This window comes from Lissotriton vulgaris, chromosome 5 (assembly GCF_964263255.1).
Source record: "Lissotriton vulgaris chromosome 5, aLisVul1.2, whole genome shotgun sequence".
Taxonomy (NCBI): Eukaryota; Metazoa; Chordata; class Amphibia; order Caudata; family Salamandridae; genus Lissotriton; species Lissotriton vulgaris.
In genome coordinates, this window is record NC_141693.1 from 104,922,980 (window position 1) to 104,995,068 (window position 72,089).

The following is a 72,089-nucleotide window of genomic DNA, read 5'->3' on the forward strand; positions in this document are numbered from 1 at the left end:
CCCCATTTGGGTAGGCAAAGACAGCCACAATCTGGGTGCAGTGGGCCAGGGCCGGCCTTAGGCATGTGCAAGCTGTGCACCTGCACAGGGCCACCAAATCCCAGGGGCCACCACATCAATATATATCCTTAATATAATAATCCTCTGAGGATGGATACATATTTGTGTGGGGGCCCCTGGCAGGGATTTGGTGGCCTCTGGCTCTATACAACTTCCAAACACCATGACCCTGAGGAAAAATTTTTTTTATGGTCAAGTATGTCCCCTAACGTGTACCCCAACGTTTCCATGTACGTGCTTGAAGTACATGTAATTTCCCTCCATGACCGAATATGAAGACGCAAATACATTTGCGTCCAACGTTAACATGTTATCTACCAGATCTACCGTGGATGGATCGATAATTCAGTCTGTAAACATGCCATGCCAACGTCTTTACATGGTATACTTGTACGTTTCCTGGCTCTGCCGAGCTAGGCCCTGATTTCTGACTTCGAACCACTTCTGTCTCTGCCTCTGTATTTTGCCTTCAAGTTATCAGTTCAGCCTCCTCGAAAACACATTCCAGTCTAGTGATATAGGTAAACATATTCCCGGCTGCAGAGCAAAGGGCCAAGCCTTCCTGTCTCCTTCATGTAATTCATTGCTCCCGTTACCATGGTAGGCCCATGGCCCCGCGCATTACACTTAGACACATATGCCTTCAGTATAGAATAGCCTCTGCCCGAGAGACCTTTTACTTCAGATAAAATATCCTCCAAACACAAGATATCAGATATGTTATAGGAACAGGTCGATCTGACATGCCAGACTTCTGTCTCCTCTACTAGTGCTAAAGTCAAGTCCCCAGTTCTCCCTAGTTCTACGTCAATCACACGTCATACTAATTACGCGCGCACCCATGTCAAAGGTTTCTGCTGACTCTGCAGAATCCTCTATGCGCCCACCCACTTATGACACTTTCTGTGACGTTTCCAGCACACACCTCCGTGTACGCCCTTGTACACGCCTTCTTGATACGCACATGTGTTCTTATCTTATTCTTTTCACTTGTCACGCCTACTGTATCCATCATCATTGTACAGTTTTACTATATATATTATGTACTGTTAATAAAACGTTGACATCTTTGCCATCATTGCATATCCCCTCCTGAACCCTTGTATTGATGGATCTGATTTCCATTGGCTCGAGCCATTCCTATTAAAGCCCGTATGACTCAGATACCACGGACTCTGCCTCTCATTTGATTGAGCTATTCTTTTACCTGTCATTAATTATACGGAAAAATAGTACAGTAATTTTATTTACCACATAAATTGGCGCCCGAACAGGGACCCCTCCCCCACCCCACACGCCGGCAATGCGTCGCAGGCCTTGACCCCTTCTACAGCCGTGACGGACTCCTATACGCATCTGCAGGTTTTCCTGTATCTCCCTCAGGCCCACGGAGGAGACGGTGACTGCGGTTCAGCATCCAGACGAGGTGGTGAGGAGTGCGGAGGATCCCGACCAGAGCCCAGCCGAGAGAGCAAGGTCCGAGGTGTCCAGAGACCCACCTGTTTCCGAAGCATCGAGGCGCATGCGTAGTGCGTAGCAGTAACCGAACGTCGTAGCAGTCCAGTCCAGTCCAGTGTCGAGTTTCCGAGGCTTTCCGTTTTTGCTTCCCGGTGAGTACCGTTGCTGGGGACGCATCTAGACGGGTGCATTAATTTGTGTCCGGTCAAGATGGGTCTGGGTACACAGATCCGGTCTGTACTGTTTTAGCAGTGCATCTGTACTGTTTAGCAGTGCATCTAGTGATTCAGTGGTTCAGTATTCTAGTCTTCTAGCTTTATCTCTCGAGATTTCCAGTATCGTGTTTTATTATGTACTAGACAGTATCTGTTCGAAATGTTTTAATGTGTGTAATGTCGTGGTATGAATGATTGTTTGCATTTCATTACTGTGTTCATTGTGTTTGCGTTCAAGAAAAGGTAATCATGCCTTTGTTCTCGAAATTACGTCAGATAGGAACTAGGAAAGGGATACTCGAGGAAGCAGTTCCCGTCCCGCCTAGGGACACTCCAGGATATTTTATGTACCACAAACATGGCTTAGATGCCGTGCTGTACCTAGATTTATGGGTGGACTACACCAAAGACCTGGAAGAGAAGTATAGATGGCCTGTTACAGGGACATGGGATGCTGATTTTATCATGAGAGTAGAAGAAGCACTGTGGAAAAAGAAAGCCAGACAATCTCAGAAAGATGCCATAGAATTGTGGCGTAAAGAATCGCATAGAAGAACAGAGAAAGAAATCAGAAAAGCAGAGAAAAGTAGAGAAGAATCTGAAAAAGCACGAGAAAAGGAACTAATAGAGGAAGGTGAACAAGTCAGATTAGAACAATTAGATCGACAACGAAATGCCCTTATGAATGGCATGTATCCTCTTCTGGCCGAGGGTCTGCCTAAGGCCACTCCGGAAATGCCAAGTAAATTACCGCCACCATTGGTTCCGACTAAACTCCGTCATAAACAGACCGCAGCAGACATATTCCTTTCTTCTTATTTAGATGGCGTAGCTCCAGCATATACCAATGTACCCGTACCACCCGTTAATAATGTACAACAGTCTGCTCCGGCTGTTCATTCCACTGTTCAAGCCACGACCCCTCCACGTCACCAACTTCCCGTGCATGTTGTCACTTCCCCTACTGCTGTTGCTACTACTACCGGCCCCCCTGCTACTGTTCCCCCTATTATTGGTCCTCACAATCCTTTTTCGACAGCTGCAACCCAGAGTCCACCCCCATTACTTATGCCCGCCATGACCTCAACAGCTACATCACAGTCAGTTTATGCCCTCGCTTCCGCTTCAGGAGGTGCCGTAGGAGGCCACCTCCGCACCCCGCCACAAGTGAAACGGATGACAATCAGAGAATTAGCATTGCAACGCACACCAAAAGCGGTTGCATACGAAAACCTTAGACAGTATATGACAGATTGTAGATATGATCCAGTACCTGGCAAAGAGGGAGATATGATGTTAGCGTCATTACGTCTACGACGTGTTACAGATTATTTGATGCTATTACCAGAAATGACAAACCATCTAGACAACATATATCATTTTATTAGAACGGGAGAGAGACCAGAAAGTATTCGTGAGGCCATGGCATATCAAAAGACTGAGACACAAAGTTTCATCTTACGATTCTTGATTAATTGTTTGATAAGGGAACGAGACCGGCCAGGTACTGTCAAAGAAGAGATGGATGCACTGATGAAATGGAGTCAGAATATTGCAGATTGTAAACATGATAAACAAAATTGCATAGAATCCATGTACAGAAAGATCCGTAAAGAAATAGTAACGATGCATGATAGACAAAAGGCTGAAAGAGAAGCCGAGTCAGACAAGAATGAATCCTCAGAGGAGGAAGAAATAGAGAGTCCAGTAGAGAATCAAGGCACAATAGCGTACGTAGGTAGAGTGAAGCTTCCTAAACAGTATCCTTTAGACAGACCTTTTGACAGACCCATTCGTCTAGAAAACAAGAAACGTTTCCTTTCCCCCATACCAGAACAATGTTCTCTTGAATATGTATTTCAACATACTGATAAAATAATGAGAGAAAGAATAGGTTACAACGAACTTAATACAATGCATGAACAAGAACTAGCACGGTCCGCAGTACAGTGGGCCGATAGTAACAGCGTATATAATGATGATTCAGTAGCGCAAACATTTTTGAGCCTTTCCCCAGACGAACAGCGACTAGCTGGTATGTACATGATCCAACATCTCATTACACTATATGAAAATCAGCATTCTGATCCAGGTCCCCTATATAATATATTAGACGACTTACTTCTGAAAAGATGGAGAGGCCTAGGTACCGGTTTGATTAATACCATTTTAGAACAGCGTCACAAATACAGAACTTTCCTGACTCCACATTTTGTTTCTGTCCCACCCCCGGTAAGACAGCCATATCACATAGACAGACAGAATCCCTTACGAGAAGTTCATCCCGTCCAGTCGACTCCAGGGGGTGCGCTTCAACGCGTATTCGTATATAGACCCTTAAGTAAAATGGAATTATTGGAAATGAAGAAAATAGTACCTTGTCATGATAAGGATCCTGCAGGGTTCCACCGTGAATTAAAAGACATGTTACTGATGGGAGATTACACGTATTCAGACATTCTTAAGATGTTAAAGGTATTGTTGCCGGCAGGGATTTACGAAAAACTGAAAGAGAAAGAATGGGAGGTGGGAGACAAAAAGATTATCTGGACTGAATTAGAAGACGAAGAAAAGGGACGTACCCCAGGTTTAGGTCTTGGGGACAAAACTAAAGCATTACCAGGATTATTAGTACAAGTTTTGCCTAGAATATTGATGGTTAAAAAAGAGGACTGGGATGCAATCTCAGCCTGTAAACAGAAACAAGACGAAGACACTAGTGATTTTTATTCCAGATTCGAGAAATGTTTTATTATTAATAGTGGCCTGAAAACAAGTAGCGAGTCAAATCCACACCTTTTTGTGACCAAATTAGTCGAGAATTCCTTACCCCAGGTTAAGAACCGTGTATTGAAAGTTGAAAGTACATGGCAAGCAAATACGCCTTCCCAAATGTTACAAATGTTCCAGTACCACCAGAACAGAATTAGAGAGGAACACGATCATGAACAGAGACGTATAAAAGACACGAAAATGAAAGTTTTAGTAGCTCAATCAGTTCCGGCTGATGGTCAGAAAAGGGGTACGACACAGTCCAATAATCCGACAGCTCCAGTTAAAGGGACCTGCAACTATTGTAAACAGCCAGGGCACTATATAAATGAATGTACAGTTCTGAAACACAATATAGCAACAGGTAAAACGAAAGAAAGACCGCGTCCACCTAGACAGGATCAGGTCCAACAACATATTCCGCAGAATGTGCAGCCTATGCAGATTCCACAACAGACCGTAGCGGTACCGCAACCCCAACCCATTGCCGCAACACAACATGTCACACAGCAGATGTACCAGTATGCAAAGTCCGATTACCCCGATTATCAGCAGTATACATGAAACAGCCTAGAGAGGGAGGTTGGCTTGCCCCTTATTGAGGTTCCAGTAGATCAAGAGGGTCCTTATGTACATAGTCAGGTATTAGGTAAGGACAGAAAATTTTTGATTGACACGGGGGCAAGCAGAACTACCATTAGTCATGACGAGGTTCCAGGGGCACCCCTCTCAGGCTCACAGAATGTTTCCCTTGGATTTTCAGGAAAGCCTATTGTTAACGAAGTATCGAAACCAGTTCCCCTTGCAGTTGGTCCATTGTCCCGTACTACAGATTTGTTACTTACGAAATCATGTCCAGAAAACTTGCTTGGTATTAAAACGCTGAAAGCTCTAGGAGCTGTAATTTGTTGTTCTCCGGAAGGAGTGAGGTTGTTCCTACGTGATTTTAAGGGACATTATGTGTTGAGAGATTTTGATCCCAGATTACAGAATGTACCAGAGCATTTATGGGCACGAGGCCCAACTGATGTAGGTTGTATGCACATTACACCATACCGTGTTACACTCAAGCAAGGAGTTGTACTACCCCGAATCCGACAATACAAGTTACCACCTGATGCTGTAGTGGCTTTACTGAAAATCATTGACGAGCTCATTGCACAAGGAGTGGTTGTAGAAACCGACTCAAATGTTTGTAATTCCCCTATCATTCCGATTCTTAAACGTACTGATCCGAATGCACCTCCAGTCTATCGATTGGTGATCGATCTTCGAGAATTGAACAAATGTATTGTACCACAATACCCAGTGGTCCCAGACATTTCGTCTTTATTGACAGCTATTGATTCAGAAGCAGCGTTCTTTACTGTAATCGATCTCAAGAACGCCTTCTTTAGTGTCCCCATTGACCCGGAAAGCCAGTACCTTTTCGGATTCTGTTTAAATGGCCGAAGCTTCAAATTTGCACGTGCTCCTCAAGGATTCACAGAAAGCCCTAGCATCTATAGCACAGCACTGAAACGACAACTTGACAGTATTCACATGCCTACTAACACTGCCCTACTCCAGTACATCGATGATCTATTGATCACCGCCCGAAATGAACAAGAGTGTGAACATGCATCACTGACAGTCCTATATTTTCTTGCAGACAAGGGACACAAAGTGTCTCCTTCAAAGCTGCAATTCTGTGCCCAGCAAGTGGTATACCTTGGGCACTTGCTGTCCAAGTGGGGTAGGCAGCTAACACCTGATCGTATCCAGTTAATTGCACATCTTCCACAACCCAAGACACAGAAGGAAGTGTGAGCCTTTATTGGACTCACTTCTTACTGCAGACAATGGATTCCTCAATATGCATATCTAGCTAAGCCACTCATACAGCTGACAACACAGGAGGCAGCGACTTCGACGGTCCTCCCTTGGACTCAGGAACACACACAAGCTTTTGACGAATTAAAGAAAGCCTTATGTCAAGCACCTGTTTTAGCAACACCATGTTACAGCAAACCTTTTACACTTTTTGTCACGGAACGCGATGGCACAGCGTTATCGGTTCTCACTCAGGTTCAGGCAGACAAACACAGACCGTGTGCTTATTTTTCGAGTACATTAGATCCAGTAGCCAAGGCTTTGCCTGCGTGCTTGAAATCAGTTGCAGCAACAGCTCTAGCAATCAGACAAAGTGATTCCATAGTATTAGGACACCCTTTAACAGTACAGGTTCCACACTCCGTGGAAGTTCTCCTAAACAGAACACAGACTCAGCACTTGACTATAGCACGACTGACAGGTTATGAATTGACATTGTTTCAACAACACATAGAGATCAGACGCTGCAATACACTAAACCCTGCTACACTTTTACCGTCAAACACAACAGATCCTACTCCACATGACTGTGTGGAAGTCATTAACACAATCACGAAACCCAGACAAGGCTTGACAGATATTGCATTACCCGATCCAGACCTGACACTTTATGTGGATGGTTCGTGTATGAGAACAAGCACAGGAGAGTTAGTGGCCGCATATGCAGTGACCACTGAAACTGAAGTCATAGAAACACATCGCATTGACACCCTGTCAGCTCAAGCAGCAGAGCTCATTGCTCTGACCCAAGCCTGTATACGAGCCAAGAACCTTAAAGTAAACATATACACAGATTCACGTTATGCATTTGGAGTCGTACACGACTTCGGTGTCCTCTGGCAAGAGAGAGGTTTCTTGACCTCTCACGGAGCCAAGATTCAGCATGGTCCCCTCATTCAAGCTCTGTTAGAAGCAATACATTTGCCTTCAGCCATAGCCATCATGAAGTGCAAAGCACATACTAAAGTCACAGACACTATTTCCCAGGGTAACGACCTGGCAGATCGAACAGCGAAACATACAGCTCAGACTCATACTCATACGACTGATATGACAAAGACTGACGTAACCTCACTGACACATTGCATGACAGTTAAGGATCTCACACAAGATGTACTTGACATACAGACACATGCTACTCCAGATGAAATCAAGAAATGGACGGAACAAGGAGGGGTCCAGATAGAACAGGGATGGATGACGAAGGGAAAAGCCACATGGTTTCTCCCCGACTCTATGGTTCAAGTTATCATTAACACAGCACATAGTCCAGCACATTTAGGAGAGAAAGCCATGTTAGACAGTTTGCAGAACCTCTGGTTCAACAAGCATTTACGAGCAGCAGCAAAACAGAAAGTGCGTACCTGCATGATCTGTTGTCAGTTCAATCCAGGAAAAGGTATTCCCGTGGAACAAGGTGGATTTCATCCTCCTGACCATCCTTTTGAAGTCCTCCAGATGGATTATATCCAGATGGACAGATGCCGAGGATTCAAGTATGTCCTCATAGTTGTATGTGCCCTATCCAGATGGACGGAAGCATATCCAGTCCCAGATTACACTGCCGTAACCACTGCCAAGCAGTTGGTTCGTGAATTTTTCCCACGGTACGGTTTGCCCTGTGTCGTATATTCGGATAATGGTCAGCCATTCTCGTCGGAGCTCATGAAGCAGGTTTCACTCTTGCTAGGCTATCAATGGAAATTCCACTGTGTTCGACATCCCGAGGCAGCTGGTCTCGTGGAGAGACACAATCAGACTCTGAAAACCCGTCTTGCTAAAGTATGTGCAGAAAAAGGTGTAGATTGGATGGTAGCTTTGCCAGTTGCCCTCTTTTACATGCGAATGGTAGCTCATTCTAGGACAGGGCTATCCCCGTATGAGGTGGTCTTTGGTAGGCCTCCTAATATGTGGGGGACGCCTATGCCCCGTAAGATTACTGATGTTGACAGTTCTATGCTGACAGATTACCTTGCTTCCTTGATGTCTGCACTACTATCATGTCGTTCACAGGTCGCGGCAGCCTTCCCAGACAACACCGAGGTGAAACCGCATGAACTTGTTCCTGGTGACGTCATCGTGGTACGCAATTTTGACAGATCAAGCCCACTGGAGCCCCGCTGGAAGGAGCCTAAAATCGTTTTGATGACCACAAGGACTGCAGTTAAAGTCGAGGGAAGAAAAGGGTGGCTGCATTCGAGCCACGTGAAGAAGTTTTATGGCCTTCCGCCAAAGACTGTTTCCCAGGATGCCGCATTCCAGACACTGATACTAAACTCCCCCTGTTAGAGAGAACTCCGCAGCAGGAGTACAAGTCAAAGTTGAGGTCTAGCAAGTCAGACAGTTTAATTGTTTAAGTCCCCCTCGGGTGAAGCGGTTAGACAGGTTTAAGCATGGGCGAATTTTGCGAATCTCGCGTTCGCGAATTTTGCGGATTTGCGAACTCGCAATCCGCAAAATCCGGGAATTTCCGCGAATTTGCGGATTTTTTTTTTTTTGTGTTCGCGCGTGTTTCTGCCAGTTCGCGAGGGTTTTTACAATTTCGCAATTTGCGAACTTACCTGTCGGGTCGCAAGTTTTGCGAACTTGTTGTTTCTACGTGTCCAGCCTGTTTGGGACACTCTTCTTCATCACTGCCACTCTCTGTCACCACTGCCACTCTCTGACTACTCATGCCACCCTCTGGCCCACCCATGCCACCCTCTGTTTCATCACCACACCCTCTGGTTGTCCAGTGTACATTATTTTCGGCAAAGCAAAGCACACCTTCCCTGCCTCAAGTGACCTGAATTAATTTGGGGCTGATTAATGTGTCACAGAATATTTTTTTAGCTGGCACCTGCTTCCTTAGTGCTTCCTGATTAGTGATCTTTTGCACTTGCTAAGTGCTTTCATTGTTGCAAAATTAGTTACAACACCTGCCCTGCCCCAACTGACAATAATGAATTAGGGGCTGATTAATGGATTTTAACTTCCAGCCTGGCTCCTGCTTGTCTCCCTTAGCTGTAATTCAGGACCTTTGTGGCATATGTGTAACTATTCTGAGGTTCAGAGCAGGGTCACATAATAGTTGCAACTGGCAACTGAACTCTGGAGGGGCCCCTCAGGAAGCACTACAGGAAATGGCTACTAATGATGAGCCTGAACTTTTGAACCTGGTAAGTAGTTTCAGTTTTGCTAAGATCGTATTTCTGCAATTTAGCACTTACTCGCGGGGTGCGAAGTTGTACTGGCAAGCCGCGAACTCACGCGAACAGTGCGAGCAAGCCATAAAATCCGCTGCTCGCGGATTTGCGGATTTTGCGGGAGATTCGCGGATCTCGCGGATTGCGAATTTACCGAAAATCCGCAAAATCCGCGAGCGAAACGGATTTTCCGCCCATGCTTAGACAGGTTCCTGAGATGTATAAGATAGACCCCAATAGTGAGAGAGATAGACAGGAGATCAAGAAACGAAAACATTGTAAAAGTCTCCGAAGTCGTTGCATTCTTACGTTACTTATTATGTTTTTTCTGAGTCTTACGATAATCTGCATAAGTTGGATGTTACATATATTCTTTCCTATTGCACATTCTTTTTCTAATGACACTACAGAGCACACGTTTAGTGATCTGCCCCCACATGAATTGTCTTATCGACTTGCGCTGCGCAACAATACATTCATCCGTATGTTACACCATTCTCACCAGACCAGCAATGCTACTAATTGTTGGATATGTGGCCGACTCCCACCCTATCAGAACTACAAGGGAGTTCTGCCCCTCTTTCCTTATCCGTTTACACATAATGGTTCCTGTGGTGCATGGTTTCGTTTAATATCCTCTTTAGACACTGAATCCAGAGTTTCCCAGGGCAATTGGATATGGGGAAATCTAAACACAGTTATGAATAAAGCATGTTTCCCAGACGAGGAGGGTCTACCACAAAGGACAGGGACCTATCTAGAAAATGAAGTGTATGGATTAGGTAATTTTACACTTAACCTCATGATTCTGAATGTTCAGTCCGAGACTAATCCAGACTTGCCATCAATATCAGTCTTACCAGTAAAAGGTGAATTATGCGTCAGAAAGAATGGTTCAGTACATCTAGGACACAGTGACTGTACTACTGTGGTCGAATTCAGTGATAAAGGCAAGTCTACTTTCAAAGCTTCCTGACATTCCTATTTCATTTGTGGTCAGACAGCCTATATACGTTTACCACTGGACTGGGATGGTACTTGTTTCATTGCATTCTTACTGCCACCTGTTTTCCTAGCCCCATCTGATTATCATAGGAATTCCCATCTTACTCACGTTAGACAAAAGAGAGGTATCCCAATTGTCGATCAGACTGAAACTAGATTAGAGCAATATATAGATTTCAATAAAGGATTTTTTCCATACATAGGTACTGTCTCAAATAGTAAATTAATACGCAAGTTAACAAGAACCCTTGAAGCAGTAGTAAATGAGACTACTTCTGCTTTAGGTAACTTAACAGAGGAACAGTCCGCTATGAGACTTGTTGTTCTTCAGAACCGCCTTGTCCTTGACGTCATCCTGGCCGATAGGGGCGTAGCTTGTAGAGTCATCGGATCCAGTTGTTGTGTGTTTATTCCTAATAACGCACCATCAGTATACAAAGCTATAACCAGGCTTCATGAAATAGCTCATCAGCTACACCAGAATCCAGGCACCTGGACTTGGTCCGGTTGGCTCTGGAGTGTAATATCAGCCTGGGGATGGAAACTACTGTCATTCCTAGGAATCATACTGCTCATAGTATTCAGTTGTTGTCTATGCCTACAATGTGGGCCAGCGATTTGCGGCTTATGTGCCACAGCCTGCGTTCCACATCCAAGATTCACGTTCCAGTTCCCGTATGAGAAAAGATGAGCAGATGATGTTATATGAACAGATAGATGGTCTCATGAAAATAGATATATCTTGAAGGGAACGTAGGGGACAAGGAGGGAATGAGGAAAATAAATTTTTATGGTCAAGTATGTCCCCTAACGTGTACCCCAACGTTTCCATGTACGTGCTTGAAGTACATGTAATTTCCCTCCATGACCGAATATGAAGACGCAAATACATTTGCGTCCAACGTTAACATGTTATCTACCAGATCCACCGTGGATGGATCGATAATTCAGTCTGTAAACATGCCATGCCAACGTCTTTACATGGTATACTTGTACGTTTCCTGGCTCTGCCGAGCTAGGCCCTGATTTCTGACTTCGAACCACTTCTGTCTCTGCCTCTGAAAGTTGCAGCATGGAAATGCATCCCTGACCTCTGCCTTACTTCCTGCCAAGCGAAGCGGTGCCTGGCTCAGCCTGGCCTGCCTGCCAAGACAGTATTTTGCCTTCAAGTTATCAGTTCAGCCTCCTCGAAAACACATTCCAGTCTAGTGATATAGGTAAACATATTCCCGGCTGCAGAGCAAAGGGCCAAGCCTTCCTGTCTCCTTCATGTAATTCATTGCTCCCGTTTCCATGGTAGGCCCATGGCCCCGCGCATTACACTTAGACACATATGCCTTCAGTATAGAATAGCGTCTGCCCGAGAGACCTTTTACTTCAGATAAAATATCCTCCAAACACAAGATATCAGATACGTTATAGGAACAGGTCGATCTGACATGCCAGACTTCTGTCTCCTCTACTAGTGCTAAAGTCAAGTCCCCAGTTCTCCCTAGTTCTACGTCAATCACACGTCATACTAATTACGCGCGCACCCATGTCAAAGGTTTCTGCTGACTCTGCAGAATCCTCTATGCACCCACCCACTTATGACACTTTCTGTGACGTTTCCAGCACACACCTCCGTGTACGCCCTTGTACACGCCTTCTTGCTACGCACATGTGTTCTTATCTTATTCTTTTCACTTGTCACGCCTACTGTATCCATCATCATTGTACAGTTTTACTATATATATTATGTACTGTTAATAAAACGTTGACATCTTTGCCATCATTGCATATCCCCTCCTGAACCCTTGTATTGATGGATCTGATTTCCATTGGCTCGAGCCATTCCTATTAAAGCCCGTATGACTCAGATACCACGGATTCTGCCTCTCATTTGATTGAGCTATTCTTTTACCTGTCATTAATTATACGGAAAAATAGTACGGTAATTTTATTTACCACAACCCCCCCTCTTCAATGGCCTCCGCGCTCCGCCCCACCCGGACCCCCTCTTCCGGGGCCCCCTACCTACGCTCCCTGCCCAGGGCCACCATGAACCTAGAGCCGCCCCTGAGTAGGCCCCTTGCACTTGTGGGTCCTGGTGCCACTGTATCTGCTGCAACCATTGAAAATGACACCCTAGTCTTGTCTACACATCATCTCACCTGCATCAGCCGCGACAGAGAATCCCACAGCCTTAGTGACTTTAAAGTACATTTTTACAGAACCCTGTCAAAAAAACACGCTTGCCCACAAACTGAACTGGTGAGAAACTACATTAGAAAGTGGATCTTGTTAACAGAATGCATAGGGTAGGTGTCGACTCAAGGAAGCGCTAACTGGAGCACTTTCTATTAAATGTTTATTTTTGAGGCGGTCTCACAAGGGGAGGAAGGTGTTAGGAAGAGTGCAGTCTGCTGCTATGAAGAGCCCCTGAGAGCTGCATATTGGCTAGGGGTAGGCGCTGGTACACGCTGCCATGCGGTGGTTGGTGCAGTTTTTGCCAAACTCCTCACTACAAGAGGAGTGTAGAGTGGGCAAAACTCAGTGAACTATGCCGGCGGAGTGGAGTTCACCTCCCAGTCCTAGTTTTCTGGTCAGGCCGGACTGAACAGTCACAAGTTCAGGCCGACTATGATGGAGAAGGGACCAAGTGACAGGGACCAAGTTAGACCAGCTGATCAAAGTACCTTAACCCGTTCTATGCTCATGACGGAGCCGCTCCGTCATGAGCCTCTGTTGAGCTGTGCTCATGATGGAGCGGTTCTGTCATGGCCCGCACGGCGCGCAGGCGGGGTGCGAATTTCGCGCCTGCGCTGAGCGTTCCATTGAGCGGGCGCGTTCGTGACGGAACCGCTCCGTCACGAGCACAGCTCAACAGCGGCTCGTGACGGAGCGGCTCCGTCACGAGCATGCGAGTGCCGCTTGACCCCCCCCCGACCCCTTAGCCCTGCTGCGGAATTCCCGCCGCAGCGAAGGGGTTAATTCTTGGCTTTTGGATTGTTGCGCGATCCTGCGTCGTGGATGCATTGAGTTGCGCAGCGGCAGTTCCAATTAAGCTTCGGTGCTGTGATGCAGAGTCATCTGTCATCATCGAAGGGGCAGCTTTTGATGCAAAGTCTGGTGTCAAGGATCAGTCTTTTAGTGGCAGTCCTGAAGAACCTGCATGGCTGCAGTGCAAAGTCCTGCATCATCATCGGGGAGGCTGTTGATGAGGGGCTTGCGATGCAAAGGCCTGCATCAAGGATACATTGCACAACGATGGTGCCAAGGTGACTGCGGACTGCAATGCAAGGTCCTGCGTTGGGGATGCATCGCTCTGCGGGGTTTTGATGTGGCTGTGAGATGTGTTGCACTGCTTCTATTCTGCTTACAGGACCACAGCTCTGCTTGCAGAGCACCTTCAGGCCCACTTCCAAAGATCCAGGACTGAGATGGCACCACTTAAGACTCACAACTAGTAGAGTACTGATGTTGGGTTCAAGGTGGTTGGAGCCTTTTCTGTCTCTAAAACTCTGATCAAGAGGCCTTCCAACCAGCCCTTGGAGTAATTCTGGTGGTCCTGGGATCAAGATGCAGGTCCAGTCCTTTTACTCCGGGCACAGGGCAGCAGTCCTTCTTGCAGAGCAGCACAGCAGTCCTTCTGATACTTCAGCAGGTCCAGAGGAGTACTCAAGAGTTGGGTCCATTATTTATAGCTGCTACCACCTTTGAAGTAGGAGAAGGTTCTGGAGGTTGTCACCCATGAAGTGTTTGGAATTTCCAGCTTCCCTGCCCTGGTTCCAGCTTGTCTGGAGTCACAAAAGATTAGAGTCAAACCCTTTTTGAGTGTGCCTAGGTAGTGCCTTTGTGATGTGCAAGTCTGGTCGGTGACAGCTTTTCCCCCTCATCAAGTCAGAGATGGCCCATCCTGCCAACATTTAGTGCCCTTTGTCTCACTGTCTGGGACCAGTGCACAAAAACCATCTGCCAGCTACTCCTATTCATGTGACCCATGATACAGGTTACAGGCACCAAAGGGTTAGTGCAAGAAAATGTCAACTTTCTAAATGTGGTACAAAAGGGGGTGGGGGTGATGGACAGAGCATCTGAACCAATCAAACACTCACACCCAGTCAACAGATCTGGGTTTAATCCATCACCGTTCTTTTGTCCACTCTCACACCCCAGTTCAGACATGGCCATATGCAAATCAGTCTGGCCCTGTGCCTCATGGGAACAGTCCAGCCCAAACTGCCAAGCCATACCTTCCCTGGACCGGATTCAAGCTTCCTAAACGTAGCATTTTCAGAACTATGATTTAAGGAGAGTTTTAAATCACAATTCCATAGACATTAAACTCAGCATCCCAACATTCTGCCAATTGAAAGTTAACAATTATTAAATGTAACCCAGTGTTATCATATGGGAGAGGCAGGTTTTGCAGTAGTGTCAGTCAGTCAGTCAGAATATCTTTATTTGACTTATTCCAAGTCATACAAAGAAACAAAAACAATAAAACATGACATAGGATATATACATAACCCCACATTTTCCTAAAAAGCATCAAACTGGATGCGCATTTAAAATACTATATACAGAATTAAGAAAATACATTTTTCAGTTCATGTCAAGAAAAAACATGGTAACCCTTTAAAATTGCTAAAGCGAAATTTGTCCAGCAGCTTTCACCCTAGCAGCGGCCACTAAAAAGTTAGTAATGCAGAAGGTTGTGCGGGGATTTGTCAGAAGCTGTAAATAGAGCAGCGCCGGGCGTACCTGTGAGAATCCCGCTTCTTTCAGGATGGAGAGCAAATATTTTTTCCTCTGCTCATGATACAAGCTACAAAACATAACAAAGTGCATTGTGTCCTGCACCGAGAAATGATCACAACTGCAAGGTGGGGCTAGGTCTGGCTTCTGCCAACACTTAAAAGAACCTAAGTAATAATGTAGCAGGTTAAACCTGAACTTGGTTAGTAAGAACCTGTGATAAGGGAATGTAACGAAACTAAGATAAGGTGCGAGAGAGGGTACACTAACCAAGAGGTTGTGTGCCCTAACTGCTGGCTTCAGCAGTTCAACTTCCTCGCGTCGCGCTTCCTTCCTTTCCCTGAATGCCTTTTTTATATAGCCTATGTCCAAAGCCCTGATTTTTTCTGGGCATGAAAAAAGTTCTGGGCGACCCAATTCTGTGAATGATTTAATTAAATAGGCCAGCCATGGGATACTGCTATATTTGTCTAATGATAAGACATCTTTCAGTATTTTATGGTTCAGTGGAAGGTCTTCATTCAACCACATTTTCAGCCATAGAGTCAGGGGCGCTGTGCTCAGTAAATCTGACAAGTAGGGTAGGCCCACCTCTTGATGGATAGAATAAGTTGGGGTTGACTGGGGTACAGAGAGAAGAGATCTAAAGAATCTATTTTCTGCTCTCTGAATAGGGTCAAGATTTACATACCCCCACAAAGGAGATCCATAAAGTGCGATGGCCACAGGCTTACACTTATAGATTTTTAGAAGGGCTTCCATGGGCCTAGCTCCCAACTTACCTGCAAAACCCAAGAGCGCTGAGGAAGATCTGGTTACCGCCACCCTCTTTGCTCTTATCTGTGGCCCCCACGTTCCCTTTTGATCAAACAATACACCCAAATAGGGGAATGTGGTTACCTTTGAAACAGGGACCCCTCTGCAAAAGAATGATTTATGTCTTTTTTTGGTACACTCACGCCCCATTACCATCGTGTGTGATTTGGAAACATTAACCTTCAGGTCCAAATTATCCATAAAGGAGCCGAAGGCATCCAAGAGGAGCTGAAGTCCAACACCAGTCCGGGCGATCAACACGGCGTCATCCGCGTACAGGAGTGCCGGAATATGTGCATCTCCTGCGCGCGGGACGTCCGCATCCTGGCCACGCAGGTGTGCCCCCAGGCCATTAATGTAGATGGTAAAAAGCGAGGGGGCTAAAATGCAACCTTGCCGTACCCCCTTTAAAGATTTAAACAGTGGAGTACATCTGCCATTGTTTGACACTCGTACGGCTGCAAAAAGCTCCTGATGCAAAGTGGCCATGAACGTGACCAAAGCCTCATCGATGCCCATCTCCAACAGGATCGACCATAGTTTTGACCTATTGACAAGGTCTAACGCCGATGAAAGGTCCATAAATGCAAGAAACAAGGAACCCTCCTTGGCCACAGTGTACTTAGAGATGAGTAAATGCAGATTAATACATTGTTCAATGGTCCCTTTTCTCTCTCTAAAGCCAAATTGCAGTTTAGACAACCCGCCACAGCCCTCAACGTTCTCCCTCAATCTAGATAAGAGGACTCTGCCCAAGATTTTTATGGTTGAGTCCAAGAGGGATATGGGCCTATAAAACGTGGGATCGTCCCGCCGACCTTTATTTTTGAAAATGGGAACGATGGTAGATATGGCCCACGAGGCAGGGGCTGAATTGCCATTAACTGCATTAAACACATTTGACATAACCTCAGCCCACAGTTTAGGTGAATACATGAAAAAGTCAGCGGGGACTCCGTCGGGACCAGGTGCCTTATGTTTAGTGGTTGCCAGGAGAGCTTTTTCCACTTCTTGAGGATTAAAGATGATAGGATGTACATCTATGTTGGGCAGTGGGCCTTTTTTAGTTCCTTCATCATCACCCCCATATACGTTTTCGAAAAAAGACAGCCATGTTTCATCGGTAATCACGCAATCCATGGGTGCATTACTATCTTCCGAAAATAGGGGCTGTTTGATGATCTCCCAAAATCTCCTACTGTCCTTCAGTACTGCCGCTGAAAGGAGATTATCCCATGTTTCACGTTTGATGGTGTCTTTGCGATTCTTTATGGCTGCCTTGCAAATTTTCCTTAGTCTCGAGATATCATCTTTAACCCTAGGGACAGATTTTAGGGCCGCCAACAGTTCTCTGTGGGCTTTCGAGCATGCAGAGTCGAACCATCGCTTATGTCCTTGGGCTCCCTGGATGGGTTTGGCTAGAAGATCCTTAGAGACCTGGTCGCATATTGCCTCATAAGCTGCTACTATAGTATTCCCTTGAGTGCCCGGATTTCTACAGAGCTCTACCTGGGCTTTAATTTTAGGGAAGCATTTTTCGTAAAAGTTTTCCGGGATCACTTTAGCCCACTTCACTCGTCTATCTTGGTCAGAAGTCCTCAGGGGATGTGCCAGTTGTGCGGTTACTGGTGGCGCCTCCATATGAGCTCCCCAAGCCACTTCGAGTAGTACTGGGTTGTGGTCACTGTAGTGTGTTGAAACTGTACGGTAGGCCGTAGTCCGATTTAGAATGCCTGGTGAGACAAAAATATAATCGATCACTGTTCCATATTGGGCGCCAGTAAAAGTTGGCTTTCTCAGGCCATAGTGAGGTTCGTATAAGTCATAGTTAGCAAGTAGATCTTCCAGCTCCTGCCCCTCTGCAGAATGTTCGAAGTGAGGTCCCTGTAAGGCTGCGTCATCGGCCTCGTTGACATCTCTTCCCTTGCAGGCTAATTTACATAAATGAATATTAAAATCGCCTAATAAAATAAACTCAAAAACTAACTTGATATTCTGTGATACTGTGTTTAAAATACTGTCCAGGCTGGCGATATTACGACCGCTGTATTCACTGTTCCCAGAATTATAAAAGTTGACATATAAAGTCCTGGTGGTTTTATTGATCACCCTTTCGACCATTAAGATGTTATCAGAATCAGAGCTGATCTGCCTATAGCTACCTTTTAGAGCCAATGAAAACAAAATCACCAAGCCCCCTTTAGCTCTGCCCGCTCTGCTAGGGACTGCAGGTTTAGTAAAGCTGGTGAACCCATCCCACCAAAGGTTGTTAGATGTGTCCCAAGTTTCTTGCAGGGCGATGATGTGGTGCTTAGAAACAAAGCTCAGCCAAGCATGATCCTGGCGTTTTGCATTTAAACCTGCTACATTCCAGCTTATAATCTTACAAGAGTCAGTGGGTATCCTTGATTCGTTTACGCCCTCTGAGTCTCCTTCAGCTGTTTGTTGCAATAATGGTCCCTCGCTAGTATCCGCTTGACGGAGGCTCTGTGTATCCTCTCCAATCGTACTCATTTTAACACAAGCCACAGTCCGAGAAAAAGTTGATTGCTGGTCAAAATTTATTGGCACTTGGGACTCTGGCGCTACGTTGGGAGTCAGATGACTAAAGTATTCAACAGTATTGAGACCACCACTTATTAATAATGGATTGTTTGACACCTCCCTTTCTTGATCGACTCCTAGTTCAAGTCAATCACAGGTATTTAAATCAGATAAAGGAGCAAACCTATTTCCAGTACCAAAACCCCACTCAAAGGGAGTAGCTACCTGACCCTGTCCATATGGAGCTGAGTTCCACATGGGTTGTGGAGTATTTGGACGTGTCAAGAACTGATCGTTTCTCAGCCAGTGTGTGGGCCTGATGCCCCGAACGCTGTGGTCGTAACCCTGGAAGCCAGAACCCCAGCCGTTTACTCTTGGCTCATGCAGTAGTGAAAAACGAATTTAAGAGTTTTTCACTACCAGGACATGTAAAACTTAAAAGAAAATGTCCCAATGTATAAATAAACGCCACCCTGACCTATGGGCAGTTTAGGGCCTACCTTTGGGGTGACTTATATGTATTAAAAAGGAAGGTTTAGGCAGCAACAGCCAGCGCACGTGAGCGCAGTGAGATGGGGCCCGGGTAGGGGGGAGTTGCCAGATTATGGAATAGGATTTATTTATTTATATATTTTCCCCTATTCCATTGTCTGTCAACATCCCACCACCACCGCCTCACCGTGCTTATCTGCACCGGCCAGGTTGAAATGGCAGTTCAAAACTGCACAAACAGGCTGCAATGGGAGACCTGAGACATGTTTAAAAGCCACCTAAGTGGGTGCCACAATTAGTGCTACAGGCCCGCTAGTAACATTTAATTTACTGGCCCTGGGGACAAGTAGTACCAGTTTAATAGGGACTTACAAGTGAATTAAATGTGCCAATTTGGTGTAAGCCATTGTTGCCATGTTTTTATTGAGTAAGCACAGGCATATTAGCACTGGTCAACAGTGATAAAGTACACAGACCCTAAGGCTAATAAAAGGAGTGTTCAATGTTGATAAACATGCTCTTCTGTACACAGAAAATCAATAAAATTATGTTACAAACAAACTCATGCAGTGGAATACCTAGAGTACCTGGAAGCAACTGTTGCCACATGTCATTGGCCAAACCATTTTTTTTATTTTAACTTTATATTTTCGTATATATTTCTTGGATTTGGTGGCGTATTCCACTTGCTGCCCAAGGCAATGGCCTACTGTGATGGTATGAAGAGTCCTTCTGAGTTACTAAGGAGGCAGCGGCAGCTCCTCCACTAAGGTGGAGGAGTGTCCCCCCACTGCTCTCTGAGCAGGTCAAAAGGGTAAAATAAAATGATAACAACGCAGCGTTTATATTAATTTATGTTACCGTACTGGCTCAGTTGGTCGGGGGTAGGGCTGGGCTGTTAAGAGCTGGGGGAAGAGTAGTAGGCACTTTCTAAGTCCGTATGACAGTTTGGCTGACTGTCTTGGGCTAGCCAAACAGTCATGCGCACTTAGCATGTTCTCCACCAGGCTACATTGCACAGCCTGGGTGGAGATCATGCATAGCCTCCCAGTCCCTCTCTGAGTGCCGAACCTTGGCACTCATACCAATCACAACGCTGCTCTAAGTGAGCATTGTGATTGGCTTGGGGATTATGGGAAGCTGTGTGCTTCCTGACCTGCTGCCGGAGAAGAGGACGGAGGGGAGGCGATGGCCGGCGGCACCCACATAAGTCCTTTTATTTAGTTGTATCCCCCCACTCCGATCGCCACAACATGTACAATTGAAAGCCCCATTACAAAAGTCTCTTCTTGTATAAGACATACATACTTGTGCAAATGGCCTTTTGTACTGCTGCAGCCTGACTAGTCATTCACAATAGTTAATTTTCATGAAGGGATTCATTCAAGCGAAGCTTTTCACACAGGTCAGGAGTGGGCTTTCAGGAGTTTTGCACACCCATAAACTTACCCATGTGTACGTATTCACGAACTCCTCTGATTGATTCCCTTCTTGAAATGAAGGCAAGTTGCTCCTGCTAAGTGTGGGAATAAATCCTCTAATGAGTGAGAAGGGAAGGGAACACTTCCAAAATTAGTGCCGTGTAGGGGGACAGGTTTTTTCACAGGCAAAATGTTTTTTTGAAGGGATTTTTTGAGTGTTTGCAATTGCTGAGCATATTTTGCAGTAGCAAATTTACACATATTGAATGAATCGCACAAAAAAGAGAATTCACATAAGTTATCAAGGAGCATACTTGGAACATATTATTATCCATGTGCACTTCTGAAAGGTTTCGTGAATTCCTAAAAGTTGTAAACCTGCAACCATGTAAGGTCATAGATGTGTTGGTGCAAATGTATGACTTTATGAAAATTGGGCCTATGGTCCTTCCTCTGAGAAGTCTCCACTTATAGGCACCTTCAAGATACTGTGAAACCACTGAGGAAAATCAATTTGTCTAAAATCACACAGCGTGTCAGCGGGAGCCAACTCCAGATAGTGGGCATTATTCCTTAAAGAGAGATAGGAATAATTTACTAATGGGCATACTTATGAGAGCTTTGGGTCATGCTTTCGCCAAGCAACGTTGTACGTGCGGATGCAAACCTCTAAGTCATATTTTTTAAGCCACACAAATCGACTTTGCATGTCTTTGAATAGGTTAAAAAATATGGAGCAATGCAACTTCACAAATCGCTGAGTTGCATTACTCTGCATAAGGGAGTCTTTCAATGGGTGTTGCGGTGGCTGTTCCCATGCAACTCCCATGGTTTTGATGCCTTCCCAGAGTTACCAAACTCTGTCAACCTGGAAAAGTGCCAAACAGATGTGCCTTCCCAGGGGAGGTACAATAAGGAGAAATATGTTCATTTTCTCTAAAAAATAATTCTCTCATTCTGCAGCACACATAGAAAGAGGAAGAAGCCTCTCAGGATTATTTGTACACCATGGAGTAAGGGTGCCTGCATTGGCACTAGGCTGCCAAAACAACACCAGCCAAGGGGAAAGGACAGACAGGTACATGCATCAATATTGCATTTTGCGATTCCTTAATTGCGAAAAATAAGGAATCGCAATTAAGGAATTGCAAAATGCAATGCATCAAGAAATCGCTATAAAAATAGCGATTTCTTAAATTTCCTTAATTGCGATTATCTAATCGAGAATCGCAATTAACGGAATATATCCCCATCCATTCCTATGGGCCTGGAGGCCCATAAGAATGAATGGAAAGACATTCTTAATTTGCAATTCACCATTGAAAATTCGCAAATTAAGAATGCAATTTCAAGGGTGCAGGGGTGTCCAAAGGACACCCTGTTGCACCCCTGAAATCTGCTTAGGAGTACATTTTGCACACTCACATGCCCCAAGGGCATGTGTGTGTGTAAAATGGAACTTTGAAAAATGCACTTTAGTGCATTTTTCAAAGTTTTTGCAAATTACCATGAAGGTCAACTTCATGGTAATTTGCTCCCCTCATTTGCGAATTTGCAAATTTTAACAGTTTGATGCATTGCATTTAAGGAACCTCAATTTGAGTTTCCTTAAATGCAATCGCAATTTAAGAAATCAAAATTTTGCGATTTCTTAAATTGCGAAACTTACTAAAATGTTAATGCATCCCAAAAATGGAAATTGCATTCGCAAACGGCCGAATTTTGCGATTCGCACCGTTTGTGAATGCAATTTCCTTTGATGCATGTGGCTGAGAATGCGCTGTATTGGATACATACATGCATTCCTGCCCTTTCCCTGTGACACATGGCAGTGCAGGAAGGTAACTTGCTGTGCTGCCCTGCACCAGAAATGTCAAAAATATGCCCTTAGCGTTACTACCTTTCTACAATAAGGGGCGTATTTACGAGAGGTTTGTTTCATGCTTGTGTTAAAGATTGCAGGAGTCGCTGTTAGCATGAGCTGAAAGCCATTTTGTACTCGGCAGCCACCTTAGTTAGACATGTGCTTGCCATGTGCTTTCTCCCTCTTCCAAAGCCTTGCACATGCTCAGAAAGGCCTAGCAGATAGAATGCACCTGCTCCTAGTATAGAACTGTCAGGCTATTCTTGCTGATGTAAGGAGAAATGTCTCCCCTCCCACTTTGTTGAGCAAGCACATTTTGTACAGCCATATTAGTCAGTAAGCATGCTTACATGTGCCAGGACCCCCCCTTGGTCTTATGCTGACTAATGTAACCTATGCATATATAAGGCCCCTGTTCTCTGTACTCCTTAGATCGGCTCCTACAGTGGCCTGAGGGTACCGCATGACGCAGTCTCACTCATCTGAGGTTAATAAAAATTTTGTTTTCATATTACAGCTTCTGTGCCTATTTCTTCTCTGTTGGTTAAAAGGACCAGGTGTATCAGTGAACCCCTTTGGAGGTTTATATTTCTTCACTAGCACCAAACAACGTGGAACATGCATGACGCAAACTTTTAAGTCAGATTTTTTAGGCCTTGCAAAAGCCTATTTGCATGGCTTTGATTGACTTAAAAAAAACTGGAATAATGCAACACAGCGCAAATCGCAGCGTTGCATTACTCTGTGCAAGGGAGATCTTCCATGGGCATTGTGTGGGCGTTCCCACGCAACTCCCAGGGTTGTTGATGCATTTCCAGATTTGTCAAACCTGGTAGACCTGGGAATATTCCAAAAAGATAAGCCTTTCCAGGAGTTGCAATCTTATAAGTACTTGGGCATAAAGTTTCATGTTGCATATATTGATCTTAACATTTATGCAAAACAAGCCTTTCGTAGGGAAAACACAGCGTTGTGTAGTGTGATTAATCGCAAAGATGGTGGCTCTACAATCATTCTGCTGTTAAAGGTGTACCTTGCTCAGGTAATTTCTATTGTCACATATAGGCATCAAGCATTGTTTCGAGGGCTCAGGTAGTTTTTACAGCATTTGAAGGTCACATCTTATGAAAATCGCTAAATATGCCAAGCATGGTGGATGTTGAAGCTTATGCCTCAAACCAGGCGTGTGTTCTTAATGATATATATTTTTTAACTTCTTTTTATTGTCTTCTTTATGATATTTAAGCGAAGTAGCTACAATTACATTTATCTCAGGTTTATCGAACCATTATATTGTCTCTTGCCTCGCATTGTTTCTGTGACTTACGTAAATGTTAGTTAATACTTCCATGTCAGACAAGTATTAAGTTGGCTGCATTATGGTCTAACTGTAGAAAAGGCCCAGGCAAAATGTAAAATACACCTGCAGAATGTGCAGACATTCTGGCATTTCATGTTACGCTTTACCCAAAATCCTGTGGAATTATACCATTATGCCTCATGTCATGTTTGGGGACTTTCATGACCCTTTAATCCTTTCCACTCTGGGCTAATTGCCCCGCAGAGCGGGGAGGGCCGCGCGCGGTGCTCGTGACGAGCCCAGCTTGTCATGCTTCACAATAGAGCTGTGCTCATGACAAGCTGAGCTCATCACGACTCCACCCACTCCCATGGAACGCCCTTGCAATATGGGAATTCTACGACAGTTATGACGAGCTCAGCTCGTCCTGAGCACAGCTCCACTGTGTCTCATGAGGAGCTGAGCTCGTCATAAGAGTCAAAGGGGTTAAGGAATTATCTGGCAGATGCATCAAAGTAATGTTTTGCGAGTCCTTAATAGCGAATTTTAAGGAATCGCTATTAAAGACTCGCCAAATGGGATGCATGTAGGAATCGCAATGGTATTAGCGATTCCTTAAGATTCCTTATTAGCGATTCGGTAATAGCTAATCGCTAATAAGGAATGGCTTCCCCATTCATTCCTACGGGCCTAAAGGCCCATAGGAATGAATGGGGAAGCCATTCCTTATTAGCGATTAGCTATTACCGAATCGCTAATGTTCCGCTATTTCAAGGGTGCCAGGGTGTCCAAAGGACACCCTGTTGCACCCCTGAAATGGACCTGTGCACAAATGTTACACACACACATGCCCTAAGGGCATGTGTGCGCGCAACATGTAACTTTGAAAAATGCACAAAAGTGCATTTTTCAAAGTTTTAGCAAATTACCACGAAGTTCAACTTCATGGTAATTTGCTCCCCCTATTAGCGAAATCGCAATTTTTTGGGGTTTCATGCATTGCATTTAAGGAATCTCATTTTGGGATTCCTTAAATGCAGAAGCAATTTAAGGAATCTCTATTTAGAGATTCCTTAAATTGCGATTTCTGCATTTGGGATGATGCATTCCAAATGCTAAAATACCGGGAGCAAACGGGCAGATTCTGAGAATCTGCCAGTTTGCTCCCGGTATTTTTATTGATGCATCTGCCTGTAAGTCTTCAACCTGTTCCTCTGTATGGTCATGGAACTCCTGGATGACTTCCAATATCCCTATAATGTATGGCAGAAGATAATATATCCCATATTTGCATAATCAATGAATTATGGACCAGCAGACTAGCGATCTTGCTGATGTCATCACTCTAGTGTTAAATCTTGCATAATTTGAGCCATAGTGCCTTAAATGGACCATACAGTGTAGGGCAAAAAATCAATTTTTCTAGCCCTATATTGCTAATAACCTCCAGCAATAGGCATTCTAGAACGTTGCTTGAGCTAAAGCCGTCTGTTTTGGATTTGGGGTGTATTGAGACATCACTCACCGGAGACCTCTTTTACTTCTCCTGCCTTGCTTTTGGCCAGACTCAAGCAGTTGACCTTCAGCATTTGTTCCAACACCTGAATTCCATAAAGACATTAACATGCTGCCATTGTAGGGCACTGTTGGCAGCTTTTCCTGCAGGCTACATAAATTATTAATACCTGCTATCTAATATGCAACCTAAATCTGCTCAAATTCATAAAATAAGCCACTCGTGACTGGCAAAGGAAGACCAGGATAACGCTTTTCCGAATGATCATCTGCAGCGGTTTGTGCCAGCTGTCCCATTCTGCCGCTTCATAATTTTCATTCCCTCCCTGCAGCTTTTCTATGTGTATGTTTTTGGCACGTTTGCTTGCCCAAGGTTGTGCACCTATATAAGGCATGCAAGTTAGCCGCTTTACGGTACCACCAGCAGGGGCAGCAAAGGTCATTTAACCACAGCTCGGAGCTGCAAATCTAGCCTTTTTGCCGAGGGGTGGTGTGAGAAGTTGCCATATAGAATCTGGTTGGTGTATCCGACCTGTGCTCCATCGTGATCTGCCTTAACCCCTTCGACGCTGATGACGAGCTGGGCTCGTCATCGCGTAGCCTCCTCGCACGCTGATGACGAGCCCAGCTCGTCATGTAAAGTGCGTTTTTTAAAAACCCAGCGTGCGAGCGGAATTCCGCTAGCGCGCATGCGGTTAAATTGTGCTTAGGTACCGAGCTGCAGTGACTAGTTGACCCACATTGGGGATCAGTGCTTTTTGGTGCTATTTTTACTTAACTCTTCTATTATGCGTATGAATCAGAGTGGAATCATCCTAATGTTTTGGTTTTAACTTTTAACCGTTTTGGAACTTGTATACGCTTAACATATTTTCTCTAAGTTGAGCCTGCCTGCTCTGTGGCATAGCCGGTAAGAGTTGAGTTTAGGTTTAAATTACTGAAACCACTAACTGGACCTAACAAGATAATGCCTCCATTACTTGTGGTGGACCTCAATCCACCCCAACTTAAACATATTTTGTGTAACTCTGCCCTTTGTCTAATCCACCACTCCTTTTTCTTGCTCTAATGTCTTCAGGCAATCCACATATATTTCAACCCAATTATCTTCCCCTAGAAAGTGTGGGAAGAAGTGGGGGGATGCTGACGTCACGACAGGAAGTGACGTCAGGAAAGGTGGCTTGCACCATCAGATTCATTGCCTCCCCTCGCTCATCCCTTAGATGCGATTGCATCAGAGAAGCCAGCGCATGACCAGCATTCTGAATGTGCTCCGATCTCGCCCCAGAGATGCCAAAGAGTGAATGTGTGGCTCCATTTGCTCCAGTTATCGAGCTCCCGGTAAAATAAGTGGGGGATGCCTTCCACCCACGTGGTACCCCGACTCGAGCCCTGCCCCCAGATGTGGCATATCTCCAATTTAGTAGGCGTGTGACACCAATGATGTAGCATTTTCAAAAGTGTTTTCCCACCTCTAAAATTGCTAGCTGCCGTGCCCTCTCTGATTGCCATATCTTGCCATTGATCATCGTCTAGTTTGAGGGCCAGCTGGTCTTCCCAGGCATCTTGAAATGGAAACCTCTCTCTGGGGTCAAGTCTGTTGAGGAGCTGGTATCGCTTAGAAGCGACCCGCCTCTTGCTGTTCTGATTGAGAAGAACTTTTGAACTAGGATGATATTCCTAGTATCCCCCCTCTAGAGCATTCTGGGTGGCTGTAGCGCCCCACTCTGCACTTGATAGTAGCAACATATTTTTTTCTCTTGTATCCCATATTGATCCTTGAGGTTTTCTTTTTCCCTTCTCAGACATGTCTTTCAATTTTTTACAAATCGGTTCCCACCATCCAAGAAAGTTCCTCCTGTCATGGCCTGGAGAGGATTATTCATTACTTCATAGGGGGGGGGGGGGGGGGGGGGGGGGCATCATTAAGCGTCTCTGTACTCCTATTCTACGCAAGACCCTTATAGTTGACGCTGTGATCAGGGAGGCGTTCAAGTGCGTCTTCCTGTTGGACTTGGGCATCCATGGGACCTTGTAAAGATAACACTTACTTAAAGTAGGGTCAATCATGAACCACCTTTTATTACTGTCTCTCTTAGTCCTGTCTACCAAGAAGTGGATGTGTGCGACATAATAGCAGTTAAAAAAATTAGGCAATTCTATACCCTAGTGTTTGATACCTTTTATACATTGCTGATGGATATGCCTTCTTTTATATTCTGTCAAACATACGTCATACATCTAAGATGCATCATTTTGAAGAAGTCTTTCTTTATGTACATTCGCTTTGTCTGGAAGAGATAGGGGCATGATTCACTTATGTAGACTTGCACTTCTGCATAAGTTCATGTTTATTTTGGAATTCATAAAACTGCAGAGACCCAACATTGAACTCCGCACATAAAAAGATACAGCATGCCTATCTTTATATACCTTTATATATGCGGAGTTCTCCGCCCTGACTGCAAAGTCTCCACACTCGTAAACTTTGTGAATTCCAAAACAAAAGTATACTTACATAAAAGTGTAAGTTTACCTTTGTAAATTAGGCTCAGAGTATCTTGGGAAGTAAAATCATCCTAATGGTGTGACAACAGCTAAGTGCAGTGTGCATCGTATTTCTCAATTTAAACCAATTGGCCTTCAGCGGTCATCCCTAGATTTTTCCCCCAGGTCTAAACTCAGATCGTAGAGTCCAATCACCCTAATGGTGCCACCTCTTGAAGTGTCACCATAGTCGACAGAGTAGGAGACACGTAAAGGCCCTCAGATTTAGTCCAGTTTATCTTGAACCTCGACACTTTCTGAAACTTTGCAAGTTCCTCTATAAGGGGCAGTAGAGATTTGGAAGAATCACTCCCTGATTTTGTGGGTTGCTTCTGATTGTTTGGGATTGGCACAGGGCCGGACTGGTGCAGCGGGCACTGGGCATATCCCCGGTGGGCTGCCATGTTGGGGCCGTTCTTGTTACCGGGGCCGGCAATATCGGCCCCCATGTAACAAAATCAGCCGAAACCAGCCCTACAAAAATCTCGGCCGCACCCCATCCACCCCCTGGGGGGGCCGGCCGTGCAGTGCGCCAGGGTCGGTTTTGGTCCCAGTCCGGCCCTGGATTGGCATTCTAGAGAGAGTGCCAAAAAAGATTGGAGAAAGTGGACATCCCTGTCTGGGGCCCGTCCTCTTTGTATCCGTTATGAGAGACTCCCATTCACTGTAAACAATGCTCGGGGGCATTGCACCCTGCCATTAGCCACCCCCTGATGCTCTCACCCAGGCCATTCTCACACAGGATGTCAGCCATGAATTCCCAATCAATTCTATCAAACACCTTTTTGGTGTCCAAGGAGATCAGGGCCACATTTCTTCCCCCTTTGTTGTCAGTGCTACTGAGATAAAGGGCTTTTTTGGTATTGTCACTAGCCATTATTCCACTAATAATGCCTGATTGATCAGGTTGTATCATCTCTTTGATGATGTATTGCAGTTGGGATGTTACGATTTTAGTAACTATTATGATGTCTAGATGGAGAAGAGAAATAGTCCTATAGCAAACACCGTTTTCAGGAGGTTCACCTGATTTTAAAATCAACTTTATCATGGATTCCGCATTTTGGGTGTCACTTTTCTTTCTGCACCTATTTCATAGTAAACTTTGAATAGAATGGGGAGTAGCTGTGTGTTAAGGGTATGGTGAAGTAGGGCTCATAGCCAATCCAGACCCAGGGTCTTAGAGGGCCCCAGCCCAGATGCTACTACTACAATCTCTTCTTTAGAGAGAGGTTTCTCCAACTTCTGACACTCTTCAGGTGAGAGAGCAGGGAGTTTTGCACCCTCCAGATATTTTTTACCTTGTAGTGGATCTGTGGGGTTGCTCCACACAGTTTTCTATAGAAGTCAAAGACGCAGCCAGCTTTTTCACCTCCTCTGAGCACACAGTACCACTTCTATTCATGACCTCCAGTATAAGGCTTTTGGTCTGCCACGCCCTTAGGAGATTTGCCAGAAATGTAATTCATTTTTTACCCAGGTCATAAAAATGGCTATCTCATTTTATCAACAAGAAGGGTGCCTATTTGTTTCCAATACCTGGATCTATCTCTGCCGGGTCACCATTCTTCTCCATAGCTGCTGGGACTATGTTGTTTCTGCTGTGTTGTGTTACACAATCTCCAAAGCGCCAGGACGCCACTTGGCTGCGGCATCTGTGCGCTATACAAAATAAAATAACATAACATAACATAACATGTGCATAAGTGGGATTCATAAGCCTCCCTTAATTCTGTCTTCAACCATAAGGTCAATTCATCCTTCCTTTTCTGAAGTCTGACTGCCCCCACAATGAACAGCCCTTTGCGGACTGTTTTCATTACATCCTCAAGTGTGCCAGACCTCACTTTCCTGTTGTCATTATGAATTATGTAGTCCTTAACTCTTTTACTGATATTAATAATGACCACTATGTCCCTTAGCAAAGCCTTGCTAAACCGTCATGTGCCCCCTTCTTTGCCGAGAAATGTGGGTTACCCTGACACTTAGGAAATCACTCAAGATAGTGACCCATGGCAGACTTCCTGGTCTTCAAGGTGAAATCTCTTATCTAGAAGAATATGGTAAATGTGTGCATAGCTTTTATGGGTGACTGAAAAGTGGGAATGGTTCGTGCCCTGGGGATGCCTATATCTCTACCCAGCTAAAAGGTTCTCAAGTTGGGCTTTCCCTTGTCCCAAATATTGACGGTTCCATGTTTAAATATCGATAACAAAAATATAGTAAACAAAAATATCATTGTAAAAATTTTGATTACAAAAATATTGACTAAAAAATATAGATGTAAAAAATATAGATGTAACAAATATTGACTTTAAAAAATAACATGACTTAAATAAAATTAATTAAATAATATTAATATTATTAACAACATTAATTAAATTAAATTTATATTTTAACTAATTATAACACATAAACCTAATTTAATAAATATAAGCACATACATTTTTCACATACACATATATTTACTTAAATACATTTTTTTAACTATCTTTAATGAATTTATAAACATTATTAATTATATAAAAATAAAATAAACACATATATAAAACATTTTAAATAAAATAAAATACTCTACATTTAATTAACACATTAAATTATTAAAAAATAAATACATAGATTTAATAACAAAAACATTAGTAGTTAAAACATTGGATAGTGTAGGGGTAAAAATTACTATTCCCACTCGAGCGAGTTCAAGAGTAGGAAAAGTGTTGGATAGTGGAGAGGTAAAAATTACTATTCTCATTCCAGAGAGAGCAACAGTAGGGAAAGCGCTGGAAAGCGGAGGGGTAAAAAATACTATTCCCACTCCAGTGAGTGCAACAGTAGGGATAGCGTTGGATAGCGGGAGGGTAAACATTACTATTCCCACTCCAGTGAGTGCAACAGTAGGGAAAGCGTTGGATAGCGTAGGGGTAAAAATTACTATTCCCACTCCAGTGAGTGCAACAGTAGGGAAAGCGTTGGATAGCGTAGGGGTAACAATTACTATTCCCACTCCAGAGAGTGCAACAGTAGTTAAAGCGTTGGATAGCGTAGGGGTAAAAATTACTATTCCCACTCCAGAGAGTGCAACAGTAGGGAAAGCGTTGGATAGGGTAGGGGTAAAAATTACTAATCCCACTTCAGTGAGTGCAACAGTAGGGAAAGCGTTGGATAGGGGAGGGGTAAAAATTACTATTCCCACTCCAGTGAGTGCAACAGTAGGGAAAGAGCTGGATCCCAAAACAATAAAAAACAAAAGTATCAACATTTTCATTACATTTAATTTCCAATATAAACATAATTCCTCTATACTGTTAAATATATTATTATTAACAAAGATAATCAAAAATAATTATTTACACATTATTTAACACTATAATATTCACAACACACACCTAAAATTAATTACACAGTTACATTTAATATTTACTAATAATTTATGAAAATTGTATTATTAACATTTATTATTTAATTGATACAAAATTAATTAATTACCAGTTTTCACACCATATACACATATAAACACCACAACACACACCTAAAATTAATTACACAATTACAATTATTAATTACTAATTAATTAATGGTAATTCATTTTGAAAGTATTTAATAATTAATCAATACAAAATTAATTACTTACCACCCTTCACACCATTTACACATATACACACCACAACACACACCTAAAATTAATTAAACAATTAACATAATTAATTATTAATTGACTAACTGAAATTAATTAACAACTAATTATTAAACTATTATTATTAAATTAACACATTAATTAATCAATTAATTTTATATAATTAAATTACTTCCTACCCTTTTCCCCTATAAACCCAAAACCCGCTACGGAACTAATAACGCAAAATTAAACATAAATTACATTAATAACTAGTAAAATTTTAAAACATGTAATAAAATGACAAACAATTCTCATTAAAAACACTAAAATACATAACATTATTAATAAAACAATATTTTTGTAAACTATATTTATTACAACTATATTGATGTAATCGTTATTACTTACCTGTCAGTCGATATTCTTGTCAACTATATTTTTGTAGTTGATATTTCTTCCAAACAATATTTCTGAAGTGATATTAATGTCCCATGATATTTCTCTGTCGATATTCCTGCTCTGCACCCCTGTATTTCTTTTCATTTCTATCTAATTCCTAAGTCACCCAATTCATAACTAGGTTGAGGTCTCCTCACACTATAATAGGCACTTTGTGTGTTACATCTCTGTGGGACCTTAGTCCACTCTGGGATCCTGGGTAGAGAGAGATTGGCCCCTGATTATTTCCAGTATCCTGTTGAAGTGGGCTGAGGGGAAGAATCTGGCATTAAGGATTTGGTTGCTTGGGTCAATCTTCCTTTTTGAAGATGATACAAAAGGGGTGACCTCACTCACATCGGATGCCTTTGTCCAGAAGAAATTACATGACTGGCTTGAAGGATCTCCATTTTTGAAAGGTTATAAGAGAGTGGTCTTGAAATAGTTGAAAATCAGTACCATGATAGGATATCTAGCCCACCTTTCTGGCCGCTTTCATGACATCATTCTTTAGGCCCAGTCGATGTCAACAGATTTGTTTCCGGACATTTCCAGGATGGATTCCAATTAACTCTGGGCATATGCCTTGACAGAGCTGCCCTCAAAGCCTTTAAGTATCCCTCAAATGTGAAGATTACATTGGTATGACCTGTTTTCAGGATCTTCTTGTTTTTCTTGAAGGACAATCATTGGTCATTCATTTGCAACAGTTGATTTTTTTAGCCCTCTGGATCCATAACCCTCTCCTCCTAAGTATACCTGCCGAATTCTTCCACCTCCTTTGCTACCTTTTTTAGGCTTTTTCTCTGTTCTGTGCTGATCCCAGTGATCTTGGTTTTTATGTCCTGAAAGAATCGTTTCAGTAGCATTGTGAGAGTCTTGTGTGGTTTTGTGATGGGAAGCACCTCTTCTTTGTTACGATTCTGCTGAAGCAAGACTTTAATTGTCCCCTCACTTTTATATTTGGCCACTGCCACAATGGGTCAGGGAAAAAGCCTCCTGTAATCAGTTGAAGGGAGGCCCGGTTCTCCATAAAATGGAAACCACTGCAGGAGAAGTTTCCCCAGGGACTCAAGATAGCAGAGTTTAAGGCTGAGGGGATCCTCATAAAGAGAGGAAGGTTGCCCATCCAGTCCAAAGCCACCCATGAGCTGCTTAGAATAGGCGTCAGGGTCATTGCCTGGGTGCTCTCCCTGGCAGTTCGCTTGTCAGCAGGGCTCGATCTAATTCCTCCCCACCAGTCACTTTATCTAGCCCATGACCCAGTCTTTTTCATTAACTGTAGCAGCCAAGGTGTCCCCAGTAGATTTCTGAAGGTTGTCTGATGCCTCAGGCTCCCTCCTAGTTTCTGGGCTAGCATAACTCAGGACCAATAGTATGCTGATTATCTAGTAGAGGTTCATTCCCAATGCAGTCTCTCATTTTCATTGCGAGGCCTAGGTGCAGAACGACCTGAACTGCGCTCCTGGCATCTCATGACTGAACCTATCCCCATAGTTGGTGATCCGGGCTGCTCCCACTCAGGTAACTTGGTGGGACCTCCAAATCTCAACTGGGCGCGTCCATCATCTTGATTTTGCTGGGTTGACTGCTCTGCTGGCTCTGCGCTCAGATTTGTCATATTTCAGCATGGCAGGGGCTCGCAGTGCATAGTTTATTGGTTCATCCCGTCTACTGCCGGGGGTTTATCATGGAGGGCAATGGAAAGCCCTGAGACTCATTGTGGATGGGGAATTTCAGGATCACCTATCTGGTGCCATCTCAGTGCAAGGTCAGGTCTCCCAATGGCAGAGCTAAAATGCAAAACACCTTGGACGCGTGACAGCTGACCCGCACACAAAATCTAAAAAGGCGCTTTTCTGATGTGTGTGCTGAACCTTTCCCAATTTACTGCTTGTGAAGTGTGGGGAAAGCAGTGATATTAACATAAAATAGTCCCCTGTATCCTGGTATACTTATTGTTGTTCTAGAAAGATATTTTGACAATTTATACCTATATTGAGTAAAACTGACTTAAGATGTGATACTCAAGGGTGACTCCTCCATTTGAGGGAAGGAGTGTCACCCCACAAGCCCCAAAGCTAAGAAATAAAACTGTAATAAAGTTTATTTATTACAGTTTTATTTTTCAGCAACCCATCCCAAACTGAGTGTCAGGATGGGGCAGGGTTTAATTGTGCATGTCTGTTTGTTCGTAATAATGTAGACCAACATACATAATTCATACTGAAGGGGCCATTCATCATTGATGCCAATTAGCAGCAATGACGCACTGGCACCACCCTGCTCTCTCTGCTCTCAACAACAAGAGAAATGCCAATACTGATCCTCATTCAATCATTCATTCACAACGAGATCACACAAACCAATTGCTATGATCCCCAACCTGAATTATTTCATTTTTATATTGTTTTAAATTTTTGTTCTTTCAATAGAGTTTCTTTGAATTTGTTTTTGTTGAAAATGTGATGCATATAATAGTTTCCTGATTATTCAATATACACAGGAATCACCAAAGTAACATCAATGAAAATAACGTACAAATCACATAACATAATACAAGACCAACACAGCATTAAAAAAGTTTTTGGCTCAGGTTCTGTACAGTTTCAAACCTCAATAGTGTCATAAAAACCCTGAGTGCTATCTCGCTGGAAGGGGTTGCTAGGTATTAGCAGAGGTAGTGGCTAAATAGTGACCCTACTTGGCCCACGCCACAAATTCTTACTTCGTTCTGCATGAAGCAGGAAAAATAAATTGGTAATAACATTGTTTTATTACCATTTTATTTTTCCAGTTTCTGCTCAGCAGTGTGAGGGGTGGCGCTTCTCTGCTCCCATGGCGGAAGCTCCGCTGCTGGCTTTAAAGTAGTGACAGCTAGCCAAAATCCTAAAAATCCTTAGCGCCATGAAACCACTGGGTAAAAGTGCGCTGAATAAATGTTTTTAAATTCAAATAAAGCAGTTAGGCCTGACAGTGTCCCATTGAATTTTTATTGTGCAGAGCGTGAAATGTGGGAAGCTGCTCTGACGTATTTAATGCTGTTTGTGCTGGTGGATTGGTCCCCAGCTAATGGCAATCAGTGAAAATTCCTCCTGTAGGTAATGTGCAAGAAATGCAAATAATTGTCCGTATATAAATGTAGTGGATAAAATCTACAGCCATGTGTTATAAAACCTTTAGCTCAATACGAAATATTGTTCACACCTAGAGCCTTAAAATGTAAATGGATTTATAACAAACGTGGATTGCAAGTAGAACTTTACTCAGAAATCTTACTTTTGTCAATTTGCTGTAAATACATTCAGTAGTTTTTCAGATATCAGTGTTTATAAATTTGTCGGGTGGGCTCTGAATTTTTAACTCCAGATTCATGACTTGTTGTACAATAAATTTTTAAAGATCAACAATAGAGTGCTCTTTTGGAAATAATGGATTGATAAAGGTATCATTACTCTTGATCATTTAATGAAGAATAATTCACTGAGGGAATTCTCAGACATTCGCGAATCATTTGGCATCTCTAACACTCACTCTTTTCACTACCCCCTCTTGACGGCCTCTCACACTCACATTTTTTCTCCGGTATGCCCTCCAGCCACGCCTAGCCACTTAGAGCTGCTGCCATCTATAAATTGCTTTCCCATCCTTTAGCAGATAGATCGAAGTCGCTAATAGAACTATTATGGGAGAATAACTTAACACAGAAATTTTCACTACAGCTCTGGGAATCTGTTTGGTCCAAAATACATACCTCTTCGCATTCTGCTAGCACTACACAAACTTTATGTTTTTTCTATAACAGACTCTTTGGTACCCCTTCTGACTTGCACAAATTTAAATTACTTGACTCTAAAAAATATTGGTCATTCCCATGCGAGGACAGTGACCTTCTCCATATGTTTTTCCACTGTCCGTTGGGTAAATCCCTATGGTTCCATATTTGGTCCAAATTAAATGATATTTTATCCACAAATTTCTCTTTTGGCATTACACATATATTTTTGGGAGGCTTCTCATCAATATGGAATGCTCATTGTAATGTGTGAAGATTCATTGACTTATTTATAGCCATCTCCCTCCAAATTATCACAACCAATTGGAAAGATACTTCCAAAATGTCATATCAGGCTAGGTGGAACTTGTTATGTCATCACCATAGGCTTGATCGTGTATTTGCCACTTCTGTGCCTTTATTAATTAAAAAGGACTTATTATGGTCACCTCTTACAGCGTACCTTTCTAAGTATGTTCCTGGTACTATTCATGTTCCCATTTCAAGTACCTTGTTCCTTCTTTTTTATTGTTTTACTTCTAACTTTTAGACATGAATTCGACATTTTTCCTTTATGTTACTTCCTCCCTCTTCCACCTTTATCTTCCTTTTCTTTTTCTTTTTTCTTTCTCCTTTCAAAATCTTAAAAAGTTGTTTTACATTTGTACAGTTTTATTTCCCATACTAATTTTGAAAGTATAATACTATACTATCATTCGATTTTTCACTGTAAATCATTTGCTTTTGTAATGATGTTTTACTATGTTTACTATTTGCAGTAAAGCTCTTTAAACTTAGGAAAAAAGAGTCATGACTTGCGATTCCTGCCGATCACATTTTAAATTTTTTAAGAAATGTGAATTTGTTTTGGGCCATCTTGAATCGGCTGTGACTTGAAAGTTTCACCCCTTCACTAATTACATTTTTTTACAATGCCATCGGGGGCCACCTTCAGAGGAGACTGACCCCAGGACAGTGCTAAGTGGTATGAAGAGGAGTGTAAAACGTAAGTGCCACTGCAGAAACTATTCACCAAAACTGGCATGTGACTCTCAAGTCACAAACGATTTGAGAGTCAAGTGAGCTACCGTTTAAGGTGCCGGAACCGGCCGCTATTTTTGTGGTTGACTCTCAAATCATTTCTGACTTTAGAGTTTCATGTTCAACAAGTAAAAAAACAAAGACAAAGGAAACCTCTTTAACAAGTTTCTGACCACAAGGAAAGACCAAGCCCTTGCATCCAACCCCTCCTGGGCATGCCCGAAGGCTGCACACTGTGGGGGTTATTTACAAATCCCTTGAGCCACTTTTGCGCCATTTTTAACATGGGAAAAATTACGTACGGGTGGTGCAAGCTGCATGTAAATAATCCCTTGTAGGTTTAGGCTACAGGAAGGGGGGAGATAACAGAACCTGTCCGCAGAAAAGGCCCTGCAGCTAACCCTTGCCATGCATGGTCGAAGGCTATGCTCAACAGGGGTTAGCTGACAGCAGGGGGTAGGGTGCAGAGCCTGGCCACTGGTCAGGCCCTGTGCCCAACCCCCACTGGGCAGTGCACATCCAAAGGCTATGGATAGCAGGGTTGGTTCATGGTGGGCGCTTAGATGGAGGACCTAGCCGCGCCGAGACCTATGACAAACCCCCACTGCACACAGCCAAAGGACATCCACAACTGAATTGATCATGTATGCTCTGCAGAAGAATCCAGGTGAGCTAATCTGTAATTACAAGACAAAAAAAGAACTGAAAGATAGAAGTGAAAGTATATATTACAAAATATTATCATAAAATCACAATGTGTGTTTGATCGTGATCTCTCATTGCAAATGTCATAAGGCTCACTGGCATGTTTAGAGCCTCAGATAGTAATATGTGCTAAGCTAAGTGTTTTATAAATGCATATTTCTAAATTAGATCATCAAAATAAAATTAGGTGTTGTGAAGTTTGAAACTCTCTGTATCGTGGTAATTTCCATCCAGGGAAACAGAAGACGAGAGGACAATCCTAATAAAAAGTAATTTTCCTAAAGTCAAATTCCACTTTGCACAACGCGAGTGTCAGGGGTGGGTTTTTGAGATAGGCTACTCTTTATTTATAGTAGTCTCTGCATCCTGCGAGCAGCTAACACATGCATAAGACATGAGCCAAAGATGCTGAAAGTCCAGTCAGTTCAGAGGGGTTAGTCTGATGGAAAAAGGTAATGAAACACATCAATAGCGGATGCAGGGAAAGAAAATGAAAATGTTCACATCCTCTCTCAGCCACACAATAAACTCTGATGCACAACAGGAGTTTTGTTTTGTTTTTTTTTTTGTCCTCATCTCACCTTGGCACGTTCAAATGAACACTCGCAACCCGCTATCCATCCTGGGCGCCCCGGGTTGAAGTTCTTGCTGTACCCAAAGCCGACACGGCTACCCATTTATTCCGGGGCCAGGTGTAATCTTTGGACAATTTCAGGGTTTCCTACCAGCCTCATTTTGTTGGCCCATTCCATCAGAGGTTGCCATACTGCGCTATTCCTGTTGTGTGCTATACTGGTTTCTAAGCGTGCCACTCTTAGTACAGATTGAAGCCATTTTTCGTGTAGGGGGGAAGTGACATCCTTCCAGACTTTACAAATTTCCCTACGTGCAATTAGAATAAGCGTGAAAAATAAAGCCACCTCTGTCTCCCTTAACCCATTTAAGAGATCAATGTCCAAACCAAAAAAGACCCTTGCAACATTAAAACTAAGTTTCATCTTGAAGACACTCTCCAGTGTCTTCTCAATTGTGGCCCAAAAAGAGCCAATCCTAGGACACTCATAAAAAACATGGATATCATCGGCCTCTGGCATGTCACATCTGGGGCATACAGGAGGTGGGTTGACAAATTTTGCGATTTTTTTAGGGGTGTAGTAAAGCCTATTTATAACATAATAGTGATTCTTTTTAAGGGGAGCGGATTTAACAAATCTATATAGATATTGAAGGGAGAAATTGTTCAGATCAGCTGAAGGTGCCTCTAAGACAGAAAGTCTCCATACTTGATGTAATGGTGGAGCTCGAATTTCATCTGCCTCAATCAGCTTCCTATACAAAAAACCCACTTCTTTCTTCCTCTGAGTTGGGGCCGAAAGTGCAAACTCAATGTCCCAGTTTTCACCTGTGTTATTTTTCTCAGAGGAATACCACGAACAGAGTTGAATATATTTAAATTTTGAAAGGGAGTCCCCAATCCTAGACTGCAACACCTCCCAAGGATGTACCCCCTCTGGTGATATTAGGTCCGACCAGATTGTTATTCCCGCTCTCCTGACTGATAGAGAAAGGCTATCCTGGAGACATTGCGGAGTACCCGGGGAGTCCCATATAGGAGCAAGATCTGAATAATACAGGACGTTTTGACCAAAAAATGAGCACTAGAGTACAACAGAGCTATTCCATACCTGACTTTGGACCAGTCTGAAGATAGCAAAACAATCTTTTAATAAGTGGTAGCTCCTGGCTGAATGCCACCTGGTTCAAAAATGCATTTTTAAGCACAAGCCAAAATAGGAATAACAAAGTTTCGCTTGAAATACAGCAGCCTTCACTCCATGTTTTGTGTGTTCTTCCATCCTGATATCTGCAATGAAAAGCCTTTCGATTTTAGATAGTTTCAACTGCATGGATCTGTGGGTTCTTTTCTCTGGCACTGGTTCACCACTCAAGGCCGGCTTTACCACTGGTGGTGCCCTGTGCGACAATGTTTGTGGGCACGCCCCCAATGACCACCTCCACCACGGATTCTCTCACTAGCACCCTTTAACAGTGACCAAGTCTCCATAACCACACTCTCTCAGATGCATTGAATTAGTTATATTGCGCCATTCATACCAGTGTAGGGTGTCTGAGCACTTTGCATCACACACGCATTACACAGAGACAATCAATCATACATGTGTAAATCAGTGCATAGGAAATGTTACATAAGCCAAAGGACTAAAAGTGTAGGAGTCACATGCCATACATACTGGTAGGCAGTATAGTTTAGGAGTGCTTGGTCTGGAGTAGCACAAACTCAGAGTCGAAAAAGAAACAGCATAGTTGGGAGATTTCTTTAATAATAAGAATACGTATACTTTGCAGTGTGTATGCAGTTCTATAATTACAGTTAATAGCTCACTGTTGAATATTAGGACATTAAGTTCTAAATTGCAAGTAACAAAATGATGTTACTTTTGAAAGCAGTAACCTGCTGATCTGTTTACATTATATGCACTCTGTAATCTACTTGGTACACGTTCTTTGCAGCAGGCGCATTAACCCTCTGCACTAACTTCACATAAGTCAAAACCTAAACTATACAAAAACGCTGATCTCGCTCCAGGAAGATAATTAATCACACAAGTTGTCTTGACGTTTTTGTGAGGCCTGGCAATTGCTGGGGGGGGGGGGGGGGAACGCTACGGCAGGTGTGTCAAAAACATAATAAACTTGCAAACACGGAGCCCCCAGGGAGCCAGCACCCGGTGCGGTGGCACCGGTCACACCACCCTAGAGCCGTCCCTGTCACCACTGCCAGCCGCTGGAGAATCCATTCATTGTTTTTGTTGTTCCAAGCTCGAGCCTTTGGCTCCTGGGCCAGAAAGGCTGCTGCTTCCAGGATTCAGAGTAAGAGGCACTGACCCTAGTCTTAGATCAGAAAATATTAAAACTTCTTTCCTTTAGCCCAATTTTATAAAAGTTTAGAATTTTATTTGTGGCAGCGAAATTAGATGCCTGATACTATGCTTTTTTATGAGTAAAGCCTGCATTTATAATTACGAGTCATTTGTGGAGCAAACATTCAAGAGACTTGCAGTTTAGAATTCAGCACATCGGTAGCAATTAGTAGTGTGGGAAATGTGCATAATTTTCCTTTATGTCATTATGTAAATTTACAGCAAAATGATGCGTAATTTTGTGTATTTACGGTCAGTACAAATCCATTATTTTGCACTATATTTTCAAAAAAAATGCATCGTTGCATCAAATTTGAGCTGGAGGATTGATTTAAACAAGAGCACAGCAAACAACAGCCGCTTAAATTCTGTTGTTCCTCTGCATTTGTGGTACAGTTTTAGCAAAAATCACAGCAAATTACTGAGAATTGCACCATTCAAGTAAAATTTTTACCACAAATTCTGCATAATTGATGAAAGAGGCATAATGGCGCCATTTTGCAAATTTCATCTATCTAGTGCAATGCAAAGTTCCCAAAATTTCGTGAATTGCGGCAGCGTAAATACATTTTGCCCAGGCATAATTGCAACCCATTTGTCAGTTAACTTTACTGGCAATATTTTACTGTCCTAATCCTAATATTAGACTTTTATGTTATAAGTACTACATTTACTCATGTTTTTCCCTCAGGGAAACTAATGCCTTATTTTAATTTATGGTTTGATGTGACTATAATCTCCAAATTAGATGTTGAACTACATACAAATGTAGATTCTATCATCACTGAATGCATTGTGTAAAATCTTATATATTTTGTTGTTGATACTGTCAAACAAAATACATTACTTCTGATTGCTGCCAACTTTAGACTAGATCCCACTAGGGAACAGATTTGAATTTCTTATGCATTTGTGTTAATTAAGTTATTTGGAGCCTTCTGTTATTATAGAACTACCCCCAAAGACTCCAATTGCTTCCCCAATGATTGTTTGTTTGAAGTAAAGATAAGTGTGTATTTTCACAATTTACACGCAAGTACATTGACACATGTAATTGTACGATAGAAATACATATTATTCTTAGGCGATATAAGTTGTTTTTTATATTATATCATGAGTTAAACCATAAAAGGGTTCTTGCAGTGCTGAATAATGGGGGGAGCAAAATTACAGCATCATGGGACAGTGACAGCTATCATAATATTTTTATGGTTTAATGTACAGAAAGGCAAAATAGTCCTCCAAATAAAACATATATTTGTGTACTAGCATATTGCGTGGAATAAAACAAAGTTACATTTTACAAACCAACATTTTGCATATGGTCAAATGCAAGTATAAAGTTATAACAAAAATGTTAATACCACATTTAAATTGTAGGAAACCCTTCAATCTAATATGGTGCCCACATTGCCGCACAAGTGGAAAGATGTCATCTTATGATGGTGGCGGCCATCTTGAAACTTAAAGGCTAACGTTTGACATATGATGGCGGCGGCCATCTTAATACTTAAAGTCTAACGTCCACTAGAACACCACTTTTGCATGCCTGACGTTATACCAAACTGCCAGCCGTGCATTTAAAACAGCAATTATTTTGCCTATTATTTAACAGATAACTCATTGAAAATTGGCCTAATTGCTATATATACCTAATTGTTATATATATTCAGTTATAGGAATGTGGGAGTTGATCAATATTATGAATGGAGCGTTGGCTAAACTAGATGTTAGAGGTTTGGCAAAGAATCAATATATTTATTTAACCTACGCATGGGCTATGTTAGACATTTAGCAAATAAATAACTATACCTTAAATCTACTCATGAATGATGCAGGTTAAGACTTAGGTCGATACTATATTATTTTATAAGTACTTCATTAATTAATATGTAGTCTAATGAAATACAGACGATTATAATGTGATAAGAGGGTTAAATCTCCACTGTAGAGTGTAATGAGCCAGACATAAATGGCCCAAAGTAGATGCATTTAGCATTTTACTCCTCTACGATTATCGACTGTAAGGGAATGCAATATCGTGTTTATTCAGTGATAAATCAAACTTGACATAAGTGAAATTTATTATATTGCATTGCTTTTAAGATTGAGACAAAGTCGAGATTACATTTGTGCGAGATTTAGATCAATTTGTGGTGCATAAACTACTTGCCCAATGCAATGAGACCATCCTTGAGAAGTTTAGGATGTAACTAAGTAAAGATCACATCATCTTATACACTTATGCGTTTGTGACAATGTATAAATTGAATGATTGATATAAAGGTCTGATAATAGATTCAAGAACGAACATGGCGCAAGAATGAGGTCAGACACTTGTGATAAAACTATCCGTCCCACATAATGAATTAACAATTTATTACTCAAGGATGTGACTAATGTTTTGTGAAAAAAACACAGGGATATTGCATGACTTAATAGTAAGCAATGAGCTTAAATAAGAGAAGGTTTTACAGTTTTAGGAACAAGAAAACGTTATGGTGATAAAAGTAAAATTGATGTTAAATTGATTTAGCTAACCATGTTTGAAGCAATTCACAATAGCAGCTAATGTTCCCATATACCCTCACTCAATGTGCATACCCCTGTCGTTGCAGGAAATATATTTTTATTAGTCCAATACTGGTGCAATTATTAAGACCGTACTTGGATCAACATGTGATTGCTTTCCAAGATACCCAGTAAGGCCAATAATGAATAGTTTAAATTCATTCATAAAACATTATCATTGCATCCAAATATAAGTATCCAGTCAAAATGTTATTCGACTTTTAAAAATGCCTCTTATTTTCATCTTATTTTTCCAAACTTGAAACATTCCATTGAATACATTCTTTAACCGCCATGGGTCTTTTTTTTATAAAATCAGCCCATGCATTTCGTTTACTTTAAGGACTTTCTCGAGGCTTCAAACCGTTAAAAATGTCCAGTTTTATTTCCCATGCAATACCTTTCTTCCAGATAGTCAATTGTTTCATGAAATTCATGTGTAAATCTGTGTAGTGTTTACTCTTCCAGGATCGGGACATGTGCTGAAGTATAGTAAAATGTGGTAAATGTACACACATGTTTCTGTGTAACATGTAACTACAGAGGAGATATTATGCATGTAAAATGTCTGCAGAGTATGTCTTAGTAGTAATTTGTATATATGTTTCTAACAGCATATGGTGGGGCTTGAGTCTGATGTGTGCAGCTCCCAATAGTTGGTCAGTTTCAGTAGATTGTAGGTTTTGTGTCGCAACCATAATGTCCCTTTGTAGTTTTTTCAGGGATTATAAGTATTTTTATAAAATGTCTGCATCCTCTCTCTCTCCCTTCCATGTCACTCTATTATAGTCCAGCCCACGGCACTGCTAAAACTCCAACCCAATCACATTTTTGAGACTCAACAAATGTATTCTTTGGCTGGGCTAAAATCTGTCCTCACCAGTACATTGCAGTGGGTCGTCCATGGAAATGCATCCCAGAGTGGTGTAGTTTGCCTCTTCCAGTTCTTGGATGCTGGCAGGCATAGATGCCCTCTGGGCTTCCTATTCTTGCAGTCTATAATCTAGCTCCAATCCTCACCCACTTTGTGACCCCTAATCCTTGCTATGATCTCTCCCACTCTGTGACCCTTCCATGTCAAATGTCACTTACGGTTCCATGTTTAAATATCGATTACAAAAATATAGTTTTCAAAAATATAGATGTAAAAATATTGATTACAAAAATATTGACTCCCTATACTTAAACAGGTAAGTACAATAATAGCGACTCAAAAATATAGATGTAAAAAATATAGATGTAAAAAATATCGACTTTAAAATATATTATAACTTAAATTAAATAATTAAATATTATTAATATTATTTCAACTATTTATAACAAATAAACTTAATTTAATCATAAACTTAATAAATGTGTACATATACATATATTTTCTAAAATACATTTTATTATTATCTTTATTTAATTTATATACTTTATTAATTATATAAAAATAAAATAAAAACATATATAAAACATTTTGAATAAAATAAAATGTTCTATATTTAACTAACACATAAAAGTATTTAAAAATAATAATACATACATTTAATAACAAAATTAAAACATTAGTAGTTAAAACATTTGATAGCGAAGGGGTAAAAATTACTATTCCCACTCCAAAGGGTGCAACAGTAGCGAAAGCGCTGGATAGCGTAGGGGTAAAAATTACTATTCCCACTCCAGAGGGTGCAACAGTAGGGAAAGCGTTGGATAGCGTAGGGGTAAAAATTACTATTCCCACTCCAGAGGGTGCAACAGTAGGGAAAGCGTTGGATAGCGTAGGGGTAAAAATTACTATCACACTCCAAAGGGTGCAACAGTAGGAAAAGCGTTGGATAGCGTAGGGGTAAAAATTATTATTCCGATTCCAGTGAGTGCAACAGTAGAGAAAACATTGCATAGCGTAGGGGTAAAAATTACTATTCCCACTCCAAAGGGTGCAACAGTAGAGAAAGCGCTGGATAGCGTAGGGGTAAAAATTACTATTCCCACTCCAGAGGGTGAAACAGTAGGGAAAGCGTTGGATAGCGTAGGGGTAAAAATTACTATTCCCACTCCAAAGGGTGCAACAGTAGGGAAAGCGCTGGATAGCGTAGGGGTAAAAATTACTATTCCCACTCCAGAGGGTGCAACAGTAGGGAAAGCGTTGGATAGTGTAGGAGTAAAAATTACTATTCCCACTCAGGAGGGTGCAACAGTAGGGAAAGCATTGGATAGCGTAGGGGTAAAAATTACTATTCCCACTCCACAGGGTACAACAGTAGGGAAAGCGCTGGAACCCAAAACAATAAAAAAAAAACTATCACATTTTTAATTAAATTTAATTTCCAATATAAACATAATTTATATATACATTTAAATATATTATTATTATTAACAAAGATAATAAAACACATATATTTACACATTATTTAACACTATAATATTCACCACACACCTAAAATGAATTACACAATTACATTTAATATTTACTAATTAATTAATGAAAATTAAAGTATTTTTGTAATTAATTAATTAATTATTTAATTGACAGATTTCACACCAAATACACTTATAAACACCACAACATAAACCTAAAATTAATTACACATTTACAATTAATAATTACTAATTAATTAATGGTAGTTAATTTATAAAGTATTTAATAATTAATCAATAACAATTTAATTACTTCACACCATTTACACATATAAACTCCACTACACACACCTAAGATTAATTAAACAATTAAAATAATTAATTAACATATTTAATTTATTAACATAATTAATTAATAATTGACTAATTGAAATCAATTACCAAATAATTAGTAAATTAACACAATAATTAATCAATTAATTTTATATATTTAAATTTCTTCCCACCCTATTCCCCTATAAACCCACAACCCGCTACGGAACTAATAACACAAAATTCAACATAATATACATTAATAACTATTAAAATTCTACAACATATATTAAAATGACAAACATTTCTCATTAAAAACACTAAAATACATAACATTATTCAAAAATCGATATTTTTGTAAACTATATTTTTGTAAACGATATTTATTAAAACTATATTATTGTTATCGATATTACTTACCTGTCAGTCGATATTCTGGTCAAACTATATTTTTGTTATCGATATTTCTTCAATTCGATATTTCTGCGGGGATATTTATGTCAGACGATATTTCTCCGTCGATATTCCTGCTCTGCACCGTCACTGACCTAGTTTTTGATCCTTACCTTCCTCACCTTATCGCCAGTTCGGTATTGATTCATCAACCGTGTGACCTACACTCTACGACAAACTCACCCACTACACTCTCACTTACTCTGTGCTACCCATCTCACAATCAGCCACTGTGTGCCTGCTCTCTGTGCCCCTCACATGCTACACCCTTGCACATGCAGTGTATTCATCCACTTTTTCCCATCAACCAATCTCTTCCCCTAACCAACCGTGCTGTGTTAAAACTATGGGGCATATTATCAAGGGATACATTGCCGTTTTTTGGGGACAAGCGTCAAAAAAGCGCGATTTGATTTTTTTATCACCCCATTCACAAGGACACGCTAACAAGCGTTAGCGCATGTTTTCTTGCGACTTAACATGTCAGCGATCAATATCGCTAATGACATGAAAAGTAGGCGTTCCTGAGCACAACAACATGGGAATCCTCGCTAACACAGCTTCGCGATATTTACAAGCCATGCAGCAGACCAGCGAAGCGATAAAAATAACGTGCTAACCGCGGTTATCGCAGGTATGTAACACCTGCTTTTAAATTGATTTAGGCATACTGATAATGGGAGTTGGATTTCCAGGTTAGGTCCACACTCCCCTATCAGCAAGCTTCTCCTTAGCACTGTGAAATCATTGCTGGATTTCACGCGCTATTCCTGATAATCGGCGTCTATCGCTGGAATTACATCACCTGTTAGCAAAACGTTAATAATACGTCGCTAACACAGCAATGAAATCCAGCGATAATAATCGCATCTCCTTGATAATATGCCCCCATATTTTTCTTTTCTTGCGTCCTTTTACTCAGCTACCTCACTCACACTGTCTCCCAACTATGTGCATGGTTTTAACGTTGGCTGGAGGTGTTAGTACCGCCACCACGGCGAAGCACTTTAATCCCACCATGGGGATGGTACTTCGCGTGCTTCATTTATTGATGTCCACCAGCCTAACAGACATCTCCTGCGTTTACCGAAAACCGCTGTCTCAGGGCTTCCTGTAAATGAAATGAAAGTGTGCCTTGCTGCTCAGTCAAGTTGATGGTGCCACATAGCACACTTTCCTTTTCTTTATTTAGTTTCGAAGAAAAATCCCAAAAACCGATTTTGTTTTTTAACATGAAAAAAACAATGACCCCCCCCTCGCCATGGACGTGTTCTCCCATGGTGTGGGGGTCATTGAAAATGTTTTACTTTTACATACTGCTTACTGGTGGGTGGACACATGGCCAAATCTCCGACGGTCCTTACTCTGTCTGGCCATTGGACGGGTATGCAAGTGGTGGAGGCGCAGTAGTCTCCGTCATCTACATACTGAAGGTCTACCACTGTGTAATCCAGGGGGAGGGCCTTCAGGTTGGCAGAAAAGGTACTCCGATGACATTGCAACGTAGTACCATTTGCGCCAACAAGAAAGTTAGAAAGTATGGGCCAGATGTACAAACATTAGGAATACTGAATTCCTAATTGCGATTATCTCTGTATTGCAATTCGAAAATCGGTTTCCCTTATGTATGAATTTTTGTATTCCCAAATATCGATTTCTAGTAGTTTGCAAATCGACCTACCTCATACATACTTATGAGATAGGTCGCAATTTGTGACCCATTATGAATTGCTGGCATCATAGGGATGGTGGCCAGCTGGTGTCAGCAGACCACCATGTCTGTGATAGCTTTTAAATAAAGCATTTTTTTTAATGCAGCCCTTTTTCCTTAAAGAAAAATGGGTTGTGTTAAAAAAAAAAAATTAAATGTTTAAGTCCCTTGGACCACTGCCTGCTCTTAAAAATAATGTTTTTAACATTGTTGAAAGGGAAATAGGTTACCACCACTTTTGATTCTGTATTTGAAAGGGACATTCTAAACATGCCCCTTCCACATACCGAATTACAAATGCAAATTGAGATTCGGTAACAAGTTACTAAACCACATTTTGCCTTTGGAAAAATCTGAAAAAGCATTTTTGTGGTTGCAGTCTGCTTTGTAAATCTGTCACTACATTTCTTATTTGCCCATTTGAGACCTACCTCACCCTCAGTGTCTGTGCTGTGGCTCACGGTGTACCCTCAAAGGGTGTGCCTCCCTCACTAAGATAACTTCCAATGTATCGCAATAAGCCACCTGCAGGAACTTGTATGCCACACTTGATCTTCTAAAGGGATGCATTGTACACAATGAACCAAAATTTGAGCAGATGTCCAGTTTCTTTTTTGGGTCGAGCATTCGAGACCTCTTGTACATACTTTAGTATATATTTGTATACGTTAGTATATACTTATATGGTTATGTACTTTGTGGGCTCTGGAGATCAGCCTTAGGACTTGTCTGCTTCGGCTTAGGTACTTTTTTCTGTTTAAATGCCTCTATTTAACTGTCTTGATAGAAAACAACAGCTAGAGGTCAGTAAAATACCAGAATTGCTTTCTGCTGAGGGACTTTCTTTTTTTTATTTTTCCGGCAACTGCCTCTATTTAACTTTCTTGATGGTAAACGACCAGAAGAGGTCAGTAAAATACCAGAATCACTTTAGCATTCTCTAGATTCCAGTCCATATAAATTGTCTTCTACAAGCCCGCGTAGACAATAATATTTTTTCAAATCTTGTATTTGCAGTGATATGACCACCGAAGGCCCAGATTTTATATTAAAAACAGAGCTTTGGACTATATCATTTGCCTCTGAAAGGCAATATTTCTCTCCATGTGTTCCCATACCTGGTGGGTCACATAGTTTGGTGCTTACTTTCCCTCCATGTTAAAGAACAGTAGATGTTTCAGCACCCAGGCTAATGTGCTGCATAGCTCAATATATATAAGGTCCCAAAGGCGAGACCGATTGCATTGCAAATGCTTTTTACTCTGGGATGCCTAGCCAGACCCTCCAAATCAGGGTCACTTTGAGGTTATGCCATCAGTGTCCCCTTACTCTGTAGCACTTCTTTCTCTCCTTTATTTGGGTAAGCAATTGGGCAGAACACATCTGGAGGGTCTTGTCTTCATCTTACCTTAATTTAATGTAAACCAAAGCATTTTTTTCTTTGTGAAACTCCTCAAGTTAAGGATTAAGCTACCTTTATGTCATACGATTCTCATGGCTTTGCGTCTATCTGTGTGAATTAAGAAATTAGGGAATTTGTACAGAGCACCCTAATATCACAAATGGATTTCCCATTGCTTGAATTCAAATTTGTCCATTGCGATAAGAGGACGAAAGTTTGATGTGATCAGTTAAGAGACATATTTTCTAACTTTTTTTCTGAAGAACAGATGTTCTTTTATAATCCCTGGAGTGCTTTCTATAGTTTAGGTGTGAGAAGGGAGGCAGACCTGCATTCACATCAGGCTTTCCGTATTTCAGGGACTTGAAAAAGTTCTGGCTTCTCAGATTGGAAGGTGTGAGTGAGTTTGTAGCTAAGGCATTTGTATGAAAAAATCCCTTTTTGCTAGGTCAAACACATTTTTTACTACATTTTTCTGCTGGTTTTTGGACTCTATACACTGCTGTCCAGTGGCCAGTGTATGTGCTCTAACCCGTAAAGTATGTCAAAGCTGACTACACTCCTGATTGGAATATTTAACTTACCCTAGTATTTGTTACAAAAGTGTACCCAAGGCCCGTAAGTAAATTATGGACAGCGGCACATCTTGAACCAACTAATAAACTGACAATGGCAAACATGTTTTCAGGCCTTCCCCTGCAGACTAGGTGAGCAGTTTTAAAACTGCCAATTCGGCCTGACAAAATAAACTTTTGCTAGGTCTAAACCTTCCCTTTAATACTTATAAATCACCCTGAAGGTAGGCCTTAGATGTACATATGGCATGGTACATGGTATTTAAAAAGTAGAACATGTATGTTGTTTGCTTTGAATGGCCAAACCATGAAAAAAAAAATGTTTTTCACTGTGACTAGGCTGGCTCTCCTATAGGAAAGCACTGAGGTACGTTATTAAAGAGCTTATAATGCTTGACTTCATCTTAAGTTTGGGAGTACCTAGAACATTGATTCAAGTACTTATTTTATAGCAATTTAAAATCCAACTTAGCGCCTAATAAAAATGTTGGGCGGACATCACCGTTGCGGTCTGGAACCACCGGACCTTAGGTTGGCGGTTCCAACCACAGGATTATCCTGCAACCACCCATTGGTGCTCGCAAATATCCATTTTCAATGGAAGTTTGTGTAGCGGGCGATAACGAGCCACAGCACAAGCTTCCATTGAAAAATTGAGGTTTGGAAACATCCCTTCATGGTGCCTGACACACGGTGCAGGGATGTTTCCTCCAGACCCCAAAGCGGCGGGCCAGGGGGCAAGGGTGCCCTGCTAGGGCCCCCCAAAGTCACTTTCCGACAGCATTTCCATGTCAGAAAGGCCAACATAGGAAGATTGTCAGAAACCGACATCATAATCCTGACAGTTAAGCCGAGGCTGGCTTCACCATCATTCAAGGGATTACAATACCTCTCCTCTTCCAACGGACAAATTCACTCCTCATCTGATGGGCTCTATGAGCCCATCGGAAGCGGAGCGGAATCTCCCCGTTATTTACCCGGCCACCACCATCATCATATTACGGCAGTCGGAGAGAAACCCTGGATGTCGGGCAGAAAGCCTCCGACAGATTGATGGATGGCTTTCCGCCTGACATGCAAATCGGGCCCTCAATGGTCAAGTCATACTTCAAATTGCTATATCACTATTTTGAAAATAACACTTTAGTTGCTATTTTCCTATCTGAGCCAAATGTGCCTCCCTGCCAGTGTTCAGTGTCACCCTGGAGCTGAATGGTTGCCTGATTAGGTGTGAAGTGGCTCACAGTGCTGAGACAAAGGGGGAAGGGTTGACCTTCCCCTAACAGGATGGCCATATGGGCTGTGCCCATGAAAGTAATTGACGTCAGAGGATGCTAACCATGTCACTGGCAGATGCAGGTCATGCTGGGACCTGCCCCCTCTATTGTCCCGTTAGCCAACAAGGCACCACTCCAGTGGGTGAGAAATTGCCTTCATAATGGCTTTTGAGTGACCACAAGGCAGGGTTTGCACATTATCATAGCCACACGTCTGAGAAGACACTCTGGGTGGGCACAAAGAGCTCTGCAGAGGCAAAGAAAGGCTCTGCCATGTTGGTTTTATGTATAGAGGGACACTCTAGGGACTAAATAGCTTATAGTAAAACACACAGAAAGTGCTAATAAAAGTGGGTAGGGTAACTCCTAGGAACTTTTAGGGTGAGGCCAGGAGTTTCCTCTACAAAAAGCTGCCACTGGGAATAAACATGGCACCACTAGTACCTCCTTGAGAATATTTCTGCACCTGTGGAAGACAGATGAAGGACTGCACCTGCTATTGTGACCTACAGGGAACCCCCTAAGGGCTGGAATTGCTGCCACTGTTCTCAGGACAAAGAGGTAGACTCTAAGGGTCAGTTTGTTGACCTCCTGTTATGCTACAGGGACACAAAAGCTGCAAGAAGCCTGCTTTCCTGAAGAGTAAGCTGACCAGTTTCAACTGGGTCTGCCTCGGATCCTGATGGTGGATTCTGTTGGAGTGAGTCCTGAACGCAAGGTGCTGTTCCTAAGATCCTGGAGCTCTTGGCTGTTGTTAGGGTAGTCTCCTTGTGCCCAAACTGGACTTTTAAATATGTTGCCAACTTTTATTATGAAGAATCGATAGGTGACAGGGACAGCCGTTGAGTTAAAGTCATTAATATTGAATTGCCAGTGGGGTCCAACTGTTGGTCTGCCACAATGAAGGAGATCTGATTTTCAAAAAAAGTTTCTAGGTTCGAATGTAGAGGGCTACACCGAGTGACGACAAGCCAAAGCCAATCGACGTTGAGACCTTCTTGGGCCTGTATGCTGTACTTCACCCTCTCAGAGCTTTCCCACCTTCATTGACTATTACACCGGGATCCCTTCCTTCAGCAACCTGCCGTTGTCACAACCTGACTCGGATCCAGCTTGCATCTTGCCCCGCCTATGACTCATTGAAGGTTACCTTTTCTCCAGAAAATGTATACGTTTGAAGGTAACTGTTTGACAGGGACCTGCCTGGACCCTGTGTCCAATCTGCACTCCATTGCGGTTGGCCTCTAACATTACCCTTCTTCTGGTACAGCTCAACCAGTTGTCCGCGGTTGGCACTTTGTATTTTTTTATGCTGAAATTTAAGTCAAACTTAAAAAAATCATATCTCCAGTTCCCCTTATTAGACTTTTGTCGTTGGGATGTAATTTTGTGTATTAAAATAGTCTCCATTTTTATCAATTGGAGTGGGAGTTTGTTGGAAAACGAGGCATCATCTGTGAGGCCTGCACAAATAACATGACACATTTGTCCTTCACTGGGAACCAAACACCCTAGGGCAGTGCCTGACTCTCAGAGGGTAGCGTTGCAGAGCAGTCTGAGGCTTACTCAAGGGAGTTGGTGTGGGCTAGTAATCGCCATTTGCAGGTGCGCAAAAATAACACTCAATAATTGATTGTCCAGTCTGTACTTTGCTTTATAAAATTAAGAGTACATTTATTAAACATACGCACTACTCAATACTATGCAACAATTTACAAATATACATAAGCTGTTGGAATTACTTTGGGACATTGCATAACATCTCCACCCCTCCCGCAGGGGGGGCTGGGGTCTAGTACCACCACTCCCATGTATGCACATCATCTTGTCCCCAATGCAATTAGTTGAACATATCCTGGAGCGAGGGCCCTGCGCACGGGCACCATCCCAGTGGCGTCCCCCTCCCATTACCTCAACAAGCATTAAACAGGGATACACCTGCCTTGGTGACACATGACCCTGACCAAGCATCTCCTAATGACCCTAATGTATACACCTCTACATCTTAAGGGCTAACAGTCTGGAGTCTTCACCTAAGCGCAGCAGAAAGACTACATGTTTGTGCACACTTTAGAATGATAGTACTCAGCGCATTTGGATATCATTAAAAAGGCATTTCAATTACAGCCCCTAAAGGCATCACAGATGATCACAGGATTAAGTTGTAAATACCGTCAGACACCCTAGCAGGAGTGTCTAGCCACTTAAATCCACTTTGCTTGTGACATCACCTTACACCAGTACTTCACATTGAACATCAGTCCCTCTAAAAGAAATACCCATTAATAAATGCATTTCAGTGCAATTACACCATTTCCCCTCCGGGGGATGCCCTTCTCGAGACATCTCCAACTCAGCCCTTCAATTTTGGATGCACTTCTCAATGAACCCCCAGCTGTAGAACAAAAGTTCCAGCCTAGGAGGTGATGCAATCTTTGCTGAGCGTTGAGGGGTTATTCCTGTTAAATCCTCAAGAAACTTAGGGTGGGACTTAGATTTGTGCTGGGGGCGAGACTGCGCTTCTCCAGCAGCTCCCCCCAGCACCTTTTCACGCTCCAGGGTGACCCCTCTCCTCTGGGGACCACCAAAACACCAAAAACAATCCATTCCCCATGCCTTGCAAGGCATTATTGGGGCGCTTCAAGCTCCTGCTACTCAATGATAGATGAGCGGCTTTCCCGCTGTGCCGGGGAGAGCTGCGCTGGTGCTTCGCTGTTTCTGGGGCCTCGGTGGGGGGCCCGGTCCCACCCGGACCCCTGGGTAAGGGTATGCGGTGCAGGGAGCCCACCCCCGGATGTTCCGCGCTTTGGTCAGGGGCCCGGTCTCACCCGGGCCCCTGGCTCCTCCTTCCTTATCCGGGGCCCCAGTCCCACGCGGGACCCGTGCAGTCTCTCCACATTGAAGGGCAGTCTTCATGGGGAGCGCGACGGCGCTCCCCGGCTTGATCTTCTCTCCAGGGGGCGTGAAGGCTCTCCCCCTCTTCCTTTGGCTTCAGAGGGCCAGGGTGGGCTCCTGGCACCCCTGTCGGGCATAATTTCACGGGGAGCACGACGGCCTCCCCAGCTTTAGTTTGGGTGGGGGCAGCCCCTGGGACCTGACCCACCCCTGGGGCCTTTTCTGGACCGGCGGCGGAGCCTCACGAGCTTCGCTGTCAGGGGGCCACAGGTCGCTCACCTTCTGGGGGCCATATTTCAGCCCCTGGAGGTCCGATCTGCCCCATTTTCGTGTCTTCTTGCTCCTGGTGGTGCCCCCCAGCCACTGGGAGCACTCTCCTTCACCCTCCAGGTCTCCAAGAGGATGCATTCTGCAGGGAGCAGTCTGCACTGGGTCCCTGCGCCAGCCTTTCGCCTGGCTCTCCTCCTGCGCCTCTCTTCTCCCTGCGCAGAGGCCCCTGCTTCTGCGTACCGGTCCTGGGCGCTTCTTCTGGTGCTGTTATAGGCCTGGGTGACAGTCAGGGGGTCTCTCCTTCCAACTGCCCATTGCCAGGCTCCAGCACCTTCCACCTCAGCAGACCACACCCCAGAGAGAGCTTCTCTTCCTGTGCAAGTACTTTTTAAAAGTTGAGTAGGGGGCTGGCAGAAAGTCTCTGTGGGTCCTATCAAACAGCGAAACGTCACTTCCCTGCCCCTGCTCCCTCCTTCTTGTCCAGCCTCTGTGTTAGTTCAAAATGGAGTCCTCCAGTGTCTCTGGCCACATGGCCTCTGAAATCCAACTCTTTCCTTCTTGGTGCAGCCTGGTGCCTGGCACCCAGTGACAGCTGCTAATGGATGAGCCTGTAGCCCCACCCATCTTCTTCTTTGTGGAGAGGAGGCCCTAGCTTGTGGAAGAAAGGTTATCAATCCATCCAGCTGAGGTCAACCCTCAGCCTGGGTCTGGTCATGGCTGGCTCAGAGAAATAGGACAGTTCTGTATGACCCAAAAGCAGTACAAATATGACTCAGGACTCTGCAGAATACTTATTTTAACCTACTCTACAATGGACTTTAGTGGGGGTCTGGAATCTGTAGGCCTTGTGGAAGTCATTTTAGCCATGGGCCCCACATCCCCATAGGGGAATAATGAAGTGAAAACACAGAAAAACACACTGACTTTCCCTGGCATGTTCCTTCCCAGGGTATAAAGCCTATTCCATGTCACCACCCAATTCTGCATAGGTCCTGCCACACCATTCAATTTCCACCTGCTCCTGGACTGCACACGCTGGGAATCTCCCCTGCGCAGCCCTACACGTGTGCACACGCATGTACACATGTGTCTGCATGTAACCAGCCCGGTGCCCCATACTCCAGCTGCTGTGCAGCCGCCTAGACAAGCCAGGGGGACACCAGTAAAATCTCCATGCAGTCTCCTTCATTATGAGTTCACTGTGGGTGAGTCCCAGATTAGGAGGCTCCCCCACAGTAAAAGCTCAACAATTAGGTGCTCAAAAAGCGAAAAATCCGGGCGGCCCCTAGTGTCAGAACCACCTTCTAACACAGTTTTATTGTGTTGTGTTTTCAATTTTGAACTGTTTTGGTACTTCTAAATCAGTGATACTCAAAGTACGGCCCGAAGGTCGCATGCGGCCCCCCTGGGCAGCAGCAGCACTGGGCTGCTGTTTACTCGACTCAGCACTAACATGAGAAAAAAAGTTAAATATACAACAAACACTTATTTAAAGTTTTTTTTATTTATTTTTGTTTATGCATTTTACAGAGCACATTCTATATTGTCACAAATGGGGCAACATTATAGCAGACATACAAAAGTACAGTCATGTGCTATTAACTACCAACTAACAAGGCAGGCAGGCATTATTAAGATGCAGGTTTGCTACTACGCCACTTAATCGTGAATTATCTATAGCATACATGTAAAAACAGTGCATATAATTGAATTTAGTGCGTTGACAGTTCGCACATTGAGCAAGATAAAAACCACAGTGTTCCAGGTATCTAGGCCATTTTACTGATAAGAGGTTACAACCTATACAAATAAAGTTGCAGAAATGCAGATTCCATTAAAAAACAGTTCAGGAGTTTCCTCCCTCCGGCTCCCCTGTTTCCTTCCCAGCCAGGTATTGCTGATATAATCCCCAGAATCCCTTGGGGCGGCATTGCGGTTGGAGTAGCTCATTATATACATCGACTGCGTGTTACAATAAAGCATCCTCGTTCCATTCAGTAATCAGAGGTACAGGACCCTTCGCCCAGTACATGGCCACTCTGCACTTGAATAGCAATAATCCCATTGCCACCAATTTCCTACAACTGACTGTTACCTCCCTGTCAAATCCCAACAGTGCAACCAGCGGTCAGGGTTCCAAAGGCTGTCCAGTGACCTCACCCAGCACCGAATGAACGAAATAATGAAATAGAACTTGTATAGCACATGGCTACCCTGAGGCCTCCCAGCGCTGCGAAAAGACCTTCTTCCAGAACGCCATTACATTCGGGCATTGCCAAGTCACATGAAGGAACCCAGCGTCCTGCTCCCCACATATGTTACATTTCGCAGTATCCCTTAGCCCATAACGGCATAGTCTTTTGGGGGAGTAGTACACCCTATTAATGTATTTAAAATTAATTAAGTGATGCCTACCCTTCAGGGACACATGCATTGCAGCTTCACAGCAATACGACCAGCACTTATCATCTATAGAGGTATCGAGATCACACTTATTTAAAGGTTAATTGCAGTTATGGAAAGGAAGTAACGAGGCCCTTACCTTTAGGAACCCCTTTATTTGTAAAGACAGCCACTAGATATACATGCCTTGCTTCCCCTACACCCACTGTACACCCCACCCCCGCTGGCATTAGTGCGGCCCTTAGTCACACCATACACCAAACTTTGTGGCCCCCCGGGAAAATGTCCGTTAGTACCCATGTTGGGCAAAGCACTACGCTACGCCCCGTAGTTTGTGAAGTTTCCGCTACTTCGCACTACACAAATTGCACGTAGCACAGTGCAAACACACGTAGCGTAGTGTAGTGCAGCGGTAATTTTTTGCTTGCTCGCAGTCCTCAACGTCAAGTTGGCGACCGAGAGCAAGCAAAGTAACATCCTGGTGAGACTTTTTCTTCGTTCGCGGTCAGCAACATCAAGTTGCCGATCTCGAGCATGGAAAATAAACCTCCCGGATAGATTCTCAAAGCAGGGAGGTCAGGTTTCTCATTGCGAGTGGTCGCGTATGCTCGTGACCGCTCGCGATGAGAAACTACCAGTCCTCGTTGAGAAAGCTGCCGCTCGAGTAAAAATCTACTCGAGCAGCAGAAAACTACAGCTCGCACTGTGCAAGATGCCGTTTTCTCTGATTGCACAGTGCCGGATGCTTGTCCGCACTGTGCAATCATTGAAAACGGCATCTTGCACAGTGCGAACAGGGTACTAAGCAGTTCGCGTAGTGCTACGCGTAGCTCGCGTAGTGTGAAGTGCGCTACACGAAGCGCTACTTCGCGAACTACGCCCAGAAGCTTGTCTGCTCTGTGACTTAGCTACCAGGGGTTGATTTTAGGCGGAAATTACTGAGACCTTTACTGGACTTAGCAAGAAAAAAGCCATTCTTACTTGCGGGGGGGGGGGCTACCACCCACCCCAGCTAATATATTCCACTTTGGCACAGCATTTAGTTGGAGTTTTAAGGAACCGGTGAGTATAAGGTACCCATTTGTTTCAGTGCCCTATTTATAACATGCCCCCATCGTGCTTTTAGCCATGTGAAACCCGTAAATGCTTCATTCTGATAAAGCACAAGGAATACAGACCTCTGTTATAGACCAGTCGTATTAAACTTTCAGGGTCAACTCAGCCTTTCATCCTTTCGAGGTCGAGGTAGGACCACAGTGGGTTAAAGCTCTCATAGGCGTCCTTTTGGGCTGTGGTACATACATGGTACATAAATGGCTGTGCCATCTCTCTGAGGCTCTGACGATAGCCAGCCCGCGCCCTCCCCCGGACTGAGGGTGACTTGATGCCAGCAGCATCAGATGGACCAGGCGCCCAGGGAGTCTCCTGGGCACATTCGGCGCGCAGTGAGCAGAGCTGGCAGCGCTCGGAGTCGGCAGTCTGTGCCATGTACAGTGACTGGCATCTGCCTAGAGGAGGTTTCTCGTGGGAACCAGGCAGTTACCCGGGATGTCTTCCCCAGACCTCGCTGTCTCTCCTCCCGCTCGGCCGAGAGCGGTGCGCCTCAGAGAGGGGACAGCCCGCGGGGCACTGCCGGCTCCTGCCCACGGCTTTCCGCTGCTTGCTTCGGGTCTGCCCACGGAGTTTCTGTAGTTGGAGGTACCCCGAGGGAGGATGTTTGCATCTCTCCCTAAAAGCATCCCGCGGTTTCATTAGCCCACAGCAGACTTGGATTCCGAGGAGTTGCACGGTTTGGCCCCGCCTTGGACATTTATAAATTGTGGCGAAAAGGAAAGCGTCGCCACCTCTTTCCCGACAGAGGAGGCGAACAACGGGTGCAGGCCGCAGCCCCCCGCCCTGGCTTCACCGTCCGACCCCCGGACTGTCCACTGAGAGCCCCCAAGCAGAATGAAGTTCCAGGAGGGGGCGCGGATGGTGTGTGCGCAAGGAAGGAACAGGTGGCTCTTCCGGGCTCCGAGGTAGGTGCATGGGGGGATGGGGGTTGACGGGGGGGGGGGGGGGGGGGAGGGGGGGAGAGAGATTGAGGGGCTTCAGATTTTCCGACAATCACGTTGGCATTTAATATTAAAATGCATTATACGAGGGCAGGGCGCGTGAGGAGGGCTTAAGGGGCAGTGGAAAGGGAGGCGAATCCAGGTTGGTAGGAGTAGTAATTGAGGGGAAACACTGTATTTTATAAACGTAGCATGTTTGAAGACGTTCAAAATAGAAAAAAAGGAGTGTGTGTGTCTGATTGTATGAAAAAATTCCTAGAAAATAAAACGCCAGATACCTCACCTTACTCAACTGAAAACACCTTCCCAACTATCTACCAGAAAAGAAAAGTATAAGGGTGTAGCGCCCCAAACATCTCCCTGAAGCTATGCCCCTTTGGCAATGCATGACGCTTCCAAAATGTCCCCGAGCACTTCCCTGTCCTCGTCCCCTCTCCCCTATAAACAGGTCCATGCTGCCTCCTAGGCATGCAGGTAAAATCTAATAGGCCGAATGCTTAGAAAAAACTCAGGGGACGCCAATTAAATCCGGGGCATGCGTACAGGGAAGACTGATTTCTGGGGCACACGTGCCCGCTGCAGAGAACTGTTAGTTTAATTCACAGCCGGGACGACTAGGCTTTCATCCTTCTCGGATGGATGTAATGAGTACCGTGCTATTGGATGATAGAAGTGCCTGCGGTTCCGAGCGCCAAGAAGTCGTAAATTACAGCACGAAACGACCGGCCGGCGGCTCGGTGTGCTTTATAAATATTGTTATTTAAAATTCTTTTTCCATGAGACTTTTCTTTGACGTTTTTCTTAGTTCCTACTTCGCGCGTGCCTTGATTCTGGACAGATTCCCTCCATAGGGCGGCGGGGCGGGTAGCAACGGGGAGGGGGGCGGGGGGTTAATTTGCTGACAGGATTATCTTTTCTATCACACAGGCATAGTGAACTGTATTTTGACGCGTTATTGAAATTAGACAGTCACACTTGTCATCTATTCGATGCGAGTCCTGGCTACCCCTTTTGCTTCTTGTGACCCTTTGCAAAACGTGACACGAAAGAGGTGCATATTGAATGAAATGGTATGAAGCGACAGGCAGTCAGCCAGCTGACAGCTCTGTTCCCTTCACCACCTCTCAGTCCCAGGCCTGGATATCACAAATCTGAAACCTGGAGGGGCTATCTTAGCCTTTCATCCTGCAAAGGTGGATACATGTGAGTACCGTTGAGTTAGATAACATGTTATGGTCTGCACAGGACAGGACGCAGAAGAGGACGCTAAGCTGTATCCAGGGACATTCTGCATTGAAAAAAAATCACCCCAATAAAACATTTCATTATTATTCGACGCGTCCTTGCGACAGAAGCAGCCTTGGGATTGAGAGCCCGAGGCCCCTTGGGTTAGGAAAGGTTTATGGTGCGTTAGGAAGCAGAGAGCAGATTCCGGGGATAGGCAATGGGTCCTTGTAAGGATGCGAGCTCTTTTCAGTTAAGACTTCTTTGTTACTGTCCTGATATAAAAAAAATAGCTTCTTTGCTCTTCTCAACGCTGTCTTTTCCAAGAGGATTGCGACGAGGCACCAGTTTCACGCACCTGCCTCGTGGATCTGTGCCAGTTTTACCCGTCACAGGTTGAATTATGAGCAGGACTGCCTTTCATGTTACTAGGGACGAAGAAAGGTAAGGTAGCATTGAGCAATCAATCAATCAATCATAGGCATTTATAGAGCGCTCTACTTACCCAGAGGGTCTCAAGGCGCTAGGGGGGGGGGGGGGGGGGGGGGGGGGGGGGGGGGGGGGGGGGGGGGGGGGGGGGGGGGGGGGGGGGGGGAGGTGCTGCTGCTACCCGAACAGCCAGGTCTTGAGCTTCTTCCTGAAGGCGAGGTGGTCTTGGGTCAGGCGCAGGTCGGTCAGGAGGGAGTTCCAGGTCTTGGCGGCCACGTAGGAGAAGGACCTTCCTCCTGTTGTCGTTCTTCGGATGCGGGGGACGGCGGCGAGGGCGTGACTGGCTGATCGGAGGTGTCGTTTGGAAGCGTAGAAGTTGATGCGGTTGTTGAGGTAGCTCGGGCCTTGGTCGTGAAGAGCTTTGTGTGCGTGGGTAAGGAGACGGAAGGTGATTCTCTTGTTGACCGGGAGCCAGTGCAGGTCTCTTAGGTGTCTGGAGATGTGGCTGTGTCGTGGGATGTCGAGGATGAGTCTGGCTGAGGCGTTCTGGATCCGTTGGAGTCTCTTCTGGAGCTTGGCGGTGGTTCCGGCGTAGAGGGCGTTGCCGTAGTCCAGTCGGCTGGTGACGAGTGCCTGGGTGACAGTCTTCCTGGTCTCGGTGGGGATCCACCGGAAGATCTTCCGTAGCATGCGCAGGGTGTTGAAGCATGACGAGGAGACGGCGTTGACTTGCTTGGTCATGGAGAGGGAGGAGTCCAGGATGAAGCCCAGGTTGCGTGCGTGGTCTGTCGGTTTGGGTGCGGTGCTCAGGGCGGGGGGCCACCAGGAGTCGTCCCAGGCGGAGGGCGAGGATCCCAGGATGAGGACTTCCGTCTTGTCCGAGTTCAGCTTCAGGCGGCTGGTCGACATCCACTCGGCTACCTCTTTCATTCCTTCGTGAAGGTTGGCTCTGGCGGCGGCGGGGTTGTTGGTCAGGGAGAGGATCAGCTGGGTATCGTCGGCGTAGAAGATGATGTTGAGGTTGTGTTGGCGTGCGATGGCCGCGAGGGGGCTCATGTAGACGTTGAAGAGGGTTGGGCTCAGCGAGGATCCTTGAGGGACGCCGCAGATGACTTCGGTGGCCTCTGACTTGTACGGTGGTAGACGGACTCTCTGTGTTCTTCCGTCGAGGAAGGAGATGATCCATTCCAGCGCCTTCTCCTGGATTCCGACGTTGCTGAGGCGCTGCACTAGGGTGCGGTGGCAGACGGTGTCGAAGGCCGCGGAGAGGTCTAGTAGGATGAGGGCCGCTGTTTCTCCGTTGTCCATCAGGGTTCGGATGTCATCGGTGGCAGCGATGAGGGCGGTCTCGGTGCTGTGGTTGGCTCGGAAGCCAGACTGTGAGGGGTCGAGGGATCCGTTCGTCTCGAGGAAGGCGGCCAGCTGCTTGTTGACGGTCTTCTCGATGACTTTGGCTGGGAACGGGAGCAGCGAGATGGGGCGGTAATTCTTGAGTTCGGTGGGGTCCGCTGTTGGTTACTTGAGTAGAGCGCTGAGTTCGGCATGCTTCCAGCTCTCAGGGAAGGTGGCGGTGGTGAAGGAGGTGTTGATGATGTCCCGCAGGTGGGGTGCGATGACGGCGTCGGCCATGTTGAAGACGTGGTGAGGGCAGGGGTCGGTCGGAGATCCGGAGTGGATGGAGTTCATCATGCGGACGGTTTCTTCGGTGCAGATCGGAGTCCAGGCGCGGAGGGTGGTGGTGGGGGGCGGTGGTTCGGTCGAGTTGGACATGGCGTTCGTCGGTTGGGTGTTGAAGCTGTTGTGTATGTCCGCGATCTTGTTGTGGAAGTAGGAGGCGAGGGAGTTGCAGAGTTCTTACGATGGGGTGATGTCGTTGTTTCTGGCATTGGGGTTGGAGAGCTCTTTCAGGATGTTGAAGAGTTCCTTGCTGTTGTGTGCGTTGTTATCCAACCGGTCCTTGAATGCAGTTTTCTTGGTGTCGCGGATCAGTTGGTGATGCTTCCGGGTGGCAGGCTTGAGGGTGGTCATGTTGTCCGGTGTTGGCTCCCTTCTCCAGGCTTTCTCGAGGGCTCGGCAGTTCTTCTTGGAGCTCTTGAGTTCGTCGGTGAACCACGGGGCCTTCTTGCTGCCGGGTCTGCTGGGCGGGGTCCTCAGTGGGGCGAGTTCGTCCGCGCAGTTGCTGATCCACTTCGTGAGGTTGTCGGCGGCCTGGCTGGGGTTCGCTGAGCTGGCGGGAGGGTGCTGGCTCAGGGAAGCGGCGAGCTGGTCGGCTGTGATCTTGCTCCAGCTTCTGCGGGCGACCTGTTGCTGGTGGTGGTGGGTCGTCGTTCTTCTGAGGTTGAGCTGAGTAATAAGAGCAACCCATTGCTTACGGTGCCAAAAAAACATAGATCTGGAACACCAAGCACTATCAAAACAATGTGCTAATATTTTAACAGGTGGGCTGTTTCCCGCCCCTCACTGCAGCTTTGAAGCCAGGGTAGCTCGGTGCTCTAGGCACACACTGCAGCGCCCTGAGAGAGGCCGAGCCACATGTCTGAATCTCGACAGCCTTGACTGCTCTCCGCTTAGATGCCCCCTGCAACGCTTTCTTACCTTGGAAAATGAAAACCTCCTTTTAGTTGAGGCTGAAAGACGTGTCACCCTGAGCAAATATGCCTTGGCACCCTGTTTTTCAGACGATAAATATGTTAAATATAGAAAAAGTGCATCGCGGAGACTGAGTGCGACACTTGGGGCCTTGATTCCCTTCGGTGAACAAATACCAGGGGTTCAATGGCAGATTCAGTACCGCGGATTCTAGAATTTTATACTTGAAAACGGAATGTATATACAATTCATTTTACACCAGTATTGTGTTTCCACATTTCCACAGTTAGTTGTAGGGTGTGTTTTTTTTGTTCCAGGAAGGTCTCACCTGAAGAGGGAGGTGAACCAACTCCCAACATTTCATACCCCTTTGAGGATTGTTCCGTCGCTTAAAACTCTTGCAAATGTACATTTGTTTAACTTAAGGGCCGGAGTAAGTGACTTTTGTGGTTTAAATGGGAGAGGACAGAAAGGGCGACGCGCTCTAATTTGGTAGGTTTGGATCAAAAACAGATAAACTCGCAAATGCAGAGTGGTGTGAGATTTGCACACATACTTCTTGAGCGCGTGTGACTTCTCCACTCGTAAATGTTGCACATTATAGTACTTCTGGAAATATGAAATGAAGATTGTTTTCCAGGAGCACTCCAGGATTTGTTGACGGTGCCAAGGAGATCCGATTTCTCCTATAATCAGAACAGGATATTACAGGACTGAGGTGGGTCTCAAGGTATCTCCACCTCACACCCTGGCTTCTGTAACTGCGCCTCATCAGGACCACCCATGCCCCCCTGCTCTGTGCACAGCCCCTCAGCTCCAAGATGCTCCCGCTGCAACAAGTCTTCTCTTGCACCAAATATTATCGCTGTCCTGTGTGTGTTTTTCTTTCGGGTGCTTGCCTCTTATGTATACTTTTCTGCACTGTAAATAAAAAGCTGCTTTCAGGGCCTAGGCAGCCCAGAGTCTTTTATTACACGGTTGGATAAATGCAAACAAAAAGCCGGCCACTATGAAGCACAAGGACAGCTTTTTTATTCCTGGATTGGTTTTGTGAAGTGCTCGCTTGTGACCCACTTTGTTGTCTCTGTAAGTCGATTTTCATTTATTCTGTTGTAAATTCTACCCTGATTATGATGGTTGTGAGTGTCCGCGTCCACCCAGCTGTGGTTCTTCCGCACCTTATGTTGATTGAATGAACATAGGAGGCTTTGCCTGTTTTGGAGTAGGGTCGGTCGGGGCGATCCTGGAGTGAGTGTTAGCCGCCACTTGAAAAGGCTTGTTTTTGGATTTCCGTTGTATGATTATAGTTTTAGCTGGTTCGATAGATCTAGGGTTAGTGATGTCCACAGGGGGTACCCATGACATAAGTTGACCTTCATGCATGTGTCTTTTGGTTGAATCAGGTTTGCACCATCATGTTTGTTATGCTTCATCTAAGACTGCAGCAGAGAGTGTGCGCGTGGGGCATCTTCTGTATGTACCTAGACCTGCTCCCCTAGGGCTTTGTACTTGTAACAGAGTCAAGTCAAGTTAAATTTAACTTTATTCGGTCAGATTAAAACCATCAAAGTGCATAAAACAGAGCATTATAATTCAAACAGTACATTATTACATAATTTGTTAGTCCAATTCTCAGACCACGGCAGAATATTTATCATATGTTAAGCACTCCTACCCAAGATAATATGTCCTCAGGGATAAATAAATACATAGATATAAGTCTACACTGATCAAAAATTGACTATTTACATAGCATACTATTAAAAAACAGATAATAATGAATAAATAACTTCATTTAAAACAGAATCCCCTCTATGGTACCATGAGCCTGTTCCTAGACCTGATTACGCCTATGATGTAGTTTGCAACCCCAAAACACACCGCAGGTGATGCCAAGATTTGTAGGTATGCCAGCGCTGGTCTAACTTTCTCAAAATGTTGGCCCTTTAGGAGGGGGATGATGAATTTCCTACGTAGCGAGACATTTGGTATTCACAGAAGTTAGGATTTTGTCTTAAGTTTGTCTTAAAACAAACTTAAGACAGACTTAAGACAGACTTAAGACAAACTTAAGACAGACTTAAGACAGACTTAAGACAAAATCCTAACTTAAGTCTGTCTTAAGCCTGTCTTAAGTCTGTCTTAAGTTTGTCTTAAGACAAACTTAAGACAGAATCCTAACTTCTGTGAATACCAAAAAGTAAGTGCATTCTGTGAATACCGAAATAGTAATACGTTTAGGATTGAGTCTTAAGTTCATTCTGTGAATGCCAAAAGTAGTAAGTGCATTCTGTGAATACCAAAATAGTAGTAAGTTTAGGATTGAGTCTTAAATTCATTCTATGTACCTAGACCTGCCCCCCTAGGGCTTTGTACTTGTAACTGAGTCATTTTGACTTTAGCTCCTGGGTACTGAGAGCCATTGATGTTCTTTGAGGGCTGAAGTCATTTGACCCCATGTCTTCAGGTCAAGCCAGTGTCTAGCTGTCCGCTATTGAGCCCTAGGTAGTTGTATTCTACCTTCCTTAGCTTCGTGGCATAGATTATGTTGAAAACGTCCTGGGGACATTGGGACAAGAACCTGAGAACCTCAATAGCCTTCTGGAACATGTAGTCTGGTTCACTTAATTCAATTGAACTTTAGAACCAGATCATATGTTTTGTAAAGGAGAAGCTGTGATCAGGGATCGCCCTTCCCTTGTGCTAGCAGGCTGCACATCCACTCTGCCAGCTGAAACTTTCTTGGGTCAATCTGAGTTTAGACACCAGATTAGCATGGTTTATAAAAGGAAAGTCCAGAAGTTGACACACAGGATGCCCATGACTTGTAGCTAGCTATGGTCACCGGAACAGCCCCAAACAATTCCAATATGAGCAGTTATTCCTGTGATGCCACATTGCAAAATTATAAATTCTGAGGATTTTATCAGTCCTGGTAAATACCCGACGTGTTTAAAAATGCATCACCCGGATTTTGGCAGAAGAAAGCTGGTAATATTCATCTGGGGAAAAATGCCCAGAAAATACCAGGGTGTGTGGATTTTGGTGTGATTAGTAACATTATCTGCATGTAATTCCCCATTTTAGAGGAAAACCCATAATTTATGTTATTGTGCCTGTTAAATATCCCACTCAATGGTATTGCTATTTATCAGTTGAGATAAATATGGCACCAAACTCCAGACCCCCCCCCCCCCTAATGAGGGCCATGGTAGCCTTGGTGAATGATGCATCTTATTTAACTGATCCCAAAGAAGTGTGCCTGCTCGAAAGAGAATCATGGCAGCACAGACAAAGAAGATGTCTGTGCCAATTTATTCTGTGCAGAAGATGCCATCTCAAGGTACCCATCTGAACCCTATCACTTCTCCGGTCTATCAATCAATTAATCTTTGTTCAGCCAAAAGCCATAAAAGCAGAACACAAAACGAAAAACGTACAGTACAGTAAAAGAAAGCCCTGCTGCAAATACCCTTATAAATAAGGGACATAAAACAAGACAGTGCAGGCATTTTACAATCCATTTGCTAAAATATTACATTCATTTCCATAGCGATTCAGAATATGACAGGCACAAATCCACAAATCAGGCACTCTAAAAATATGACCCTTCCTTATGGTTATTAACATTTGAATAGCTTGAATTGGTACTAAGAAGGAGGGATGTATGACGTTACAACGCATACTTTTACAACGCATACCTTTACAACACATTTTTTACAACACAACATCCATTACAACAAATTTTTGGAAACTACCTTTACAACGCATTCCATTACATCGCATACTATCTTTACAACGCATACCATTACAACGCATAACATTACATTGCATGTAAGGTAAGTATTGGATAGTGTAGTGGTAAAAATTACTATTCTAACTCCAGGGGGGTGCAACAGCAGGGTAAGTGTTGGATAGTGTAGGGGTAAAAATTAATATTCTAACCCCAGGGGGGTAATAGTAGGGTAAGTGTTGAATAGTGTAGGGGTAAAAATTACTATTCTAACTCCTGGGGGTGCAACAGTAGGGTAAGTGTTGGATAATGTAAGGGTACTATGTGTTGTAATTCTATGCGTTGTAATGGTATGCGTTGTAATGACTGTGTTGTAATGACATGCGTTGTAGTGGTATGCGTTGTAGTGTCATGCGTTGTAATGGTTGCGTTGTGATGGCATGCGTTGTAATGGATGTTGCGTTGTAAAAGTTTTGTTGTAATGGTAGTGTGTTGTAAAAGTTGCGTTGTAAAGGTTGTTTCCCAAGAAGGAGCGTCTTGGCCCTGAGCATCAGGTGCAAAATAAAACAAAGTGACTAGTGCTCTGTGGTGACATCTCATCACATAATATTTCAATGTTATCCCCGTGCACACGAGTAACACACTCATTCTTTGATTTCCCACTTTCGTGTTGGCGCAACCTATGTCACACGGCGTCCTTCCGTGTCTTTATGAAACTCAAATAGTGTTGCAAGGAGGAGAACCTTCTCGTAACTAGGTGCGCTTTTTAATACATAAACCACAATTGGATTCTTCACTTGTATAATTACTTTTATTCGCTTTGTAATCCTTAATCATATGTTTCCTTTTAATTCCAATTTTCATTGATTATTTCATCTCATAATCATGTCAATTAATCATCATATTTCCATTTTATCATCAGCTTATCAACACCCAATGCATTTTAGGTCATCCAAACAAACTGACCCTTCGTCAGGGGTCTGTAACGAAATGGAAAACCGGACCATTAGGCTCACCGACCTTTTTTCATAAACAAAATGTACTGCAATATAACCATGAGAATCAAACGAATTAGCACGTAACCGTTAAAACACTACCATCTTAGTAAGTGACCTGGTTACTCCTAGTGCTTAACGTGCTAGTAAAGTGCATAACCTGCTCCACACATTCAACGAATATGTCATATAATTATTCGACAAACATTTCAGGCACTGTGTGCTAAGAGTGATTCAACAGCATTTATCGATGCACAACTTAAGGGAAAACCCTTGCGCGTGGCAGTGTATCAGTAGCAACACTTACGTCCGGACCAGCAGGTCTCCGTTCGTGTCTCTCTAGACGCAGTAGCTTGTTTGTTTTACGCACCGAAATACAGCTCCTAACCAGAACCGGGCTTTAAATCAAGTGATCCGCACAAGTACCAATCGGCGTGATTTAGCTTCGCGCACCAGTGTCATGTGACGGGGGTACAGACACGCTTCCTTATACAGCGAACATTATGTTGTCAATAAAGCTCTTCAAAGCGGCAATGTTAATGAAGCGTGGTAACATTATCACGGTGTTACGCTATTACTAAAATCAACAGTATGAAAATAATGTAGCAACAGAATAAATCAAAAGCACCATTTGCACAATCAGTTTAAATCAGTCCCAAACACTGCATTATAGCCACATTTTACACGAGACCCAGTTTTCCTTAAACTCATGCAGAGATATGTACCGTCTTTTATAAAAAGCATGAGTGTTCGATGCGATCATTAAGCCCCATCGGGTGGGCGGAGTTTAATTTCTTAATCCAGAAAAATTCATTCATCAGTCTTTGTTTTATGGGATCCTGGTCTCGGCGTATTGTGAGCTTTTCCAGAACTAGGAATCTTAGTTGAGAAATCTGATGGTTGTTTTCCATCCAATGTGTCGCAATTGTAGATTTAGTATTTTTTAAACGGATGTTACTTTTGTGTTCCGTTATGCGTGTCTTCACTTTTCTTTCAGTCTGGCCCACGTAGACCTTGCCACATGGACACTTAATCATATAAATGCAGTTCATTGTGTCACAGGTACTTCTGTGTTTGAGTTCAATTTGAAATCCCTTGGTGGGATGTGTGACTGTTTGACTCTCGATGACGTTTCCACAATGTACACAGTTATGGCATTTTAACATCCCTCGGTGTTTAATGACAATTTCTTTGGTAGTATTCAATATTTCTTTAATGTTTCTTGAACGTTGAAAAGCATATGTCACTCTCTCATTGTATAATCCAGCTAGATCAGGTTCTAACTGGATAAGTTTCCAATGTTTTTTTATAATTGCCTTGATTCTGGAAGCATCACTGAAGTATCTCATTATGCACACAGTTTTTGTGTCTGAAGTTTTACTTTTCTCTTCCATCAATTTTTCACGAGATTGGTTTGTTTTTAAAGCTGTGTTTAACACATCATCAGGATAACCTCTTTGGCAATATTTATTGGTCTGTATTTCTAATGCACTCTTCAGATCTTCTTCATTAGAAGTGATACATTTAATGCTGATGAATTGGGATGTGGGAAGGTGTTTCTTTAATGAATCAGGATGAAAGCTTTGAAATAGCAATGATGAATTTTTGTCGGTGGGTTTAATATGAACTCTGGTGATGATCTTATTTTCATGAATCTTTACTTGTACATCCAGAAATGATATTGTTTCTTCATCAATGGTATGGGTAAATTTAATCCGTGGATTACAAGTGTTCAAAGTTGCAATATTCTGTTCCAATTGTTGACAAGTGCCTTTCCATATCAGAAATAGGTCATCAATGTACCTTTTGTATGTTATCAGATCCTTCGTCCAGCTTGGATTTTCTAATATGTAGTCTGTCTCGAACTTATTCATCAAAATATTAGCATATGAGGGAGCACCCTCAAAACCCATGGATGTACCACTACTTTGATTATAAAATTTACCATCCCATTCAAAGTAGCTGCTGTAAAGAGAGAATTGCATAAGTTCCAAAATCCGAATTTTTTGTTGATCTTACAAATCACTTTTTAATAAGATCCATTCCAGTGCTTCGATGCCCTCATTGTGATGGATTGATGTATACAGCGCTGTTACATCGATTGTGCAAAGTAAATATGTTTGATCTTTCTCCACTTGAATGTTTTGCAAAAGTTTCAAAAATGCCGTAGTATCTTTCAGATACGGACTGCAGCCTTGTACAATGGGTTGCAAAAATGTATCTATAAACTTGCCAATGGGTTCTGAAATCGACCCACACGCCGAGACTATGGGTCTGAATGGAGGATTGGTTAGACTCCAATGAATTTTGAGCATCAAATAAAATTTAGGTCTTCTGGGATATTTGGTGACAAAGAATTGTTTCGTTTTTTCAGTAATCCAGTTAATTTCGAACGCATGTTCAATGATCTTGTTTAACATCAACTGATATTCACTCGTGGGATCCATAGCAAGTGGAAGATAGATGTCTGTATTGTTAACATGGTCAATCACATTTTGCATATAAAATTCAGTGTCCATTACCACAAGGGCTCCTCCCTTGTCTGCTTTTTGAAATGTTAACTTCGTATTATGACTCAAGTTTTTCAATGTATTCCATTCACTAGATGACAAGTTACTCTTCTTGGGTTTATCAAACTTAATTGATTGTATTTCTGAAAGTACTGAACGTTCGAAGGCTTCTATATTTTTATGAGTGAATGGCGCACAAAATGAGCTCTTAGGTTTGAAATCTTTATCCCATGATGTTGTTGGTGAAGTTTGTGGTACATCTTTGAAAAAATATCTTAATCTCAGTGTTCTAAAGAATTTAAATAAGGCAATATCCGTCTCAGCTGAATTGGAACGATATGTAGGCACAAATGTCATACCTTTGTTCAATACTTTAGTTTCTGCTTTAGTTAGATTTTTTGATGAAATATTCACAATTAGTTTGTTTTTGACATCTGGCTCCTCGTCCTTTCTGCTATGCTTCGATCTATTTCTACCACCTCTCCTGATGGTTCTGTTAATGGTGGGGCATTCGCTGCCGGACTTATCTCTAAAAAAGCCTGTGTGTTAGAGCCTCTTGTTGTTGGTTTACTTATTGGTTTTGCTGATAGGTGCCCTTGATTGAGATATCTCTGAATCTGAAACCATACTTTCTTGAGATGAAGTTATGTTAGAGGTTTTTTTAGTTTGTTGCTGGATGGGTTTCTGTTGCTATTGTTTTTGGGTGTAGATTTCGGCCCACTTGTACACCTCCTCTAACTTATAGTCCAGTGTATCTCTACGATATTTCCTCACTTTTCTATCGTTCACTTCTTTCGCATATTTTTCTAATTTCAAATTGATATCTTTAAGTGTTTTTTGTAGATCAGGTACTTTATTTATCTCTGCTTGTAAAGTTTTAATTTCTTCTTCCAATTCTGTTAGTACTTTAGACAGTTCTTCCACGATCAATAAGATCAAATCTAAAGAGCACTTGTTAAGGATCTGGTACCAACGTTCAATGAACTTCTTACTGTTCTTGGGTTTAAGGGCTATTCTTAGGTATTCTTAGGCCTCTGGGTATCCGTTGATTTTTATGGTAGTGGATCAGCGTGGTGGCATGCATCCTTTGGTTAATTTCTTTTTTACTCATGTATTCGAATTGACGTAATAATTGTGCTGTGGTGGTTTTTTGTGGGGTGAACAGTCTGGTCTCCTGTATCAAATCGTAAATTTCCAAAGCTGCTTCAGGTGTAAAACCTAATGTCTCTGCCTTGTTTGTAGTTAATAATGCTATATCATCTAGCTGCATGATTTCACGATTGGTGCATTCAGGGATTGAAGGACTGCAGTTCCAATAATATTTCAATGTTATCCCCGTGCACACGAGTAACACACTCAATCTTTGATTTCCCACTTTCGTATTGGCGCAACCTATGTCACACACAATATGATGATTAATTGACATGATTATGAGATGAAATAATCAATGAAAATTGGAATTAAAAGGAAGCATATGATTAAGGATTACAAAGATAATAAAAGTAATTATACAAGTGAAGAATCCAATTGTGGTTCATGTATTAAAAAGCGCACCTATTTACGAGAAGGTTCTCCTCCTTGCAACACTATTTGAGGACATCTCATCACACCCACAAGGTGGGAGGTCCCTTTTCCAGGCCCCTGAAATTGTAAGGCAAGTTTGAAGTGCATGATTCACAATCTTAAAGTAGTTAGCTGATGTCGATGAGTGGGATTTGCGATCCACCCTAGGTAAAGCTCAAGGCTGTGGAGATGCAGACATACCTAGTGATTGAACCCCTAACCCGGGCACTCTCCAGGTGGGTGTTTTTTTAATTGTTATTTAATTAATTAATTTTTAGAGTTTTATATAGCGTGAACTTGACCCGAGGCCATCAAAGAGCTTTGCAGTATTTGCGTAGTAGCGATTAAGCAGTTTACATATTGGGGTAGGCCTATCGACATAGAGGTAGTAGGTAAGCGAAACATATGCAGGCGTTAGTATCAGTCGATGATACCGTTTTGAGGTAGAAACAGTATATAA